Source organism: Jatropha curcas, chromosome 8 (genome assembly GCF_041381405.1).
Source record: "Jatropha curcas cultivar XTBG-Jc1 chromosome 8, XTBG_Jcur_1.0, whole genome shotgun sequence".
Classification (NCBI taxonomy): Eukaryota; Viridiplantae; Streptophyta; class Magnoliopsida; order Malpighiales; family Euphorbiaceae; genus Jatropha; species Jatropha curcas.
The window spans coordinates 22,856,548-22,928,636 of NC_143158.1; the positions used below are offsets into that span (position 1 = coordinate 22,856,548).

The 72,089-nt window shown below is 30.4% G+C and overlaps 2 protein-coding genes, 1 non-coding gene and 1 pseudogene across 4 annotated transcripts in view; 1 reads left to right on the forward strand and 3 right to left on the reverse strand.

Moving 5' to 3' along the window:
* The window catches only part of LOC149494350 (metaxin-like protein), an 8,697-nt gene extending 2,292 nt beyond the window's left edge, over positions 1–6,405 (reverse strand). The window contains exons 1-4 of the mRNA XM_089725160.1: positions 6,053–6,405; positions 4,504–4,838; positions 3,959–4,035; positions 3,804–3,864 (exon numbers count right to left, since the gene is read on the reverse strand). Of these exons, the coding sequence (XP_089581286.1) occupies positions 3,804–3,864; positions 3,959–4,035; positions 4,504–4,838; positions 6,053–6,212 (633 nt within the window). The 5' untranslated portion in view covers positions 6,213–6,405. The remainder of the gene's footprint in view (positions 1–3,803; positions 3,865–3,958; positions 4,036–4,503; positions 4,839–6,052) is intronic.
* A 26,820-nt stretch (positions 6,406–33,225) lies between these two features.
* Positions 33,226–33,332, forward strand: LOC149494351 (small nucleolar RNA R71). Its single transcript, XR_016322352.1, has one exon. It is a non-coding gene; the product is annotated as a small nucleolar RNA R71 (small nucleolar RNA).
* A 13,441-nt stretch (positions 33,333–46,773) lies between these two features.
* On the reverse strand, positions 46,774–50,077 carry LOC149494352 (cuscuta receptor 1-like; annotated as a pseudogene).
* A 3,798-nt stretch (positions 50,078–53,875) lies between these two features.
* Positions 53,876–57,586, reverse strand: LOC149494353 (cuscuta receptor 1-like). Of its 2 annotated transcripts, XM_089725048.1 has the most exons (6): positions 57,235–57,586; positions 56,990–57,145; positions 56,750–56,815; positions 56,408–56,554; positions 56,175–56,327; positions 53,876–56,049 (listed from the first exon to the last, which is right to left on the reverse strand). In XM_089725048.1, exons 1-6 carry the CDS (start codon positions 57,584–57,586, stop codon positions 53,963–53,965), a joined length of 2,961 nt encoding a protein of 986 aa, XP_089581174.1. In that variant the 3' UTR covers positions 53,876–53,962. The 2 variants fall into 2 exon arrangements, with proteins under 2 accessions (XP_089581174.1, XP_089581175.1); XM_089725049.1 differs by lacking the exon at positions 56,750–56,815.
* Positions 57,587–72,089: the final 14,503 nt, after the last annotated feature.

Consider the following 72,089-nt stretch of genomic DNA (forward strand, 5'->3'; position numbering starts at 1 on the left):
TTTTAACATGTTTTATCAGCTCAATTTCCAAGAAATCAATTTTGGATTAGAAAACAGAAAAAAAAAAATCAGAAACAGAAATTATACCAAACACCCGACCTATTTAATCTACATATTAAATATGTAGATTATAACAGAGCTCACTGGCTAAGTGGGATGACAATTCCCTTTGCATCCTCAGTTTTGAATATCATTCCACTTGAGATATTTAGCCCTCCCTTTACCATTATAATTTCCCCTATTACACAAAGGGAAACATGCATGCCATAATAGTCACTATATTAGAAGTAATAGCTGAAACTAGCTAATCCTTAGCAGCTGATTTTAACTGCCATGTAAAGGTTCAATAAAAAAAAAAAAAAAAAAAAAAACATTGTTATTGTCTTTGCATAAGGTCCGTGCTTCTCTCCTACAATATAACCTGAAATACTCAACCCTTATTCAAGTATCCAATTAAACTGTGTTTGCTAAAGCTAGAAAGTAGCTCATGAGCCTAGATTCAAGTTTTTTGCATTTTCCATGCAAGATCAGAATTAAAAATACTAATCTTTTGGGCTTCTTTTATAATTGTCATTGACAAGAACACCACCTTAAATATGTAGATTAAAAGTAATTACGATTACTTACTATAGTAATTTGACAATGCTTGGTCATAAAAAATATAAACTAGCCAAACTATAGTTTAAAATCAAGTTTTGCAACGTCTAAAATGGTTCTTTTTAAAATATTAGACACTTACGTTATGTTTGTAGAATTGAGAAATAAGTGTTAGCAATTGAAGAGAACGAGAAATTCAAATGCAGTTCCAAAATTTCTAAATTCCAAAGTTGTTACAAAGATTAGTAGCTTGTCGTATTTAGTGCAAATTTAAAGTTAAATTTTGAGTTATCAATTTAAGTGATTTTACCTTAACTGAGACTTAAATAATATGTAGATGTCATCAAACAATTTAAAATTAAAAGGTACCAAATTTTAATTTTCAGTGTTACATTGTGTCATAAAAAAACTACATGAATCTCTTCTTACCTCAGTGCAAAATGTCTTTTGAATTATATGATACCCCTTTGATGTTGAATAAAAAACTTGGACAATTTCGTTTAATTTTGTTTCTAAACTTGTTTGTTAGGTAATTAAAAAGTTAAAAACAAAACAACATTCTTAAGAATGAATGTATGCTTATTTATCCATTTTATTTAACTAAAATTTGAGTAAATATATTGCAATAATCTGTGCATTTAGCATAATTTTCTATGCCTAAAAAAAAGTTGTGATAATGACCATGACAATAGCATTTGATCTGCAGAGACCTCGATTCTGTCACGACTGTGATTGTGACTACCATTGCAGCTATAAGAGTGATTTAAATTTATAGTGAAAAGTAAATGGACATTGTTGAAATTCAGCAAGTCCTCCAATGACATGTCATCACTTGTTTGCTCAAAATAATGGGCTTGCAAATCCCTCATCTTTCTCATCTCTTCTACTTCAAGTGTCATGAGAAATTTGCTTTTGCAATAATTTTGCTTGTCTTTCCTTTTCCAATCCACATCTTTTCATTTTTTTTTTCTTATCCTTTTTTATGTTGCTAATATCTTATTCTGTTGTGCGCCTACGCCTCAAATTCTAGTAAAATGTCCAGGAAAATGTCTCAAACAGGTACACCTTAGTGACATCCTCCAATAAGCCACACATGACGTATCATTTCGTTTTTCTTACAATAGCAGAATCATCGAGAGAATAGTCCACTAGAAATATCATTGGTCATGTTTAGGTGGACTTTTCTGCTACATTACCATCCTACTTAATGGACTAACTGTTCCTAAACCCATCTTGCTCTGATGCCACACCCATTATTCATTATTGTTTATTAAAATTTACAACATAAGCACCATATTGCAACTTGTATGAACGGTACTAAACTTCTAAATGATAATTTCTGGATTGGGAAAGAGGGTATGCAAGGCAATGAAAACAAGAAAATTCAAATTTAAAGGTTCAAGAATTTTAGAATTGTTGTTTAGAATTTGTCTACAATTTATTTTAGATATTATAACATATTTCTAGTCTTACTACATTTCTTTATTTCTATTTCACTATAAGTTGCTAGTCAAGAACTTTAGGTTTACAGGACAATTCTGTAATTTCAGCTTTTCTGGAATTGTGTCACTATTTGTTAATGAAATTTATATTTGCTTTAAGACATTTTAGAGTCCTTGTTATTTGGGGAGTTTATTTTGGGAGTCCAAATCCTTGAAGGATGAGGACTAGTTTGCAAGTCCTATTAAGTAAAGCTTTAGGAGTAGTTTGGGTACACAATTACCCATGCTTCTAATGCTTAATAAGTTTACAGTCAATAAAATTAAAGCAGATTATGCTTTTACCTTCTAGGGTGACTCTTTATTCATCGGAGTGAGTTCCAGATCTTATTTGTGTGATTCTAGTAGTTTGCTTTTGTTTGCTAAATTTTCCTTTTTTTTCTAAAGAAATTCAGATCTTCCATACTGATATTCAGGCCTAATTTTTGATTTAAATAAACCCTAGCCCCAATCTCCATAAAGTTCAAGTTTCCAAGTTGTCCTGTGTCCAAGGGGCAAAAGCCTTAAATTGCCGGAAATCTTTTTCCATTATCCCAATCCATTGCTCAATAGGATTTCCTAGATGTCTGTGTAAGAAAACACCTTAAATATTCATCATTTCTATAAACCCTAGCCCCAATTTCCAAAAAGTTCAAGTTTTCCCAAGCTGTCTTGCCTCCAAGGGGCACAAGGCTTATCCGACTGAAATCTTCTTCAATTTATTCAAATTCATTGCTCAATAGGATTTCCTCAGATATTTGCAAAAATCTAGTATCTGTCTGCTAGCATAGTAGAACTGTCATTGTGGCTTTACTACCACATCCTAAACCATCAAAATTGTGCAGAATTTTTTCATATTGCTTCTATACTAGCTATTTCCAGAGTCTTGGCAACTAACTTTTTTCCTTTTTCATTTGTTCACCAGTTACTTCTTCATCATGTAGATCTAGTTATTTTATTTCATCATTACTGAAATATTCTTTAATATAAAAATCTAAAGATAAAAGAAAATCAGAATGAGCATTAGGATATTCGTCAATATAAAGCAGAATATTTCAGCTAACTTCTTTCAGAATGCCTCAATCAGAATGTCTCAATCAGAACTTCTCAACAGCACTAGTAGAAAATACCTTAGATAAATGTATTGCAAAACAAAGTACAATGTGATTCAAAGATGTACGCAAGTCTTAGAGCATGAAAACAAGAGTTACTAGAGGTGTCAATTATGTAAGAAAAATAAAACTTGCAAAGCTAACACAAGCAAACTTTTCTTTTTACTTTCCTTTCGATGAAAGATATAGAAGCAAATAATCAAAGTCCTACAAGATTTAGTAGTTTTAAACGAGTTAAGCTTCTAACTGGCAACAACTGCCAAAAAGCACCATACAGTCTAACAACTTGAATAGATACTCAACTTTACTTAACCATCTAACTAGTTCAAATTCACATACTTTGTATGCCAAGTATGCAGTATCTAACTGGCTAATCATGTTTCAAAGTGCAACAAGTATTATCAGCTCATTAAACTATCAATTTTATTGCATGGATTATGGATATCTATTCATGTAATGTATCTCAGAAAATTAATTGATGACTTTTATCAGCTTACCCAAGAAGTATCAGTTTATGTGTATCTGATCAATTAATGTAACTCAATTGAATAAGTAGTATGCATTGACAGTTAGCTTCTAAAATGATCAGAGCAGAAAATTTTTTTAAGGAACTCACAGGTAATGCTTGAATAGTGTAAAGCACATGCCCCAGGAAGAAAGCATCCAAACTTGATGCCCTATATAAAAGCAACCATGCAATTGAATGCATCATTAACAGGTTAATTTCAAAGCTAAACTTTAAACCCGAAGCAGAAAGGCCAGAAGAGTGACCTGTCATCGAATAGAAACTCCTGCTCCCCTAATCTGGTTGACAAAGCTGCATATGCAATTTTTGCTCTCTTGTAAATCTGTCTATTGCCAATATATATTAAGTATAAATTAACAACAACTAATTTCAAACTCAACGAAAATAAAGTTAAAAAATGAAGAAAACAATTTTTCTTTTTTATTTTGTAAGTAATGCCATATGTCGTAATATAATCAGATCTGTCATTGTTTCGTGGAACCCACATTAACTTTATTAAAATAGATATCTGCTCCATTGGTTGTCACAATATTTTGCCCTTAATTGGCCACAAATTAGAACTGAGGGACTCAAATGAGCTGAATTAAAATATGAGCCCTCAATTGAAGAAACAAGTAAAGGGTTTTGACCCCCATGTACTGTCATCTGCTAAGTAAATGATTTACACCTCTAGCACACATATGACTTTAAAATATGCGTGGATGCATGACAGTGCATCTGTAAAAGAGAGAACACGCAATAAATCAGAAAATAGCCGCACAAAAAAGATCTATGATAAAGAAAGAACAACCTCTACTTCCCTTCGTTCAGCATTTTCTTTTGTTATCCCGAGTCGCTGCTTAACAGTGTATGTTTGCTTAACGAATAAAGCCTTTCCTATTAACCAAGGAAGGTCAGAATAATAACTCTTGAAAGCAGAACTTCCAGCAGATCCCAACCAGAGTTCATATGTGATTGCATCTAGAAGCCAAGAGTTAATCATTGCTTTCAATGAGATCCATTCTGGGATCGAGCAGAATTCAGCATCCAAATTAACGATACCATCTTCCTTTAAACGTTGAATAACACCGCCATTCTCATTATTATAGGCCACATAAACACCAGATTCAACATATGGAATTTGATCTAGTACAGAAAGGCAAAAAAACAAAAAAGTTCTCTGATGATTATATTGACGTTTAATATATACAAATACAGTCGCATACAAGTGCATGATGAAGCACAAAAAACAGATGCTCATAACACAGACACTCATAAATATATAGATTCCAAATTGGGAGCATATATAGAAGTTTTATATCATAAACCAGCAAGGACAGTGTGCAGAAAAGAGAGAGAGAAAAAAAAAAAAAAAAAAAAAAAAAAAAAAAAAAAAAAAAAAAAAAAAAAAAAAGAAAGAAGAAATGCATACTGAGAACTAAAAACACAAGATGCAGCAATGGCCTTTCCGCTTCACAAAAAGAATCACTGGCTACATAAAATAAATATATTTACACCCCAATGATTCCACCCCGCATCTCCAAACTAAATGATCGAAGTTATAGAAAGGGACAAAAAGGCGACAGAGACAACATGTAGTAGAGAAGTCACCTATAGAGCAAAATCATAGAAGTTAATGAGAAAATCAGAGTGGAAGAAACAAGACAATGCTGATGAAATACAAATTCAAGTTTCTAAATCCATGCATCCAACAAGAGCATATACATGCGAGGAAAGAGATAATACCACACCTCTGACAGCATATCGGTAGAAAGAAGCCATAAAAGACCAAACAAAAGAGTGAATAAATAGTTTTTGCACTCTAATAAAATAAAGTTTTATTAGATATCAAGTGTAAGACAAGTAGAAAAAAGCATTAATTAATAGAGGAGAGCAAAGGATTTTAAGAGGTACTATCCTAATCATCTTCCTAATTGATATGAAACATAATTTTGACTACATTACATCATATTGTGGAGGGTTATAAAATTTTAGGTTAGGGAAAGCAAGATAATTTGAGAGACAGAAAAGTAAGTTACATGACTTCAATTATTATCTGTCCCTAACTTAGCATTATAACAATAATAAATAACATAAAATTGCAAATTTTGCACTCATTTCACAGTAACGGCTTAGTTGAAGAACTGGGTTTCTTCAGGTTTTGCAGTTTCTGTGATGTCAATACAACTAAATTTATGCATATATATTTTAAAAGCGAATTTCATAAAAGTTAAAGCTGATCAAGAAGACGATTAAAACTAGAGTAACAATAGAAATATTAAAAGAACCAAAAACACAAAAGGAGAGAAAAGAAAAGGGAAAGAAAGGAAGAAAGAAAGATTGCTAGTGTTAAACCATACCTGAATCTGGATAGGTGGAATTGAAATCCAAGCGAAAAGGAAAACGAGCTAACTTGAGATAGATGTAAACAGGCAAGCAAATTGGGCAAGCAGTTGGGAGCCCGAAACATGGTTTTCTTGCAACAAGAGTGTACTCTTCTCTCTCTCGCGATTCTTCCATTTTCTTTTTCTCGCTTTTGACAATGCAAGGAAAGAGCAGAGTTAATAGGCGGTTGATTTTGTTATTGATCGATTGTAGGGTTTTGATTAATGGTAGGGGTTTGGCTAATTTTCACCCAGCGACCCTAAATTGGGAACTATCACTCTATCGTCCTCCATCTTCAATTTTGTTACTTAAAACTATTTCAACTTCTATTTTTTAATGGCCAATATATAGATACCACTTATACACTTTTTCATTTTTTTTCATTATTTATATACCTCTTAATTTGGGTCCTCGCGCGTGAAGCGCAAACACGCTGACCTGGGTAAGTAAGTGAACATGGGTCCATTTTATTGCCACATATGTAATTTTATTGTCACATCAGTCCTCTCTTCTTCATTTACTTTGAGCCGTTCCTTCTCCTCATGAATCTTTAGGAGCTGTTTTTCACTGGCAGCTCCTATCTTCTTAAGTTCAGCCTTGAGATTCAGAAAATTTTCTGCTTCTTCTTGTAAGGCTTTTTGCTTTTCAAATTTATTCTTCTGCCCAGTGATGCTCCTAAGCTCTTCCTCAATCATATTTCTCATCCAGATTATCTCATTCTCTTTCAAAATTCTCTTTGCACCAGACGTCATCAAGAGTAATCTCCAGATGTACTTCTCCCTCTCTCTGCATTTCTTGTTTGATCCTGATAAAATTAGAAGAAATCTTTAATTTGATTTATTTATGTATATTTATTTTTAAATTTTGATATGAGTTCGAAACAAAAGTAGAAGAATTAGAAAAAAAATAGCAGAATAGTTGTGGTGAAACAATGGTCATGTTGAAGTATAATTTTAAGAAATATGGAGATATTTTTTTTCGTTCCTTGATTTTATTTGCATTTGAATGAAGCAGCAATTTAGTTAAAGCTTGGTGTCTTCATCCATAACCTCTTTTTTGTTCTGCATTCGGAGGCTTTTGACGCTGTTTGGTCAAAAATTGAGTTAACCATCAAAGTATATCTCTCTGTTACGATCCTTTTCTCACCTTTTGCTTTAATGGTTATGATATTTCTGATAAAGAATAAATTTATAATTATAATTGCAGAAGAGAGACAAAACCCTATAGAGACAAAAAAAATGCGAAAAGAGACACTGATTGGACAAGATGAGTGTTTATAGCTGGATAAACCATAAACGACATCGTTTACGCCAGAGTGGACAAGATTTTTCCACGCTGGCATAAATTTATATATTTTACGTTCCGACCTGCGATTGACTACACGTTCTCATTTGTCGGGGTGGAAAGGTGCACGAATGATGCAAAAAGTGAACTTCAAGTGCATAAGTGGTCTCACAAAGTTAAAGGTGTCCTAGGATTTTTCTTTAAAAGTTCATACAATAATCTATGTATTTGTCCATTTTTTAACACTATACTCTCTTTGACCATTTGACCGTGATGAAAAATGCCGAAAAGTTGACTTGGCTTGAATAAATATAAAGCTGGAATAAATGAATATAAAACTTACACCAAATAGATATTGCTCTACTTATTTACACATGTTAACAAACCCCTCTCTGCAAGCAAACAAAATACTATTTTTAGGTGTCGTTAGGGATGCCCACGATTCTAGAATCGCTAGTTTCAGTTTTGAAACCGATAGTTTCGATTACGGTTTAGAACTAAACGGTTATGGTTCGGATTCTAATTTCTTAATGATTCTAAATCGACAGTTTCGGTCGGTTCTCCGATTAATTTTCCGGCGAATCTCATAATTATAAAATCAAAATTTAAAGAACATTTTTTTTATTGAAAATTTAAAATTTAAATATTTATGAAATAATTTTTAGAAAAAACTTAAAGAAAAAATTAAAAAAAAGCTTAACTTAATTTATTTGTTTTAAAAAAAAGCTTGAACTTATTTTTTTTAAAGAAAATGGGCTTGAATTTAATTTTTTTTAGAAAAAGAATTGAACTAAATTTTTTTTCAAAATGAAAAGGCATATTTATAGTAAATTCAAAAAATCAAATTTCTACAAATACTCTTAAAACTAGCCGTTATATAGTTATTAGGAGGGTTAATTTGGAGATTTCACAAAAATATTTAAAAAAATTAAAAAAAGTTATTGAAACTGGGTGGACCCGTCGGAACCGCCGGTTCCAGACAGTTCTTGGAATCGCCGATTCACAATTCCTTAAAAGTTGAAATCAGAACCGAACCGCAGACCCCCAATTTCGGTTCCTCACGGTTTCGGTTCTCACCAATTCCGAACCGGCGGTTCCGGTTCCAAAAACCGTGAAATGGCCACCCCTAGGTGCCGTGTGGGACTTATTTTTTATAATGAAAAATTAATTTTTTTTAATATTAATAATAAAATAAAAAAAACCATTTATTTGCATCTATTTATAGGGAAAAAACTTAATTGAAAATTCTTTATTTAATATTAAAAAATTGTTTATGAGTTTAATAATTTTCAAAGGAAAGAACAGATAATATAGCAAAGAAAAAAGTCATTGAACATTCATTTATATTGATGATACACCAATACAGGAAATAAAAAAAAAGAACTTTAAAAGAAAAAACTTTATTTTTGTCCATGAATGATCTTTTTTTATATTCTTTAGTTGTATCTTTTTTGTTTCTTCTTGCACTCTACGGGGCTGGTAAAGGTTTCTACTTTGTCTATTGGAAACCAAGTGGCTACAAAGGAGTTAAGGCAATAAGAGGCACATCCTACAAGCTAATAAATTGAATCATTGTCTAAACCCATTGATCTAACTCATCGGATTATCGCTAGAGTGATCCGTTAACTTTAAAATAATGTCCAAAAAATATTGTAAGCATCAGCTTTTTAAATTTGAGTGAAATCATTTTACAGTAATGTGTGAAATTCTCAGCTTTTAAAATGTATATATGGTGTCTTTAACAGGGAAGATATTAATATTTTGGAATAGAACAACGCGAATATTAATCATATCCAATCCAAAATTATTGAAAAGTATGGAGATAGGAAAAGATTTTGATTTTAATATTGTAGGTTAGAACAAAGGTTGTTTTCTCATTGATTCATCAAATTGGTAAAACTCTTATAATCGAGATGACTCGAACATGATATCTCATATTTCCTGTATTAGTGAGAAGATTAATTGAATTCTAAATAAAATTATATTAAAACGGCAAATTAAAAGTAATAATATTTTAATGGGCAATAATAATAAACCTTGGTTCTATCAGAAATGAATCAAATACTAGTGAAGTTTATAAAAAGTTTTTACATATAGTGGCTGATTGAAGTTTTTATTAACTAATTTTATTGATTGTAAAAATTATAAATGCAAAGTTAAAAATTTTCAAACTTCATCATGCATTTTAATGGTCCTAATTTTTTTTCCCCGTAAAAACTCTTTAAAACTACTTTTGAATATTTCTGACCCCTAAAACTTAGCCATTCTAATTTTTTTGGATGAAACTTTACAAACTGAAAAAAAAAAAAAAATAAAACTTAAGAATTTGTATAATTTTCTAATCAAAAGAAATTAAAAGGATTTAATCTATTTGAATCTTCTATTCCAATGCTTGTTGAAACCTCTAATATTTATAGAAGTGAAAAAAGTAGCTCTTACATATAGCATTAATTGATTTTTTTTTTTTTTTAAATAACTATTGATTCAAATTAAGAAAAGGTCTTTGGTACTTTTATTGAAGCTCTGCTCATCATACTGTTGTTTTGCTCTTATTTTGTGATCATCTTTTATTCATAGCCTAATGATTGAAAGAAAACTTAACTTTGGCCTTTTTAATATTTTTACCATATCTTTTTAATTGCTACAATCGATACCACGAGGTAATTTTTGTTAATAATTGTGACCTCTATCTATCGACCATTACTATTATACTGATGTGGCTATTAATGAGACCCACACCATGACACTTCATTTGCTGACTATAAAATCTACTATCACAAATGTTAAAGCCTATCAAATGGAACGAAGTTATATTTATTTTAGGCCCTTATTAATTTTAATCTTAATATAATTCTAAAAAAGAAAAGATAACAAATGATATAGTTGTAAGTATGAATTTTTATATTTATTTTATTAATTAATATACTATCCTGAGCAACTTGCCCACATTATACTAATCTAATTATAACCAAGTAAGAAAACCTTGATCTGCATCGACCCCCTTTTATAGCCTGACATCTAAAAATCAATTTTGCTTCCTAAAACATGGATGAATTTAACAGAACAAATAGAGCCACAATGAGTACCAAATCTATTAAACAAATGCCACCACTTTAAGGGCTTTTTTTCCCTTATTTGTAACCCAGAAAATAACATTTTTAGAATCATATTCAACAATTAAGGGAAATCTTTTCAATCGATATTGAGAAAATGAAACCACAACCCTAATAATAGCAAGCACTTCAGTCTAATTAGAGCCAATAATCTCAGTTTGTTGAAAAAAATAAAGACACATTTTATCTCTCCACTTGAGTTTCTTACAATAACTCCAAAATCCGTAGGGTCTGGTTTACCTTTTGCTACACGATCTATATTGAATTTAAAACAAGTACCATTCGGTGGACCCAAGAGAAGTTAGATTTCGTTGTTGATTTAATATTCTTAAGATGTTATCTGCTATAAGAAACCAATAAAGGTTAACAATACCAATCCTTAAAGCATACGAAAGAGAGGGAAATTTGGATTTCAAAAGCTTAAAACTTCTAAATTTAATACCATCTACTACATCCTCACAAATTTGGACATTACAAGAGAAAAGAGTTTAATTTTGCCTAACCCACAAAGTCGAAAAGCAACAAAAAAGATTAACATCCAAGCTACACAAATACTATTAGAGTTTATTAGATTATGGTATTGCCAACCTAGATCCTTAAAAGAGTTTGGTAAAGTTGTAAAAATGTTCCACCATTTAAAAATTAAGCAGTAAACATTTCACTGAAAGACACCCTTAGAAGCGATGATCCACAGATTGAATAGTTTTCTCACGTAAAGGACATTTGCAGGCCTTCAAATTTGATATCAATTTTTGGTTGAACAAATTAACTCTATAAGGAATTTTATGAAGATAATGCTTTTCAAACAAAAATTGCTACTTTAGATGGAACAAAAGAAGACCATAAAGCTTTCAGATTGAAATCCACAGCAAGTTGAAGAACGACATTAAAATTTAATAAAGAATAAAATATCCATAATAAGGCTTAATTCAGTCACATAATAAAATATCCATAATTTAGCATGTAATATCAAATTCAGAAATCATATCAATAAATAAAAGTATCATTCCATAAGAGCAGTTGTCACGACCCGTTTCCATGGGCCGGACCGGCACTAGGGTCCAGATAAGCTTAAGGCTCCCGAGGCCCGTAGTAAGCCTAAACCACTAAAATTCAAACACATCAAATTGGATCACAGGAACACTAAACACATATTATTTATTTAGATATAACAAATCTTATAATCACAATACATCCTGGCTTAAATCCAGCATTCCAAATATTTCATAACTCGGGCCAATAATATTACATAATATCTATAATAGGGGTTAACTGGTTCGTACATCCATATATAGACTTGTAAGTCATCAACCTAAAGATATCGGTTAACATGATTACACTTATACATAATTGGAATTATTATAATCCTATAACTGCAGAGTTCATAAACAGATAAATTATAAATAAATTTTAGTACATATAGCTATATAATTTAAATAACTGCTAATTCTAAAAGTTACTTTTCTAGCTCTGCCAGGAAGGAGACAGAGCTCTAATCGGGACAAAGAAGTATCTACTTCCTGAAAAAATTAAGCAAAAGAAATGTGAGTTTAATAATGAATACTAATTATTGCATTACACAAGCATTCACACAAAATGCTCCCTAAAATACTAAAACGAACACACCGCCGGTCAAGCATATGGCATAATATCAGCATCCACAAGTAATTATACCTTCAGGTAATTAAACAAGTGGAAATTGGTCACTGGCATCACCGACACCCCCGATGAGCCGTCCTCACACATGGCCCATCCTCTCATAACATGTGCACCAGGGAGCCGATCCCTTATACATGGCCGACTGGTCTAACCCTCACTTGACAAGCCCTCTCATTTTTTTTTATACTCCCTTTTCTTTCCATACCAACAGGAGGCCACCTTGTGATTTTTCATATAATCCATATCATCAAATTCACACGGGGGCGCCGATCTCCCCATATATGGCCGACGGTATCGAAAACTGCTCTCACAAACCCATGGTGACCCACTTCATCCCAATTCCACGCAAACAAGGCAAATAAATGTCATAACACAAATAATCGAACATTGCATTTAATGCAACACATCATATGAATAAAGATTACGCAAATGTACGAATATACACATATATAAAAATAAGTAGAAAAGTAATAAGCGTTTATGTAATAAATTAAATAACTAACAATTAGGTAGTATCTCTATGCATGAAGCAAATAGTAATGCTCTATCTATTATTACCACAGTAATAGAGGAGAAAGGAAACTCTAGTTTGGATTAGATAGAAGTCTTTATCGAAATAGAGAATTAGAAGGTTTTTCTAATACTCTTATCAGCAACTATTAGTTATAGCTAATCTAGATTCTACCGAAATTTCGGCAGCACCTTCCCTAAAAGTTGGATTAAACCACCTGCTTAAAAATACAATTCAATAATGAATTCTCAAAGCCCATACATCGGGCAATTCAATCAAATCAACCCATTTCCATAGCATAATCAACTCATGTATTCAAGATTATAAGCTTAATAACTGAAAAATCAACAAAAATGAAAGAGGGACAACAACTATGGTTTGACAAAAATAGCATAAAAATCATATAGCTTCACAATAATGCAAAAATAAGCAAGCTTAAGCATGGATCTAAACATACATTGTGAGATCCCATTGAACCGAGTCGTTGCATAGAGTCGAGTCGAGTCGGGTCGAACCAGAACCCGGTTCGAGCCATTAGAATCCAGAGTGGGGTAGAATGGGATTGAAATTAAATACTTAAAAGAATTGGACTTAATTGAATGAAACATAAAGATAAAAGTATAAGGATTAGGACCAAATTGAAATAAAGTATAAAGTTTAGGTATTAAATTGTAAAATATTAAAAATTTAGGTACTATTTGGTAATTTTCAACATACAACCAGAGATATATTTAGAGGTTACTCGAAAATTCCATTCACTTTACCTTCTCCATCTTCTTCTTTGTCTTCTTCCTTCACTTTACCTTCTCCATTTTCTCCTAAATCTTCCTCCATTTTCTACCTTAATATTCAACCTTTCAAGCATTCAATTCAACCTATAACTCTATCCAAGTAAGTTGAATTTCTTGAATTTCATAATTTAGTGATATTTTGGATGATTAATAAAAGGTTATTATGTATAGGAGAGGTGAACTCAAAGTTAGAAGAGAAAGGAAGCTAAGAAGAAGGTTTAAAGCTTTTTGGTTGAAGGTTTGATATCTCTTTTAGTTTAACAAATTTTCTTGCATGAGAATATGTGTAGTGTGATGATAGTGATAAGATATGTTTCTGAATGTTGAGTACTAGGTCTGAGCATGTTGATAAATGCATGGAAACAGGTTTGTTGGAAAACTGACCTGTAACTTCAACCTGAATTTCAACCTGTTTACCGATGGAATTAGGAAGTAGTATAGAAGAGTTATTTGTTCCTTTATGTTTTAGATATCCATGAGATTTTGAATCTCCTAAATTGGACTTAGAAATTGAAAGATATGACCAAAATAGTACAAACTGTGCAGGCTGGAAACCAAAAATCTGGGCGGACTAGAAGTTGCTACTTTAGCTCAATATTTGACTACTTTACCAACATATTTAAGAGATATGATAGAAGACATATTTGTACCCTAATGTGTTAGCTAACCATAGAATTTATAAGTACCTAAATTGGACTTATAAATTGAAAGATATGACTAAAATGGTACGAACTGTGCAGAGACTGGAAACTAAAAGCTGGGTAGACTGGCAGTTGCTACTTTAGATCAATATTTGACTACTTTACCAACACATTTAAGAGATATGATAGAAGACATATTTGTACCTTAATGTGTTAGCTAACCATAGAATTTCAAATTACCTAAATTGGACTTATGTAGAAAGAGTTATGCTAGAATTTGTGAAACATGTACAGGCTGCCTTGGCAGATTTCAAGGCTACATTAGAAATGATGTTGGGATGCATATTTAGATTCATTCAGCCTAAGATTTTTACTGAATTTAACCTTCTAAGTTAACTTAAATTAAAATCAAGAATTTCCTTAATCTGAGTGGTTTCCATGCAAATTCCTTTACAAGTTATCAATTGTTTGCATTGTATTACTCATTAGAGATTACTTGTAGTTGTCTATGAAATCCTCTTAAAGCATGAAAATAGGTTAGCAACGTACAGAATGAGACAGCATACAGGTAAACAGTATGGTTTATGCATTTTATGAATAATGTAATATGTTTATTGTATTATTGAAATATAGATAATATGCTCCACTGAGGTTAGGTAGAAACCACGTAGATAAGACTATGTCGCGACATAGGATAGCAGATCTGCGCCCCATATAGTGTGGTACTCCGGCTACAGGCCGTTGAGTGGATATGATTATATACGGGTCATAGCAGCCTAGTCATACAGTATTCATCCAGTTTCATATAGTTCTTCTTATCACTTAGGTTTCACTGTAACCTTATGGAGCCATAGAATTATGAGATATTAGTATTTATAAATTATACGATGTTTAATAAAAGTTGCATAATTCATACAACATAATGAACTGCAGGTAAATTATGAGGAAACTTCATGGAAAATTGCACCTTTAGAAGAAGTAAAGCCTACATGTGAAGAATGTAACTCCTTTGAAGATGGATTAAATCTAACTTTCTTGTTTCCAGACATGATTATTAATGACCATGAAAAATGTGAGGTACAGCTAGAAGGGGTATTGGGAGAGATTTTAAACGAACACAAGCAGCAAGCAATATTGGTGGATGAAGAAATAATTGAGATTATTGATTTAAGCTCATCAATGGTTTTTATACATACACCATCGGAAGATCCTTTCTTTCCAATGATACCACCTTCAATAAATTGTGTTCTTCATGATTTAGTACAGTTTTTTCCCCAAGTTCATCATTCAAAGCGAGATGTTGTTGATAAGACGAGCATAAATTTTCCTAAACTAGCCAATCTTGAGGGCATTTTCAACCAAGACCCATTTGTGATATTACATGATACATACTATGGTCGAAAGCCGTTATTTGATAAACTTCTCAAAAAGTCGAGTCTAAAGACTTTAAACAAAACGCTAATGGGAGGCAACCCATCATTTTCTTTCTTTTCCTTTGCAATTTTATTTTATTTTATTATTATTTATATTTTTCATTTTGTTTCCCCACCTTTAAACCATTATTTTCTTTTATTTTGGTGTTTTATACTCATATTGTAGGTCAAGAAAGTATTAAAGAGGCTTAAAAACTGATTAAAAGTGCCAAAGTCAGGCTCTAGCACGGGCAGGGCGTGCTACCCAGCACCCCCGTGCTGTCTCCAGAGAAAAATATACCCATAGTTAGACTCTAGCACCCCAGGTCGTACTATCCAGCACCCCCTGGCCATGCTGCAGATTTTTTATTTTTTTATTTTTTTAAAATGTTTTTTTTTGTCCTTTTATGCTTTAGACCACGTGCCCACATCAATGTTTTTTTTTATTATTATTTTTTTTTTCTTCTGTCTTTTATTTTGACGTAAGTTCTTTTTTTTTCTTGTTGTTTTATTTTTTTTTCTTCCTTCTTTTTTATTTGACTACTCAATCTATTTTTTTTATTCTTTCTTCTTTTATTTATTTATTTTTTATTTTTTAAATTACTTTTAATTGGAATTTTCCTTTCCATTTTTTTATTTTATTATTTTTATTTCGATGTTTTTTTTTCCTAACAATTATGTCTATATTATTATTATTATTATGTTATATTATTCTTTTCCATTTTCAGAATTTAGCCATTGGAACCATGCCCGGTATTTCCTTGTCTTTTATTGTATTTTCAATACAATGATGGTAAGGTGTTCTCAACTCTATTTTATTTTTATACCTTGTTTTGATAATATATGATAAGTTTGGGGAATTGGTCTTGTTTTTGCGCACATTGGGGACAATGTGCTAGATTAAGTTGGAGGAAGGAAAATTTTAGTTAAATTTTTTTTTTATTTTGTTTGTTTGTTTTTATTAGCTTAATATGGTTGGAATAATTTTGAGCAAGCTTGAAAATTATCATAATTTAGTAAATTGTGATAAATTTAGTTGTTTTTCTAGTCTAGTATATTTGAGCTTTAATTTTAATTTTTGACTTAACATGATTCTTTGGTTTAACTATTTGTTTCTAAGATTATAAACACTAATGTTTGTGAATTTTATGATATATAGATATGTTTTAATCAAAATTTATTTAACCTTGGCATTCCTAGAACAAATTAGAATTCCCTTTGAGACAAAATTTTTAAATGCTTACATTTAGAAAGAGATGATTTAGGCATTTTTTGTTGAACCCCTTATTTAGCCTAAGCCAACTAAGTTAAAATATGACTTTTGCAACCAATTTGAAGCCTATATCCAAATTTTATTGTTCACCCTTATTAAGCCTAGCCATTAAACCAATTTAAATTCCTACCCTAAGTGCAATAATGTATAATTGAAGAATCTGATTTTTATTAAAACATAGCAACAAAAAGGGAGAAAATTTCATTAATACTAGTAAGTGGACCAATTTGAAAACTCAAAGAGAAACACCCCATAGAAGAAGCAATCAATCAGAGAATTCAAGTTTGGAGAATTGAAGCAGGGAAGAAATTATCAAAATATTATGAAGAGACCGTGCTAAAGTATCTTTAATTTTGAGCTAGTGAAGAACTTCAAGTTAATCTCCCTTTACAAATAAAAAAAAAAATTGTTTTGATGTAATGAAAATCTTGAGATTATGCATTTTTTTTGTGCTTTTTGTCTACCATTTTATCCTTTTCCTTTGTTTAGCTAACAAGTAAATCCCTAATACCCCATTACAACCTAAATAAAGACCTTTTGATATTTTAAATTGTATGCATTTCAATTGTGGAGAAGGGATGACTAATTTTGCATATGGGAATGTTAAACTTATATTGTTAAACATCTTATTTAAAGGTTAAATAATTTTTGTGAGAATTCATATTCTATTTGTCATAGGTTGAATAATTATTGGTGTTGAAAATCTTATTAACTTATGTTTAAATTAAGGAATGTGTTTTGTCGAGAATTGAATTTTTGCTATAATATAAATTAGCATAGGAAATACTTGATTTAGTTTCATGTTAATAATTTTTGATATTTTTGAAATTGTGAATAATTATCTCCAACCATATTAAGCTAGATTTGTTAGTTTGTTTAGCTTGTGTTTTTCTTTTGTTTTTAGTTTTGTTGCTTGAGGACAAGCAATGGTTTAAGTTTGGGGAATTTTGATAGGTGTTATTTTTATAGTATTTTTAATATAGTTTTTACTAGAAATTTTAATAGTTTTAATTACTTTAATTAGTTTTTATTTAGTTTTATTTATGTTTTTGTTCAAAGTTTCCTTGAATCATAATTTACTTGAAGTTAGGAAATTTGTAGGATTTTGACACAGAAAAAAGCAAAGTAAGCAAAACTTTCAGAGGCTGGCACGCCCTAGCCGTGCCGCACAGCATGCCCGTGCCGAAGTTCAGGTTTTGCCTTAGGCCTAAAATGTCAGCCCATCCTACACCACTTGCATGGACCCACATGAGATGATTTCCTGACATGAAAATCAAGTTTTAATCCTATTTAGACGCTGGGACAGTCCTAATTGAGAAGAAATACAAAGCCTAAACAGTTTTCTATCTCCAAAAGATTTCTTAATCAATAAAGATTCACTTTCCTAAACGAACACGAAGATACTCCAGAAACTTTATATAAATAGAGAGACTAGCCATAGACAAAGGGAGGCATTCATTGTATATTCCATCTTTTGTTATATTGTTTTATCTCTCTCTCCAAGACTTCAAGTATTCAAGATTTGTGTCAAAATTCAAGGAAGCCGCTCAAGCCAATCATTAACTAGTTTTTATTTCTAAACTCTTTTTTTGTTTTATTTTCAATATTCATGTTGATTATGAGAATATTTACAAGTTTAATTGAGTTTTATTTAATTAGTATGTTGAACTAAAACTCTCATACTAGGGATTTGATGTAGCTTAATTTTGATTCCAATTTATAATATTAGATTTGCTTTTCCTTGTTCATGATATAATTTATTATTGAACTTAATGCTTCTAGGTAGAGTTTCTCCCCTGGATTGATTTATTTCATTAATCACTATCGAGAGAAGGGTTTTTGATATGAATAGGGTAATAAATTACATGAGAATAATAACTTGATGCAGAAGCTATATGGTTTGACTCATGGGGGGTTTTCATAAGTTAATGACCTTAGGTTATGAATTCATAAACAAACCATAAAACTTAATGATTCAATTCATGTTTGATTGCGCTATTGGAAGATAGGTAATTAGACCGGGTTAAAATAGCTAACAATACATCGGGAGAGCTTGTTAGTGATTTTAGGGTTGTTTCCCCTACTTAAACAATTAAAATTGATTATCAAACTAATAAAATAAATTGGATAGAATTAAGTGAAGTCAAAATCCCTAGTAGCTTTAAATCCTTGATTTCTTTTCGTCAAATATTGTTGCTTGATTTCTTTTTGTTTTTTTATTATTTGTTTAATTTAATTTCTTAAAATAATTCCCTTTATTGCCGTTTAAATAATAATAGGTTAATATAATTTTGGTACTTGGTATACAATCCCTGTGGATACGATACTCTTTCACTCTATATTACTTGTTGCGATTTCATACACTTGCGAAAATCACTGTCAGTCATAATAACAAAGAAGTCTTTCTTTAATTTTAAGTCTTTCATTCACATTATTTCTATAGAAAAACATATAACTCTCTAAATACCTATGTATGGGGCTACCGCCGATTAACTGCAGTAGGTCTAAATAAAAATTAGGATTAAATAGATTAGAGAGGAAAGAGGAGGAGAGAAACCCTTGAGTATGCGCTAGTTGAACAATATTATGTAAATCTTCCACTTAATTCCTTTTTAAGTACAAAGTATTTCTTTAATCAAGCATAAAGAGTACCGTTAATAAGTTGAAATATAATTTTCTATTTTAAATCAACTTTAGACTTATGAAAATTAAATGATAAGCAAGTATTATCTATTGAGCCAGAAGAATGCCTTTTATTTATTTATTTATTTCAATTTTTCAGAAGCTGTAGTAGCAAAAAAATAAATATTTAATAGGTCTTAAATGAAAAGGAATATCGAGGCTCTATTTATTTTTCGAGATATAATTTGTATAAAAAATATTTTTCAGATTTTTCGATATTTGGCCTACTCAGGAAAATCAGCGAACGAAAAATAGTTTCCTCATCAAAAGGAAAATTATCATTTTAAGAAAAATGACCTTTCATTTTCAATAGTGAAAAACATTTTTCGTATATTAGTAAACTTATTATAATCTTTTTTTAATTTATTAATCAACGGTAATTACCACCATAGTCATCGGCCACTACCATTGCCACCAGCTAGCATCGACCATCACTACTAGTTATAGGTGACTATAACGATTTATTATTTTATGCATTTCCTCTTATATTTAATAATAAAATTTTAAAATATAAAATTTTTACTATTCTTCTTATATTATTTTATTTACCTTTTCGCTCAGCCCTTTTATTATTCTTTAATTACATTCTTGCCATAACTTAAATAATTATTCATTTAAAATTTCTTAAATTAATTTTTTTAATTTATATAAGCAAAACTTAATATGAGTTTTCATTGCATTTTTTTAAGAAAAAAACATAATTATAAATAGTTTGAATAGTTAATTTTGTAATATATAAAATTGATGTACCATTGATTTATATACAAAAAAATATTAATGGGTAACTTTTTTCATTAATTTGATTTATTTCCATACTTTTTCATTTGTTAGACCTAATTAATCAATAAATGCATACATATAATTTGAAAATTTTGGTAGTTTATGTACATACATATTATTATTAACATTAAATGCTATCAGTATTTGCATTTATAATAAATAATTATTCATAAAATATTAATTATTAAATTTCGATTAATAATTATTTTCAAGCAAATTAAAGATTAGTACTATAAACTTATATAAAGCGCTAATAATAATATTTTTAAAGTCATGTTTATTTATTCTTTTGTTAGTCCAACCAATAAAAATAATAATATTTGATATATTATTTAAACCCAAGAATAATATCTATGTAAATTTATATTTTTTTTTTTACTTTTTTTGCCTAAATTGACTCAAATTAAAATTTCAAAGTTAAAAAAATTAATAAAAATTAGTTTTATTTTAATTGATACATATTGCCCATTTTCATTTGAGAAATATTATATATCTAATAGATTCACATTAAAAAAAAATTTTATTTTGCATATTTTCATATTTAAAAACTTTATAAATATAAAATATTAAATTTTATTTAGTATAAATGTAACTTATTGTATATAGTATTTCATATATTTATTTTTCAACTAATCACAAATATAAATTACCTTTGGTTATTATTTAACTAATAAATTACTGATGAAATTAATTTCATTAATAATTTTATTTATTTTTATTTTTATTTTTTAAAAAATATTTTAAAATTATTATAGATTCACAATAAAATTGTATTGTTGAAAAATTTAAAATAAAGTTGCACTAACTGAGACAAAAATGAATATATATGAATTTTTAACCTTATTTGATTGAAAATCTATATATTTGTACAATAACAAATGTTTTGATAAAACTCTACTAGAAATAGCATTATCAAATTGCACATATACTATTTATTTTTATAAGTTACATAGTTACATGTATATGCTAATGTACATAATTACATAATTACATGTATTTTAAAATCTATTTATAATATTGTTTATAAGTTAAATTATTATATACGAAATCAAAAAATATGAAGTATCATACATAAATTTTTATTATAAAATGTCAAATTCTATTATATCAAGACACAACTTTAAATTACATTTATAATTAATCGACGCCAGGGTTATGTGCTCATTTGATCTAATCAAATATAATTAAAAATAATAATCAAATAAAATCATTGTTACTTTTCATTTTGATATATCAAAAATTAAAATGGATGATTTTAAAATTATAAATTTATTAAACAATTTTATAAATATTACATTCAATGCGGTCAGTAATCCAAGTCGTTGCATCATTGGATGTCAATTGTTGGGCAACTCTAATGCGTTTCAAACATAAATTATACTCCCTCTATTCCATTTTGTTTACATGATTTGATAAAACACGCATATTAAGAATTTAGTCTACAAAAGTTATTTTTTTCTTTTTAATCCTTAAGTCATTTAGATATTAATAAAAGTCTTTCATCTAATGAAGAATCATAAAGATTATCATGAAAAAAATAATTATTTACATGTATAAATTTAAAAACCTTACAAATATTTTAGAATATCTAAAAAAAAAAATAACAAGCAAACAAAATGGGATTGCGGAAACAATTTTTTTGTGGTCTAGCTCAAGTAATCGTATTATTTTGTTTATGGACTTATTGTTGTAACAAAGTGTAGTTTTCTAACAAAAAAGAAGTCTTCCTTTAACATTAAGTCTTGCATTCACATTATTTCTATGGAAAACACGTAATACCTAATAATAGGTTTATTTTGATCTTCCAGAAGCTGGTAGTAGCAAAAGTAAATACCTAATAATAGGTTTTAAATGTAAAGGAATATCAAGGCTCCGGTTGTTTTTTAAAAGTAATTACTTAAAAAATATTTTTTAAATTTTTTGACATTTGGAGTATTCGGGAAAATCAGTTAATAGAAAATATTTTCTTGGCGAAAAAAAACTATATAAGTTTTTAAGAAAAATGACTTTTTGTTTTTAAGGGAGAAAAATATTTTCTGAACATTAATAAATTTATTATAATCTTATAAATATATATTTTTTAATTTATTAATCAATAGCAACCAGTATCACTAGTCACTGATCCACATCCGCCATAATAATCGTGACGGCCAACATTGGTCACATCATGGATTATTGATCACAATCACTATTTATTATTTTTACGTGTTTCTTCTTATATTTTAATAATAACTTATTACTTTCATTGTCACGCCCGACTCTAATCACCAGAGGAATTGTCCGCTTTGGCCACGGAGTTGTGCCCCAGCTTAATCCGGTCAACACATACACCCGCCCTCATGGTTTTATCCCGCAAGTGAAATGGAAAACTTCCCAGGAGGTTACCCATCCTGAGATTTCTGTTAAGCGAGCACGCTTAACCCTGGAGTTCTTCCAACTCTCCAGCCATTCCACGAAAAGGCGCCTCTAATGATTAGTTTCCCCCTTTTCGATATATGATTCGATTCATTCCTGTGTCCCGCATTCCACTACCCTAGTTAGCCTGCCATCCTAGGATCGCTTTGCCGGGTCGGGATGTCACAGGCCCACCAGCTTCTGCATGGTTCGTCCTCAACCATACATCTACTGGAGGGGGTCAGGCTCTGATACCAACTGTCACGCCCGACTCTAATCACCAGAGGAATTGTCCGCTTTGGCCACGGAGTTATGCCTCGGCCTAATCCGGCCAACACATACACCCGCCCTCATGGTTTTGTCCCCCAAGTGAAATGGGAAACTTCCCAGGAGGTCACCCATCCTGAGATTTCTGTTAAGCAAGCACGCTTAACCCTGGAGTTCTTCCAACTCTCCAGCCATTCCACGAAAAGGCGCCTCTAAAGATTAGTTTCCCCCTTTTCGATATATGATTCGATTCATCCCTGTGTCCCGTATTCCAATACCCTAGCTAGCCTGCCATCCTAGGATTGCTTTGCAGGGTCGGGATGTCTCATCCATGAATATTTAAATATGACATTAGATTTTATAACTTATTACTACTTGAAATACAATTTATAACGTGCATGAAAATTATAAATAACTCAAATAATGTTTTAGTTAGAATAGGATACAATAATATATTATTTGAAAGGTTACATATGAAAGATTAGGGGATATGTATCTTTCAATAAATTAATTATTTATATAGATGTACCATATGATTGATTTTACTTTTAGCCACTTAATTATAGTTTATATAACCGGTTTATGGATCTCCTACCTCAGAAGAAGTTTTTTTTGAGAGGAAATCAAAATGGAAATTTTATCAAGAGGAATCTGTATACAGATATGGAATACATATCAATATGTTTTTATATTTTTGTAAAGTAAGTCTAATAATAAACTACTAACACAAAAAATTAAAAAAGACAATCTTAATTTGAAGTATCCGATCAAGTTGACAGAGCATAATATATGTGTTGTAGGCAATCGCTCGCTCCACTTGGTGGCGATTCATGGCCACTATTCGACTCCATGATTTTTCTACAAGTCTGATATGATTATCTTTAAAATTCTTCTTCCTGTCAAAAAGGAGATCTGCACTTCATTCTACATAACTGCCCAAATAATAAAATACCATAAACAAAATTACCATAATGGTGATAACAATACTCAGAAACTGTCAAATGACTAGATCTAAGAACAAAATTTCAAAATATGGGTATCAATAATCCCAAAATATGGGGATCAATAACTCAGATCGGTATCAAAATTTCAAAATTTCTACATTACTGCCAAATAATAAAATACCATAAATAAAATTACCATAATGGTGATAACTATACTCAAAAACTGCCAAACGACTATATCTAAGAACAAAATTTCAAAATATGGGTATCAATAATCCCAAAATATAGGGATCAATAACTTAGATTGGTATCAAAATACATAAATGTGAGGATTATTCAAAAAAAGAAAAAAAAAGAAGACAAGAGGTGATCACCGCGGATATTTTATCGATGGCGATGAAAAAAGAAAAGAAGGGTTTCAAAATTTTTTTCCCTTCCAGAGAGGCGACGGGATACCTTAGAAAAAGTTTTACATTTTAAAGATTTTAATTAAATGATTGAAGTTGTATTCGGCAAATTAATAAATGAAAATAAATCAAGAATGTTTAAATTCCACAATTTTAAAACCATTTTCAACTCTTAATTATAATATGTATATATGTATTAGATACGGTGAAACTTTTATTTGTTGGCATTAAGCCCTTTAACTTTTATTTATATAAAGATTAAGCCTTAAATTGATTTAGAGTAAATGGCCAATCCAATTCGCTAATGTCAAAAATAGAATTTCATGGATTTAATACTTTGATTAAGTTTTCCCATCAACATGTGTTTAACATATATGATTATTACTCTCTAACCCCTAGTTAATAAATATAAGAGCTTAATTAAAAAAAAAATTTGAATGAGTTTAATGTCAATAAACAAAAGTTCATGGACATAATAAAAGTAAAACCTGATAAGTTCCAAGATTTAAACATGTATTTCGCTAATGTCAAAGATAGAAGTTCTATATTTATAAGTTAAAATTCTAACTCAATATTCAAGTGTCCTTTTTTATCACTTTAAATTCAATAGATAATCAAATAATTATTATTACCAAACATTTTTACTTTAAACAATTACCAGCTAATATCTAATAGCTACTAAAACAGCTAGAGTGATGCCCAACAGACACCTAGCCTTTAGCCATTCAAAATTATAAAATGCTAAAAGTTGATGTTTCTATACTAGAGATATATTGGGGATATTTCTGTAAATTATGTAATTTGGAAACACATTTCCCCTCTTGTAGATACGTTTTGGTAAACTAGAAACTCTCAAAAACTCATTTCTTCAATTAGAGTGATGGTTGTGTTGGTGATGATGGTAATATAGTGATGGTTGTGGTGGTGGTGGTGGAAGAGTGGCGAAGGAGTGATGGCGGTATGTTTGGTGGTGGTAGTGTTTCGATTATATTACATTACATATTTACAAAAAAAAAAAAAACATAAAAATGGAATGGTGATTACATTTCATAAATTTTCTCAATTACATTACCAAACATAGTAACGGAATCTTAATTACATTACATTTCATTACATTTTTCATTGCATTACATCTTTGATTAAATTGCATTGCATTACATCCAACAAAATATAGCTCTAGAGTTTTTATTAATTATAAATTTGAGTCTCACTATAAATAGATGTATGATCTAATTAATTAACCATAGTCCACATTTAATCCATTTTTAAGGTCCCAATTACATTAATATACTTAATTCTACAAATGTCACATGTCCATAATTTAGATGGTAACATTTTTAATTAAATCCTTTGTTTACATGATCAAATCCTTAATAGCCCATTAGTTAGTCAAATTGTGCAATAATCCTCCAATCATAGGTAAAGTGTCAACAAGTCTTTGGAAATGTTCTAGATAACCCACAAAGTCTTGTAAAATTTCATTTTACTCCTCATATGGTTGGTGACAGTGATTTTTCGCAAGTATACAAAAATCGCTACAAGTAATATAGAATGAGTAGAGTATCGTGTCCACAGGGATTGTATACCAAGTACCAAAATTATGTTAACCTATTATTATTTAAACGACAATAAGGGAAATTATTTTTAGAAACTAAATTCAACAAGTAAAAATAAGAAGTTAAATAAACAATTATTGATTAAAGAAATCAAGGAAGTAAAGCTACTAGGGGTTTTGATTTCACTTAATTCTATCCAATTTATTTCATTAGTTCATTAATCAATTTAATTAGTCAAGTAGGGGAAACAACTCTGAATTCACTAACAAGCTCTTTCGATGTATTGCTAGTTATTTTAATTCCATTTAATTACCTATCTTCCAATAGCGCAATTAACTATGAATTAAATCATTAAGTTATGTAGTTGTTTGTGAATTTACAATTTAAGGTTGATAAATTATAAAAACCCCCCATGAGTCAAACCATATAGCTTCCGCATCAAGTTATTATTCTCATGTGTTTTATTAACCTTTTCATATCAAAGATTCTTCTTCCGATAGTGATAATTGAAATAAATCAATCTAGGGGAAAATTCTGCCTAGAAGCATTAAGTTCATTAATAAATCATAACTTGAATAAGGAAAAATAAATCTAATTGCATAAATTGGAAAAGAGATTAAGCAACATCAAACCCCTAGTATAAGAGTTCAGTTACACATAGTACTTAAATAAAACTCAACAATACTTGATAAATATTCCATAATCAATAAGGATAATGAAAGAAATAAACAAGATTAAGAGTTTAGAAATAAAAACTTGTTAACAATTGAATCCAAATGGCTTCCTTGAATCTTGGCACAACTCTTGAATACTTGAAATTTTGAAGAGAGTTACAAGAATAATAGAATGAGAGATGCCCTTACAATGAATTCCTCCTCTCTTTATATAGACTTCACGAGAGAGAAATCCCACCTTCTTTAGGGAATAATTCTCCTTATTTTAAGAGAATAAATTCTCCTTGTTTTAAGGGAATAAATTCTCCTTGTTTTAAGGGAATAAATTCTCCTTGTTTTAAGGGAATAAAATTCTCCATTAGACTTTAAATTTCTCTCAACCACGGTCCGGACGCGCTAGAGTCTGAGTCTTCACTTGATTTTCCTTAAATCCAGCACGGGCGTAGTAACTAGCACCGGTAAGGCATGAGTGTTTTGCTTTATTTTACTCTTTTCTGTGTCAAAACCCTACAAATTTCTTTAAGATTAAGTGCATCATGATTCAAGGGAGCTTTGAACAAAAACATAAATAAAAATTAATTAAAGTAATTAAAAATACTGCAAATCCTAATAAAAACCATATTAAAAATATTATAAAAATAACACCTATCAAAATTCCTCAAACTTAAACCATTGCTTGTCCTCAAGCAACAAAACTAAAATATTAGCTTAATATGGTATGGAATAATCATTCACAATTTCAATAAGTATCCAAAGTCATTAACATAAGAGTAAATCATGTGTTTCCTATGCTAATCATTTTCTAGCCAAAATTCAATTTTCAATAAAACACATTCCCTTAATTAAACATAAGTTAACAAGATTTTTATCATCAACAATTATTCAACTTATGATAATTAGAATATGAATTTACAAAAATCATTTAACCTTTAAATAAGATGTTTGAATACAAGTTCAACATTCCCATAGGCAAAATTAGTCATTTCTTCTCCACAATTTAAATACATACAATTTAAAAGATCAAAAGGTCTTTATTTAGGTTGTAATGAGGTTTTAAAGGTATATTTTCGGCTAAACAAAGAAAAGGATAACATGGTAGACAAAAGTACAAAAAATGTTTAATATCAGGATTTTCATTTATGTTAAAAGTGAATTTTTATTTGTAAAGGGAGGTTACCTTTGAAGTCCTTTACCAGCTCAAAATTAGGTATCGGCAAGGCCTCTTTATATTACTTTTGATAATTTCCTTTTTTTTTTTTTTTTTTTTTTTTTTTTTTTTTTTTGCTAAAGTTCCCCAAACTTGAATTCTTGATATTTTTTTTTTTATGGGGTATTTCTGTTTTCCTCATTTGCTAGTATTGATAGGATTTTCTCCCTTTATTGTTGTGTTTTAATAAAATCTAATCCTTCAATTCCACATTATTGCACTTAAGGTAGAGAATTAGTTTGGTTTAATAGCTAGGTTCAAATAAGGGTGAACAATAAATTTTTGATATAGGCTTCAAATTGGTTGCAAGGGTCATACTTTAACTTAGGTGGTCTAGGCTAAATATGAAGGTTTAACAAAGAATGCCTTAATCATCTCTTTCTAAATGTAAGCATTTAAAATTTTTGTCTTGAAGAAAATTCTAATTTGTTCTAGGAATGCCAATGTTAAATAAGTTTTTATGAAAAACACATCTATTTATCATAAAATTCTCAAAAAGTTAATGTTTATAATCTTAGAAACAAATGATTAAACCAAAGAAGCATGTTAAATTAAAAATTAAAATTCAAGCTGAAAAATAATTAACTTCGAAGAACAACTGATTTAATCAAAAGTTAATGAATTGAATAGAATTTTTAAACTTGCTCACAATTATTCCAACCTTATTTTATTAGTAAAACAAAATAAAATTAAAATAACAAAAGAAATTTAAAGTTTTATCTAAAACTTCTTCCCCCAACTTAGTTTAGCACATTGTCCTCAATGAGCTTTATGCAATTCCCCAAACTTATCATATTATCAATAAGGTAACAAAAGAGTAAGAAAGTGTAGTGATTATTACCATCATTGTATTGAAAAATACAATAGAGCCGGGTGTTGGAGTTTAGCAAAGCTATAAAGTCAGAAAAAACACTAAAAACAACAATATATAATATCCAAGGTAGAAACTGAAAAGCAACAATTAAATCAAAATCAAAAGAAAATAAAATGGGTTGTCTCCCACAAGCGCTTTCATTTAACGTCGTTAAGCTCAACGTACTGAACCTGATTCAAGCTAATCAAGACTTATAGCAGTTTTAACGGGATCAAAGTTTCCACTTTGGTAAACCTTTAAAAGTTGAGCATTAACCTTGAAACTTCGGTCACCATCCATTATCTCAATTGCTCCATGCGGGAAAATTTCTTTAATCGTGAATGGGCCAGACCATCTTGAGCGCAGTTTTCCTGGAAAAAGACGGAGTCTAGAGTTGTAGAGTAATACCTGTTGGCCTACTCTTAGATTCCGTAGGATAATATGCTTATCATGCCATTGTTTGGTGCGATCTTTATAGATTTTGGCATTTTCATAAGCATGGAGCCTCATTTCATCCATCATGTTTAATTGAAGGAGCCTCTTTTGACCAACTTCCTTAGTATCAAAGTTAAGAAATTGGATTGCCCAATATGCCTTGTGCTCCAGCTCAACAGGGAGGTGACAAGCCTTACCGTATACCATTCGATATGGAGACATGCCAATTGGTGTTTTGAATGCAGTTCTATAGGCCCAAAGAGCATCATCGAGTTTTTTTGGACCAGTCCTTCCTTGATTGCCCAACCGTGGTCTCCAATATCTTCTTGATTTCCCTATTAGTGACTTCCACTTGTCCACTCGTTTGAGGGTGATATGGGGTACCTACACGATGAGTAACACCATATCTAGAAAGAAGGGAATCTAAGTACTTGTTACAGAAGTGCTTACCTCCATCTGTGATTATTGCTCTTGGAGTACCATGTCGTGTGAAAATATATTTCTTGATGAAGCTCATCACACTTTTGGCATCATTATTGGGAAGGGCAATAGCTTCCACCCATTTTGAAACATAGTCCACCGCTACTAGAATGTATTGGTTGGAATATGATGATGGAAAAGGCCCCATGAAATCCAAGCCCCAAACATCAAATATCTCCACTTCAAGGATGTTGTTTAGTGGCATTTCATGTCGCTTTGAAATATTGCCTAACCTTTGACAACGGTCACAAAGACGAACAAAATTAAAGGCATCCTTAAACAAGTTAGGCCAATGTAAACCACTTTCTAAAATCCGCGCTGCCGTCTTGCTTGCTCCAAAATGTCCTCCACATTCCATTGAATGGCAAAATCGAAGGATACTATCTATCTCCTCTTCCGGTATGCATCGTCGAAAGAGCTGGTCACTACAATACTTGAACAAAAATGGCTCCTCCCAATAATAGTATTTAAGATCATGAAAAAATTTTTTCTTTTGTTGATAAGAAAGATTGGGAGGAGTGATTTTGCAAGCAAGGTAGTTGACTATATCAGCATACCAGGGAGCTTTAGCCTTAGCTAGAAGAAAAAGATGTTCATGGGGGAAATCTTCATTGATATTCAAATCTGCCTGTTCATCATCCCCCAACTCAAGCCTAGATAAATGATCCGCTACAAGATTCTCGGTTCCTTTTTTATCGCGAATTTCTAAATCAAATTCCTGTAAAAGAAGAACCCAACGAATTAATCTCGGCTTTGAATCTTTCTTTTCTAATAGATATTTAATGGCAGAGTGATCAGTGTACACTATTGTTTTAGCTCCAATTAGATAAGCTCTAAATTTATCAAAAGCAAAAACAATGGCCAGGAGTTCTTTTTCAGTGGTGGCATAGTTTAATTGTGCATCATTTAATGTGCGACTAGCATAATAAATGACATGCAATTTCTTTTCTCTTCTCTGCCCAAGAACAGCTCCTACAGCATGATCACTAGCATCACACATAAGCTCAAAGGGGTGACTCCAATCTGGTGTAGCAATGATGGGTGCTGAAGTCAGCTCTTTCTTCAATCTGTTAAAGGCATTTAAACACTCTTCGTCAAAATTGAAAGGAACATCTTTAACTAACAAATTACAAAGAGGTTTCGTGATTTTAGAGAAATCTTTGATAAATCTCCTATAAAATTCGGCATGGCCAAGAAAGCTTCTTACTCCCTTTACTGAATTTGGAGGCGGTAGCTTTTCAATTACCTCCACCTTGGCCTTATCCACTTCAATCCCCTTCTGTGAGATTTTATGGCCTAAAACAATTCCTTCACTAACCATGAAATGACATTTTTCCCAATTCAAAACAAGGTTAGTGTCCTCGCATCGCTGCATTACTAACGAGAGGTTATAAAGACAAGAATCAAAAGAAGAACCAAACACAGAAAAATCATCCATAAATATTTCAATGAATTTCTCAACCATGTCAGAAAAGATAGACATCATGCACCTCTGAAAAGTTGCAGGGGCATTGCACAACCCAAAAGGCATTCTCCTGTAGGCGAAAGTACCATAAGGGCAGGTGAAAGTGGTCTTCTCTTGATCTTCGGGAGCAATAGGTATTTGGAAATACCCTGAATAACCATCTAGAAAGCAATAGTATGGATAACCTGCAAGTCTTTCAAGCATTTGATCAATAAAAGGCAGGGGAAAATGATCCTTGCGTGTTGCTTTGTTCAATTTCCTATAATCAATGCACACACGCCAACCTGTGATAGTTCTAGTTGGAATTAACTCGCTATTTTTGTTAGAAATAACTGTCATATCTCCTTTCTTTGGGACTACTTGGACAGGACTTACCCAACTGCTATCAGAAATTGGATAGATAATGCCAGCATCCAAGAGTTTTATGATCTCTGTTTTGACCACCTCCTTCATATTCGGGTTCAATCTTCTTTGATGCTCAATTGAAGGTTTGTAATCTTCCTCCATCAAGATCTTGTGCATGCATACACTTGGACTTATCCCCTGCAAATCTGAAATTGACCATCCTAAAGCTTTTCTATGTTTTCGTAGAACCTGCAACAGCCTTTCCTCTTGATCAAGTGTTAAGTGAGAAGAAATAATAACAGGAAAAGAATTATTCTCACCTAAGAATGCATGTTTTAAATGAGATGGAAGCTGTTTCAGTTCTTGCTTTGGTGGTTCACTTTCCTTCTCATCTATGATGCTTGGATTAATGTTATTATTATCTTTAATATGCAGAGTGTCCTTTATACATTCATCAATAACATCAATCCTAAAACAATCATCATAATCCATAGGAAGTTTACAAGATTTTAAAACATTAAATACAACCTCCTCTTAACCCACTCTCAAGGTTAATTTTCCTTCATGTACATCAATCAATGCTCTTGCAGTTGCAAGAAATGGTCTTCCAAGGATTAAGGATCCTTCTCTACCTTCATCAATGTCAAGGATAACAAAATCAACAGGAAAGATAAAATTACCTACCTTGACAAGCACATCTTCTACAATTCCTTTCGGATATTTGATTGATCGATCCGCCAACTGTAGAGACATCCTAGTTGGTTTTAGCTCTCCCATCCCTAGCATCTTAAAAACTTCATAAGACATGAGATTAATGCTGGCTCCTAAATCTGCTAAAGCTTTTTCAAAATTAAGATTTCCAACATTACAAGGGATAGAAAAACTTCCTGGATCCTTTAATTTAGGAGGCAATTTATTCTGAATGATTGCACTACACTCCTCTGTCAACATCACCATTCCTTGATCATCGATCTTTCTTTTCTTGCTCAGGATTTCTTTTAAGAATTTTGCATAGCTGGGCATTTGAGCAAGAGCTTCAGCAAAAGGTATGTTAATTTGAAGCTTTTTGAAAACGTCAAGAAATTTGAGGAAACTCTTGTCGTCTTGCATTTTCTTCAACCTTTGTGGAAAAGGGACAGGTGGAACATAAGGTTTCACTTCTTCCTTCTCTTCTAGGTCAATGATGGGAACCTTTCTCTGCTTTTCCTTCTCTCTCTCAATCCTGGGCGTATCCTCCAACTGTTTGCCGCTCCTTAAGGTGATAGCTTGTACCTGTTCTTTAGGATTTATCTCAGTATTACTAGGTAACGTACCTTGGGGTCGAGCAGCCATCATGTTTGCAAATTGTCCCATCTGAATCTCCAAGTTCCTTATCGCGGCTTGTTGGATTTTATTGTTTTCTCGAGTTTCGTTCATGAAATCCATGTGTGATTTAGAGAGGGCAGTGAGGAGATCGTCATGAGACTTTCTCTCTGGAGGTATGAAACCTGGTGGTGCATTCAAGGTATTATTAGGATTACCATATGAAAGATTAGGATGATTTCTCAACCTGTTATCGTAAGAATTTGAGTATGGGTAATTCCTTCTCCCTTGATTCATCACGTAATTCACTTGCTCCAAGGTTTGAGCATTTGCAGAATCTAGCATGCATTCTCCAATTCCATGTTGTTCGTTACATCTGTCACAAGCTTGCATAATGGAATTCACAGATTTAGTGGTTAATAAATCTAACTTTCTTACCATGTTGTCCACCTTAGCATTGAGTGTAGTGATAGCATCGATCTCATATATTCCTGCAGTTTTCCTTCTCTCGGAATTGCTTTGATAATGGCTATTGCTTGCCATTTCTTCTATTAAATCATATGCTTCATCGATCTCTTTTCTTTCAAAAGATCCTCCTGCAGCTGCATCCAAAGTAATCTTAATATTAGGTGACAATGAATTATAAAAAGTTTGAACTTGTAACCACTTAGGCAAACTATGGTGAGGGCATTTTCTTAATAAATCTTTAAATCTTTCCCAAGCTTCATACAAGCTTTCTTGATCATGATGAACAAAGGTCATAATCTCATTTCGCAATTTCGTAGTTTTAGAAGATGGAAAGAATTTTGCTAAAAATTTTTGAGCTAAATCTTCCCAAGTCGTAAAACTTCCAGCAGGACATGATTGCAACCAAGATCGTGCCTTGTCTCTAAGAGTGAAAGGAAAGAGCCTCAATTTAATGGCATCTTCAGAAACACCATTTTGTTTGAATGTATCACAAATCTCCAGGAAATTTGTGATGTGAGCGTTAGGGTCTTCACTAGGTAGACCTCCATATTGAATTGAAGTGGAAAGCATCTGAATAATTGCTGGTTTAATTTCAAAATTATTAGCTTCCACTCTTGGTCTAGTGATACTTGAAGTAGCTCCATTAAGAGAAGGTGTGGTATAATCTCGCAAGGTGCGAACATTAGCTTGATGTTTGATTTGAGGATTTACAGCAAGGGGTCTGTTCTGAGGTTGAGGATTGATTTCGTCGTCCATATTTGCTTGTTGTTCTGACCTGTTTTCTCGTGCTCTTCTAGCAGCGTTGTTTCTACGGCAAGTTTTCTCAACTTTTGGATCAAAAATCAGGGGTTCAGTTCTTCCTGATCTTCTTTGCATAAAAACCTGAGATATTCTTTAGAAAATTTAAATGAACAAAAACAATTAAATAAATAAATGTCTAAATTAATATCAGGATAATTCGTATTGATATTGGTAAAGCCAATCCCTGGCAACGGCGCCAAAAACTTGACAGTGATTTTTCGCAAGTATACAAAAATCGCTACAAGTAATATAGAGTGAGTAGAGTATCGTGTCCACAGGGATTGTATACCAAGTACCAAAATTATGTTAACCTATTATTATTTAAACGACAATAAGGGAAATTATTTTTAGAAACTAAATTCAACAAGTAAAAATAAGAAGTTAAATAAACAATTATTGATTAAAGAAATCAAGGAAGTAAAGCTACTAGGGGTTTTGATTTCACTTAATTCTATCCAATTTATTTCATTAGTTCATTGATCAATTTAATTATTCAAGTAGGGGAAACAACTCTGAATTCACTAACAAGCTCTTCCGATGTATTGCTAGTTATTTTAATTCCATTTAATTACCTATCTTCCAATAGCGCAATTAACTATGAATTAAATCATTAAGTTATGTAGTTGTTTGTGAATTTACAATTTAAGGTTGATAAATTATAAAAACCCCCATGAGTCAAACCATATAGCTTCCGCATCAAGTTATTATTCTCATGTGTTTTATTAACCTTTTCATATCAAAGATTCTTCTTCCGATAGTGATAATTGAAATAAATCAATCTAGGGGAAAATTCTGCCTAGAAGCATTAAGTTCATTAATAAATCATAACTTGAATAAGGAAAAATAAATCTAATTGCATAAATTGGAAAAGAGATTAAGCTACATCAAACCCCTAGTATAAGAGTTTAGTTACACATAGTACTTAAATAAAACTCAACAATACTTGATAAATATTCCATAATCAATAAGGATAATGAAAGAAATAAACAAGATTAAGAGTTTAGAAATAAAAACTTGTTAACAATTGACTCCAAATGGCTTCCTTGAATCTTGGCACAACTCTTGAATACTTGAAATTTTGAAGAGAGTTACAAGAATAATAGAATGAGAGATGCCCTTACAATGAATTCCTCCTCTCTTTATATAGACTTCATGAGAGAGAAATCCCACCTTCTTTAGGGAATAATTCTCCTTATTTTAAGAGAATAAATTCTCCTTGTTTTAAGGGAATAAATTCTCCTTGTTTTAAGGGAATAAAGTCACCTTGTTTTAAGGGAATAAATTCTCCTTGTTTTAAGGGAATAAAATTTCCTTGTTTTAAGGGAATGAATTCTCCTTGTTTTAAGGGAATAAAATTCTCCATTAGACTTTAAATTTCTCTCAACCACGGTCCGGACGCGCTAGAGTCTGAGTCTTCACTTGATTTTCCTTAAATCCAGCACGGGCGTAGTAACTAGCACCGGTAAGGCATGAGTGTTTTGCTTTATTTTACTCTTTTCTGTGTCAAAACCCTACAAATTTCTTTAAGATTAAGTGCATCATGATTCAAGGGAGCTTTGAACAAAAACATAAATAAAAATTAATTAAAGTAATTAAAAATACTGCAAATCCTAATAAAAACCATATTAAAAATATTATAAAAATAACACCTATCAGTTGGCCGATTAGCATAAAACTAAATTTTAATTCAATAAAAGCCATGATAATCATCATTAACCATTAAAATACAAATATAAATACAAATACAACAATTAAAAATAAAATCACAATAAATCTCCACGTAGATAGTTTGGCTAACTCAAAAATTATATCATATATACTCCAAATCTCACCAAACTTGACACATAGTATAATCAACTCGTGTATTCAAAGATTATAAGCTTAATAACTGAAAAATCGACATAAATGAAAGAGCATAAAAATCATATAACTTCACAATAATGCAAAAATAAGCAAGCTTAAGCATGGATCTAAATATACATGGCATAAAAATAAGAACCTGAACCATATTTCACAGAAATCAAACAGTTATAACCTAAAAATCTCTAAAACGTAGAAAATGTACAAACCTTAACAAATCAACCCTCCAAAATTTCATTTCCTTTACTTTTTGGAGGATTCACCTCTTATAATCAAGAAAAAGGAGATTTTTACCAACTGAATCATGAACATGAATTTTATTGTAAAACATAGTGAATGTGACATATTATGCATGATTTTAGCCTTAGATTTAAAAGAAAAATAAAAGAAAGAGGAAAGAGAAAGAGGTAGAGTGTTAAGCGAGGGTTTCACATTGATTTACTTGGAATCTTGCAATAAAATATACATCAACTTAAAGATCTTCTTGAGGATAATAACAAATCCAAATTTCATGAGAAGATAACAAGTGTAGATGGGTGAAAATGGGAGAAAAATGGTTGGGCCAAGGTGTTTGTTTTGAGAGAAAGTTGAGAGAAAATAAGAGAGATGAGAGGAGAGAGGAGGTAGTGTTTGGGTACAAGTTTAATGGTGTGTAGAAATATTTTCTTAGGGCTTTTTCCCTTATCACATGCCAAGTTTAGAAGATTTTACCATGTGATATTATTTTTCACATGCTTGGAGCACGTGTGTGCATGAGCTATAATCCCATGCATTTAGGTGTAGAGTTGTAGTGTGCAACCTTTGATTTAGGATGCTTGTACATAGGATAAAGGGTGTTACACTTTTAGTAGTGTGAGATTACATAAGGATAAGGTGTGAGACTGTATTTTTATTTTGTAGTGGCATGTGGCTTTTGTTTGTCTTTTAACTTTTTTTTTTCTCATTAAAAAAGGTTGAGATTTAATTGGTCTTTTTCATTCTAAATGCTAGAATTTAACATTATACATATGCATGATATAATATATGACTGTCTAACGTAAAATACATTGTATTATCAAAACACGGTCTAATAACATGAAAAATTATGAAAATGCGCCTATGGCATTGTAATTCACCTAAATGATCATAAATCATCCATAATTTATAATAAATCATGCTAATGTCTAATTAGACTCTAAAAATACTGAAATATATGAAAATAACATGTTATGAAAATCAAGATGTTACAGGGGAGGTCGTCTCTATGCTGAGAATTGCACAATTGGTTTTAAGGAAGCTCTTGCCCATACATGGAAATCAAAATATGTTTCCAAAGAAGATTTTTTTCAGATTTGAACCACCACCACCATTTGCCTAAAAGGGTTGTGTTCTTATTTTTGAACACCTGAATATCTAACCCATAATGCTTTTTCTCCCTCGTTACAACATCCATGCTATCCAGTTTAGAGGCTTTTCACCGTCAAAGCCTTTACGCATAAAAATCTTCTCTAAATAGATTCTAGTTTATGAGTATATTTTGTGAGGCTCTAAATTCATACGTAAAATGGAGAGGTAAAAAAGATATAATAAATATAAATAAAGTTATTTTTCTACCCATCGAAAATGTCTAGCTTTTCAGTGGGAAAGTTTTGCTTCAACCTTTTCAATTATAAGAAACCAAGTAGATAGACTCTTTGGGTTGGCACCAATAGTTATGCCAAACAACCAAAGTTTCTGATTAGCCTTTTAAAGGCAATTTGGTTCAATTGCTATGTTTTAAGTTGAGTTTCGGTTCAATTCATAGAAGTCTCTAGACCCTCGGTTATTTTTGTCTAATTTGATGAGAATTAAGGAGGTTTCTCTTGGATTTTCTATTATTTATTCTAACAAAATTTATAGTCATAGGAATAGTTTTTTTTTTTTATAGAAACAACCAGTATTCAGACCCTATTACTAGGAATCGCGAAGAAAACATTTGTAAGTTGACACGTCCAAAATTATAATTATTTTGCTTATATTTCAATAATGGAAGTGCAAGTACTGATCATTATATATGTTATCATTACTTTCAGGAGGCTGTTGTATTTAGAGTTGAAATTGAATCTCAAGCTGAAGAGGGGTCCAGTGAACCACGCCCAATTGATGCTACTCAGATATATCTACAAGAAGTTGGTGGTATCAAGAAGCAGCAAGTGTACAGTCTCGGTTCGTGGGTATCACTACTCAGATATAAACATTTGTAAGACATATTGTTGTTTCTATTTGTGACAATTTCTGTTGTCTTGATATTTTAAATGTATTCAATATTATGTTAACTTTCTTTATTTGATTTTAAATTAATTTTATTAGAAATATGACAAGATTAGAATATTTATAAATGCGGAAATATGGAAATGTTTGGAGCCAGATAGATAAACAGGTAAATAGCAATAGATTTAGAAACGAATTAGAGACGGATTTTATATGCTAATTATATGCTTAGAAACGGATCTTATGATGTCTTTTCCAAGAGCTTTCAAACGAACCTTGCTGGTTTGTCTTTGATGTATAGATTTAGATGCCAATAAGCGACCAAATATGAGGCAAATGACTTTCCTCTTCGATTAAACGAACCTTACTGATGTTGATATACCTGGGGTTTGTGTTCTTTTCACAAAATAAATGAATTTATTTTGTTGCTCGGTGATGTTTAAACTCGATTTTCATTATGGTGATAGTTGTTGAATTCTGTTAGTGAGTCTCCCATAGTTCTCTTATGTCTGTGATTTCATGATTGCTTTGTTCTTTTCGATTTCTGAATTAAAGAAAAGTAAAATCATATTCATAATTCATTGTTCTTGAACCCGAAAAGTAGCAAGAAATTTATCTCTTACATGTTATTAGGTGGATAAAAGTATATTTTGGTCAAATGTTTAGTTTTGATCTCTTTGAAAGATGATTGCTCACTTATATGCTATTTTACTATGGTTTTAATTGTTCTGGTGTCTTTTTCTAACTGGCATGTTTACATAATAATGAGATACAAGAATGGAATTATTTAATTTTTACGTAAATGGTGGATGTAAATTTCATTGATATAGTGAATGGATGTTAAATTTCTACATGTGTCTTGCTTGATAGGAGAGTATTCAGCTGTCTTACTGGGGGTATGGGAAAGCTAATTGTGGAGTTGCCATATGCCTTGCTCAATAATTCTTCGTTGCGTGCCATTGATTGAGGCCTTAGCTCATACTGGTGGTAAGAATTTTGGTTTCATTGGTATGAATCTTAGGGATGTATTTAGGCTTTTTCTTAATAATTCATTGGTATGAATCTTAGCACCATTTCTTCTTGATTTGATACAAAAGATCATTGATGAATGGTTGTGATTTATACTAATATTTGACAATGATATTCATATTGGGAGGTTAAAAATAAAAAATCTTGTCAATTCAAGTTGCTATCAATCCAAGTTTGCAACTTATGAATGAGAAGGACCATCTTTATTAATAGATTGGAGCAGCCTAAAGAAGAAATAAAGACTAGATTAGGGTGGCATCATTGAATCCATTTTGTTCTTAGACTTGGTCACTAAATGTTTACGGTATGCTTGAAGTTGATTGTACTGGTTTGAACTTGTTTCTTTTGGATTTGACTGATTTATAGTTTTTGGTTCACTAAATTCTGAAGATTGCATTGTACGGTAATCCCACGTCTCAGATAAGAGACATGGGTCCAACAAATCAACACTAATGGCTTTATTGGCTTCCACATGAGCTAAATAACTATGAGGCGTCCAATTTGTATGTTGAAGCCCAAAGTGATGTTTTGAGCTTCTGCATAAAATATGGTTGTATCCTTTCTTAAAAAAATTGTTTGTACCCTTGTAAAATAAAAGTGCTTCGGCTTGCAATTGTTTGGCCATCCATGGATAGTGCTTAAGCATGTCCAATCTGCTGTCACATGGTGCTGAGGCTTATTAAGCCCATCCATGTCACTTGACCACGACCCTGTTAGTCCACAATCTACTGTTTCAACGGTGTCCTGTTTCATCCTAGCCTTTAAACCGTACGACGACTCGCTTATAAGACCCTTCGGTTTAGCGGTTTTAGTCAACTCCATATGGGACCTATTTCAGCATCTGAAATACGTGTACCAAGAAATCTAAATCATGGAAAGATGAGCTCAGATGATGAACAACCAGCACTTGTTTCAATCGTATCCCAAATAGATCGGGTGAAGAATGTGAAGTTTCTAATTCATTTTTTTAGCATAATTGCTATAGTATTGTTTGAAATTGATATATTAATGGCTGTAGCGTTTTGTCATAGTCATACTTTTAAATTTAATTAGAAAATGATTAAGCCTTTAAGTAAAATTAGCGAAATAAGAAAAGAAGAATGGCAAGTGGAATTTGCAAGTATTTGTCGGGCTTGAACAATAGTAATAATAACTATAATTATTAAAGGATTTATTACTTTGAAAAGGTATGAAGAAACTTACATAAAAAAAATAAAAAATAAAAACACCATTTTGAGTGTTTAGCATTTATTCTAGTAAAATGATACTGAATTAGGGACATTTAGCATTTATTGACATAGAATAAAATGCTTAAAATTCTATTGATTAGTATTTTTGATCAAAGGAAAATTGTAGGCAATGCAGGTAAATAATAAAAATAAAATAAAAAAAGGCAAAGAGAAAGAAAACAGACCGTAAATGCTTGTAAAATTTACGGATGAGCTGTAAAATTATGTGTAATGCGAATTACTGAAAAAGGAGAAGAAACCATTAAAGTTGTAGTGTCATATATACTGTAATTTGTATTCAATTAAAAAAAAAAAAACTAATTGAAGCTAGATTTTAGTTAGAATATATAATTTAATAACAACTCAAATACCGTGTTTTAAGATAGATAATTGTAAATAAAATGCGTAAATTCCTAACATAATAAGATCTTTATAAGCATACTTGGGCAAATAGGAAAATGTTGAAGAAGATTCTATAATTTGAATAATCGGGACTCCGGGAAAAGAAAATTCAAAAAGATCAGTGTAAGCCTGAGAAATAAAGCAACAGAAGGTATTAGAGAATTTAGCAGTAATAATGAAAAAAGAAAATAAATGTATAAATATTTATATAAATAAAGATAAACAAAATTTTAAAATTGTAATTATCTAAATGTAATTACCTTAAATATGATAATTAAATAACATAAAAAGAGTTTAAAATTTTCAAATTCATAATAATCTATACATAGCTATTAAACTTTAAAAATATATTTAAAAAACCTATGATATATATTTTACGAAATGTTATATAGAAAATAAAATATTGTGTTAATTTAGAACACTTTCCGTATAAAAACCTATAAATAAAATTTAGAACAACAAATAAAAGAAAAAAATAAAAACCAAAGAAATAAAAAAGAAAGTACCGTGCCATAAATTTTACTATACTGTTTGTTTTGATTTAAGTTAAATTTTGATTTAAGCTAAATTTTGCTATAAATTTTACTATACCGTAGGTTTTGATTTAAGCTAAATTTTAGGTAATTTATAATTTAAGTAATTCAAATAAAGTATTTTAGGTAATTAAGTTATATATATATATATATATATAGATAAGGTTCCGTAATTTAAATAATTTAATATGGATAATTTATAATAAATTAATAATTAAAATATTTAAATTGTCCAATTATAATAAAAAAACTACAATAAAATTTTAAAAATTCCTAAGAAAAAGAAGAATAGAAAGTTGGATAAAGAAAGAGTGTTGAATCTTCTCTTTATTTGAGCTTTTATATATATGTATTTGTCAAACACCCCGAATATTTATTTTTGAAACTGTAGAATTTTTATTAAACCAAAAATCAGAAATTTTGACTCTGTGGGCTGTAAATGTAATACAGTCTCAATTCGAGCCCAAATTTTCGAATTGGTTCCAAGCCAAAAACAGATTATTCGGAATTTTCAATTGGAGAACACTTAAAATTTTCGATGAAATAAAATGGAACTCTAGTTACTAATCGATTATAAATGTATGTATATGTACGTAACTACTATATAAATTAATTATCCTAAAATCAAATATCATTACTATTAATATTTTTATTATTATTCAGTAAATGGAGAAAATGTTAAGGAAACTAACTAAAATAATCAAAATAAATCGAACCGGACCCAGAAATCAATCTCAGTTTTCGAAAACCACACGAATAACCTGAAAACCAAGTGAAAAACCTGTAAACCGAGTAAAAAACGAGCCAAATCATTAAATTAGACCAAACCAATTCGAATCGAACCGAAATGTTCTAGAAGCTCTAAATTTTTTTTTCCTTTCTTCTCTTTTCCTCTTCTTCTTCATTTTCTTCGGTCGCGCGACTCCCTCCTCCTCCCTCTCCTTCTCGTTTCCGGCCACCGTTCAGCGAGAAGGAGGTGGCGGTTGACTCGCCTGGCACTGCGGGTCACGTTTCCGGCATCCTCTCACGCGGATGGAACCCCAGCGGCGCGGATCGAGCTTGTTTGCGCCGACAGCACGGCTCTTCGATTTTCTGGCAAATCTCGCCAATTCCGTCGACTTCAGGTGCCGGGGATGATCTCGATCAACTCCTCTCCTCCACACGAACATTTCCCCTCCACCGATTTGCGATTTCGCCTGAGTTTTGAGAAACCACCATGGACGGCGGTGTGGAGAGAACTGTGACGCTTGTTCCGGCCAAACGAGCCACTGGCTCAACAAATTGATGGTAGATTTGGACTCCTCACGAAAATTGGAGTCGGGTGGTGGTAACCTTGCAATTCTCTAGGCATCCGCGACTTTCCGGCCACCGTGCACGGCGGCGGTCCGGCGAGACTCCGGCGAGGCAGAATGATCTCCTCTTCGCGCGGATCACGGAAATAAAATCTGATTTTCGATCGTACACTCTAAGGCTCAATTCGCAATTTGCGAATAAATCCCCAATTTAATGAATTAATGAATTAAGTGTTTAAGTGGATTAAATTGAATATTATGTGTAGTTCATGAATATTAGTTATAATATTGATATTGAAATAAGAATTTTAGCTAATAATTATATAGGTTAATTTTCAGAATTTTAAGAAGTATAAATAGGAGAAATTATAATTTATGGTATAGATAAGTAATTAATGATATTATGGAAATTAAAAATTAATTGGTGGTAGGATTATCAAGTGCCTATGTGTGTATGATGGATGACAATAAATGATGGTTATGGTGAACGGGATCGGTTAATGTGAATTGGCCAAATGGATGGGCTGTGTGTTGACATGTGAAAAATATAAAATCTAGTAGTACAGTTTATAAAGAAAATGTTGTCGAATTTTCGGCGAAACACTTAGTAAAGAAATCCTTAATAAGTAGTACGACTAAAATTATTATTGCTACTAATATTATATTATCAATCGTATTATTATTATTAATATTATTATTATTATTAATATTAGTATTCTTATTAGTATTATTATAAAATATTACTTAACGAATAACTAAACGTTTTATTTAAAGGTGATAAATTAGAATAAATATATAAATAAGAAACCCTATATATATATATATATATATATATATATATATATATATATATATAGTTTAAGTTAATAAGTGAATTAAATGACTGGTAATCAAAACTAATAAACGAATGTGAAATACAATTTTTCGAATTAGAATTCTTATATAGAATTTTCTTGTTTATTTTAGAGATTTATAAAATTCTGAAATGCGAGGACAAAGGCTGGAAGCATGCAGTTATAAAGGCAGTCTTTTTAGAGGACAATAAAGAACAGTGAGTAGTGTTAGATAATTCGCATCATCCGCCTGCATTCATGCATTCACGGCTAAATGTTATCATGCATTTTTTTGTTGAATTGCCATATTGTGCTGCACTATTTGTTGATATTATAAATTATTTGATTACTTGTGTTGTGATATTGTTGTGCCTTGTTTGTGTGGAATTGGGATGAAATGGGTCACCATGGGTTTGTGAGGACGGTCGATAAAGCATGGATCCTGATTATGATGAAATTATAAAATTGGACCGTCGGCCAGGAAAATGGAAGATCGGCGCCCCCGTGTGCACCTGATACCATGGATTATATAGAAACCACAGGGTGGCTTCTTATTGGGCGCACCTGATAATCTGGATTTTATGGTAGCCCGTAGTTTGGCCTCCTGTTGTGTGCGCCAGCGGATCTAGATTTGTGGAGACGACCGGGTTGCCCCCCTGTTGGTATGGAAAAGAAAAGAGAGAATGGAAAAACAATGAGAGGACGGGTCATGTGAGGATTAGACCGGTCGGCCAGGTATGGGGGATTGGCTCCCCGAGTGCACACGTCTGAGAGGATGGGCCATGTGAGAGTACGGCTCGTCGGGGGTTTCGATGACACTACTAACTAATTTTCACGTGATGTGATTACATGAAGATGATAATTATTGTGATTGCTGTTGTATTGCCATTTGTGTAATAAACTGCATGATCATATAACTAGTCGGAGGACTAAAATGACTTATGATATCATATGGGTGATTGTGTGGGGTGAGAGGGTTATCTAACCCTACTCATTGAGTTTGGCGCTCACACCCCTGCCTACATTTTTTTTTTAGGTAATAGAAAGAAAGGAAAGCCATATGGAGTTGAAACACTTATTATAGAAGACTATTAATGATCGAAATAATGATGTATATGTAAAAGTAGAGTTCCGCAATTGTATTCCAGATGAGTTGTAATTGGATAATAAGAGCACAAATATTAATATTATGGATTGTATTTTTTAGATATTGGTGAAATAAATTATTGGGTCTGAAGTCATATTTACGAATAGAAAATGAGTTTAACTAACATAGGCTTACTACGGGCTTCGAGGGCCTTAAGCCCAACCAGGTCCTAGTGTCGGTCCGGTCTGCAGAGATGGGTCATGACAATTTGTTTTCAATTTTATACATATTTATTAGGTATAATTTATTTTTATTTTTATATTTATTTTTTCTCTTTTTTATCATTACTTTAATTGTAGTTAAATTAAAAATTTGACCACACACATAACTAAAAGTTTTTCACTCTAATCATGTTGCTTTAATATGGGGAAATTATAATCTTATCTCTATATTTTGTCAAAATTATAATCTTGTTCCTATATTTTATCCCTAAATCTTTTACCATTGTGCACTTCCTTTCATAAAAAAATTTAACTTTTTCCGTTAAGTTTGCATTTTCTACCAAATTTAAATAAAGTAAAAAATAAATTAAAAGAACATGTAAAAACTATATGGAAAAATAAAGAACATCTTCTCCGGTTAAAAGAAAATTTTGTGATTATAAAAAAAAGCTTTAAAACTATATTTAAAAATAAATCCAAACAGAATTTGCTTTCTGCAACTCTTCCAATAAGCAACAATTGGTTCACTGGTTAAAACATTTTACATTTACTCTATATTTCTTTGTTTACTCATTTTCCTATTTTAAATCAAATTGACATTACACATATGTAATAGCAAGTGATATGATTCCTCTAAGGGTCTTCCAACTCAATCAGAAGATCACAACAACACAGACCACAAAAAATTTAAAAGAGATTTTTTGGATTTTTATAATTTTCTGCCCATCAAATGTTTGATTAAAATCCACCCTTAGAAAAGCAGAGAGAATTATGAAATAGTTGAATTATAAAATCATAAAAAAAAAAAAAAAAAAGTGAACAGGGAGAGAGAGAGAATGAACAGGAAGTGAAGGGAAGAGAAATGAACAATTGACAAAAAGATATTTTATTCTTTTAAATTAAACAGCAAGAAATGAAAATGTTGATGGAATGATGAAATAGTTGGACGAAATTAGTATATGAGGATAAAGTAATTAATTTTGGCATAATATAAAGATAAGTTTATTAATACGAGATAAAATTAGCATTGACTTTGTAGCAAAATTAAATGGAGAGTTTTTTGCCCCCTGTTGTGTAGTCCACGATATTATTTCGGTCCATTGGGCCTTCTATGTATCAAAAAAAAAAAAAAAAATAGAGTTTCTAATTTAAAAAGGTCAATTTAGGTATTTTACTATATATTTTTAGAAAATCAATGTGTTCTAATCATTTTCTTAATTCTTTTGAAAAAATGAAATATTGCTATTAAAGTGGAAGGAGAGACTATATAAAAGTGGAAATAAGAAGAGAAATATTGGGATTGATAAAAATATTCATACTAAATTTATGGATTGACAAAAGTATCTTTAAAGCTTTTGATTTCATTAATTGAAAAAAAATAAAAGTAATTTAATTTGATTGGTTACACTGATTTTTTATTTAAATTTAAATTTTATTGTCTAATAAATAAAATAAAGCGTACAAAATAATTATAAATTTAATAAAATAGAAAATTTAAATTTAATAGTGTACCAATTAAAATTTTTAAATTATGTCCTATTGTAGAAGTTATATATATATATATATATATATATATATATATATATATATATATATATGAATTATATATATATAAATTAGTTATATATATATATATAAATTAGTTAGGAAGTATAATCCTTATTGTAGAAAATTTGTCCTAACTTAAATATGAATTATATATTGTTTATTATTTCTTTACTTTCATTACTAAAGATTTCGGTATGAAGTGTACCAGGAACATTCATCCAACGATTTATTATTATCATCAACTGTTAATGTATTAATTTTAATTATTATTAATTTTATTTAATATTTATATTATTATATGTTATCAATGTTATTTTTTATTAATTGTAATTTAACCTTTACTTTTATAACTTTATTATATTTTATTAATTATTATATTAAATTTATTTTTGAAAAAAATTAAAATAATAATGAAGATCATTCTTGGTAAATAATAAAAAATTATTAAATTAATAATGAGTACTTGCAAACATGCACCACACATATTTAAATACTAGTCATATTTAAAATATAAGTTTTATTTTTGCAAAATCTATTTATCTCTCCAATATGTTTAAAAGAAAATAAAGAAACATAGTTTAAATTTGTTATTCTAAAAAAAAAAAAAATGCAATTTAAATTTATAATTTACCTTACATTTCATTATTCATAAGAGTTACACTATGAATTGTGAAACATAATATACAATCTTATGAAACTCCAAACTTATATAAGTAAGGAATATTGTCAACAAGAAAGTAATAACAATTGGTGGATATCAATTCTACATAGTAAAACCAAGCTTGTCGCCAATATGGATTTATATATAAAACTGCAATTATTCCCAACAAAACTATGATGTAAGATACCACAAAGCTCACATAGAATATATCCATGTCGATGAAGCCACTATTGTCATCCGTTGAATTTATGGGCATTGGTGATGAAGGTATTGTTGCATAACAAGCTTTTGGCAGTGGCAATCCACAGAGGAAAGGATTTCCCTCATAGCTGCCTTCATCAAATGTTCCAAATTGTGCAACTCTTGTAGGTGTCTTACCGGATAAGTTATTGTGTGCTACACTGAAAACTTCTAAAGAATATAATTGAGTAATTTGAGAAGGAATTTCCCTTCCAAATTGTTGTAAGAAAGATCTAAGCTCTCAATTTGCCTCAAATTTGAAAATGTTTGTAGAATTGATCCGGTCAAACTATTGTGTGATAGATTCAACATTTGAATTGTATCAAGATCTCCAATTTCAAATGGAATCTCTCCAGAAAAATTATTACAAGAAAGATCAATCCCCGAGAAATATCGGAGTGTGCTTGGTTGATAAGAATAGAATCCATTCTTGTTTGTAAACTCCAAAGGTTGTGAGTCAGGAGGAAGATCCATAGGGAAAGAGGTAGCATTTGCAATTGGAAATTCATGTTGTTTAGACCAATCACTTCTAAGTCTCAGACAAGGGAGAATAGGACCAGAAAGATTATTATGAGAGAGATCAATGAAGCTTAAGTTATACAAGTTGCATAATTGAGTTGGAATTCCACCCTCCAAATGATTACTACTTAACTGAATGTACCTCAATTTAGAATTGTTGGCAATCCTCATTGGAATTTTTCCTATTAAGTTATTGTGGCTAAGATCTAACTGAAGAGTTACCATTAAATACATCACTCAAAGATCCTTGCAAAGTGTTCTTTGAAAGTTTGAGTTGAAATAATGAGATACAACCTACGATCAATTGCTCAGGTATACTTCCTGACAATCTATTGTCAGATAAGTCCAAACTTTCCAAAAAGCTCATATTTCCAAATGAAGGGGGAATATTCCCATTCAAACCATTTCCCTTCAGGTTTAATATCTCTAATCTTGACAAATGTGTCCCAATTTTTTTTGGGATGGATCCATACAGACTATTGTCGGAAATATCCAAGAATGACAAATTCGGAGGAGAATGAATAGGTAACTGGAATGGCCCTAAAAGAGAATTGTTGGCCAAATTAAGTACCATTAGATTTGTGTTGTTGCCTAATAACCAGAATGGAAACTCTCCTCTTATTTTATTGTTTGATAGATCAACATATCCCAGATTATACTGATGATAGAGGAACTTGGGAATTTCTCCACTACCATATCCATGGCCAGACAAGTGGAGAATCTCTAACTGAAACTTTGGAGTGAAATTATGAGCCTCTGTTATGGCATATATGGTGTTGTTTTGACAATCCAAAAAATTGAGATTTGAATGGTTGAAAAATAGAGAGAGTGAGATTGGGATATGGAAGAGATTATCAGAGAGATTTAGATATTCAAGGGATGTTAATCTCCTAAGAGGAGATGAAGCAATGTCTCCAATAAAGTTATTATAAGAGAGAGAGAATCTTTTGAGGGATGTCAAATTTGCTAGACACCATGGCAAACTACCATTGAGATAATTGTCACTTATATCTAGCTCTTGCAGAAACTTCAATTTTCAAAGACCTGAATATTTGAAATTTTGTAACAAAAAAGAAAAAAAAAAACCTTTGGTTAGTTACAATTCTAATTTATTTGAAAGAGATGATACAAGGGAGAGCCGGAGAGAATGTTGAACATACCTTGATCAGTAGGTATGGGTCCAGTAAGTCCACAACCAGCTAATAATAAAGTTTTGAGATGCCTCATCATTCCAATGTCTTGTAGACCAAAGCTATTGTTGATAGCAGAATAACTCAAGTCCAAATGCTTCAAATTTTTTGAAATTAAGTAAACCTATAAAAATTCAAAAAGGAGTGTGTGAAAATATATTGGAATTTTTTTTTTAATCTTATATTTTAAGCAATTAATAGAAGGCTTTGAAGGAAGTTTTCATCCACAATAGTACAGCTGTTCCAAATTAGTGAAATTATAGGACCCTATTGATTCAAATGAAACACCAAATGAATATTTAATAAGCATTGAGAAACAAATTACTTTCACTAAGAAAGTAAAACTAGAATTACATAAATTTTAAATTAAATTACTTCATAAAGAGAGGAAAATAACCTTTTAAATTATATACAGCTTTTTGAGAGATGAAAGCCCTTTTAGGAATGATAGAGTAAATAATAGAAAGTTGTTAATTAAGAGATCAAAACTGTTAGATATTAGTAAATAAGAAAACAAAAATATATTGTACCATGGTAAGAATTGAAGCCTTTGATTTCATTGCCACCCATATGCAATTCTATCAAATTATTTAATTCTGCATATCTCAACACACGTCAGTTTACAAATGACATTCATATATATCGTTAACAGTTTGAGACGAAAAGAAAAAGTTAGCCCTTCAAATTAATAATTAAAACCTTGGATTCTGCTGCCTCTTGTTAATAGTTTGAGGCAAAATGGAAAAAACGAAAAAAAAAAAAAAAAAAAAAAAGTGAAGTTGTCACCTGGCATATTAATTATTCCTTCCAATCTATTGTCAAATAGATATAAGTATTTCAAAGATGAAAGACCACCCAGCGATGATAAGATACTATTGTTAAATCGATTATCTCCCAAATCAAGAACTTCCAAATTGGAAAGTGTTGATAACCTTTCAAAACCTGCATATATGAAAGAGCATTTTAAAAATGTACATAAATTTAATTATTTTGAATCATAATTAATGATAAATATATTGAGATAAAAGGACCTTCATTCTTAACGCAGCCAGCTATACCATTTACACGTAAATAAAGATGCTTCAATTTTTGGAATGGAAGAAACAAAGAGGCATTTAAGTAAAAATCATTCTGTGGAGACCCATCCCTCAGGTTTGAAAGGTCGAGTTTTGTAACTCGACCAGTAATTTCATCGCACTCAATGCCTTCCCAATTACAACAGGCAACACTATCTATACTCCAAAAATAATGAAGAAAAGAAGAATTGAAGGAAGACTGTATTTGCAAGAGTGCAACTCTTTCTTCCTCTAAACAGCCATCACAACTCTCTTTTAAGAAGAATAAAATCACTAATATCCAACAATACCTCTTAATTATATCCATTTTTAATACTTATCTTCAACTCGCTCTAGCTTGTTATATATATAGAGAGGAGTAGCAAAATGGTCCATGACGTGAAAAAAGTGTTGCAAAGTAAATGCATGTTGGAGAGTCCTTCAGCGAAGTTTCCTCCATCCATCCAATTACATTTTTATATTTTAATTAAAAAAATTACAAAAAGTTAAATTAACCATTCTATAAAAACTCTTTTTTTGAATATTTTTGACCCCTAAAATTTAAACATTCTAATTTTTTTATATACTTTATAAATTGAAAAAAAGTTAAAATTTGAGAAATCAATGAGAGGCCTCCATTTTTAAATTCTATTCTCTCTCGTTACTTCTTGATTATTTTTTTTTTTTAGAAAAAAATATTTCCTCTCAAAATTCGAGCTAAGCCAACCCTTATATTGCAAAAACTTTTATATTAGAACCATAAAATTACGTAATTTAACATTCGTTATAAAGATAATCGTTTCCAGAAAAGGTCTTCCAAAATGTGTCACATCAACCTCTTACTATAAGTTCTGGTGTATTGTTTGTTTGTAGAGGAGACTTAAAAATAAAGTTGACTTAAATAATAACCAACGAGTGTATGGATGAATGGTTCAACACTCTTCTCTTTTAATTGAGATACCAATAAAAAAATCGATTTAAATAATAAAAGAGATTAAACTTCATTTCTTTTGGTTAATTAAAAACTAAAAAAGAATTGAAGTTCAAGTATTTTTTTTAAGGTAACATATATTTAGTTGAGGGCTTTGAAATTGTGCTTTGATGGAAAAAAAAGAACAGAATTTTAATAGAGTTGTGACTGTTAAGCCAGCTGTCAAAAGATAAGAGTTTGTTATACTTTGAATTTGTATTTGTATTTCCTAAATTAATGCTTAGCCCTGATCTGTTGTAACCACTTGTATTATAAGAATAGCCTACAGTATCAATACGAATAACAACTCCTCTTCATCAATTCTGTATTGTTGAGATGGTATCAGAGCATTAAAAACTCTTCTTAGTTTTTTTTTTCCGATCCTTTTCTCTTCTTCTTTGGGAAAGTTCTCTTTCGCTTTTATACTTTGAATTGTTATGGCCTCCATGTCCAACACAGTTCATTCCTCTGGGAAAACCTTGATTACTATGAATGGATCACAGTTTCCTCTCAAACTTTCTTCTACAAACTATCCAACATGGAGGGCTCAAATCTTGCCCGTTCTTCGTGGTCATAACCTTCGGGGTTATGTTAATCGCACTTTTCCTTGTCCTCCTGCTACAATTAAGGACGGTGATAAGGAAGTTGTCAATCCAGATTATGATTTTTGGCTTTGTCAAGATCAATTAGTTCTGGCAGCCATTATTGCATCTACAAGTTTTTCAGCCATGAATACTGTTGCAGAAGCTGAAACTTCGGCGGAGGCATGGGAGAAGGCTCAGAAATCCTTTGCTAACAAATCTGCCACTCGTGTTTTATCTTTGCGTGAACGGTTGTCTACTGCGAAAAGAGACAAACCCATTTCAGAATACTTACAGATGGTCAAAGGTATTGCTAATGATCTTTCCTTGTGTGGCAGTCCTATTTCAGATGTCGATTTGGTTATTCATGTCCTTGATGGAGTTGGTGCTGAGTTTCGAGATATTGCTGCTGCTGTGCGTGTTCGAGATACGATGATTTCTTTTGATGAACTTTAAGATAAGTTGCTGGCTTATGAGGTTTATCTGAAGAAAATTGATTCGAGTTATGAGTCCATTCCGATTACAGCAAATCAGGTTCGCCGAGGGTATAACTCAATCATAAAAAATATATACATAGAGTACAAGAAAGGAAAGCCAATAGAGTAGAAGAGTAGTTATTTTTCACTAATTAAAGACAAAAGTGATAATTGACAAATATAGCAAATGAAATGCATGAAGGCTTCCTTTAACAATCCTTTGCAACTGGTGCTGCTTTGTGATGACTGGAGAAGAAATCATACCTGCATTATGAATTTAATAATTTATAAATAAATAAAATGACTTAGTCATATAAATAAAAATATTAAAAAAATGCAACTTACTCTATTTTACGTGCCAATTGGTACATGGAAGTTGCAGCCATCACAATGCTCACACTGAAAAGATTCCAATTTTTCTGCACTTTCAGAATGGTTCAAATACATGTGTGGTCAATAAATAAATAACAATAATTTAAGGCCAAATGTATAAATTCACATTTTTATTTTATGTAAAAATTTTGTAGCACTCTTAATTTTATAAAAACATATTTATATCTTTAAAGTTATGAATTTTAATAACATCGCACACTTCTTCGTACTAATAATAATAGTTTTTGGTACTTTTAGTTTCTATATATAAAATATTGATTTAATATGTGATTACATAATTATTAAAATAATAAATTTCACGTTTGGTATATTCTTTTTTTCTATAAAAATTAAATTTAATGATAAGTTATCCCTAATCGTGGTGCTTTAATATGCGGAAAATTATAATATTGTCCCTATATTTTGTCAAAATTAATTACTTTTCCCTCTGTTTTTTTTAGTACACTACTTTATCCCTATATTTTTTAATACACTTCCTTCCATCAAAAAATTTAACTTTTTCCTTTAAGTTTGCATTTTCTACGAAATTTAAATAAATTAAAAAATAAACTAAAAGAACATGTAACTAGACATCTTCTCCGGTTAAAAGAAAATTTTGTGATTATAAAAAAAAGTTTTAAAACTATATTTAAAAATAAATCCAAACAGAATTTGGTTTTCTGCAACTCTCTTCCAATAAAACATTTTACATTTACTCTATTTCTTTGTTTACTCATTTTCCTATTTTAAATCAAATTGACATTTATTCATACAAAATGTAATAGCAAGTGATATGATTCCTCTAAGGTTCTTCCAATTCAATCAGAAGATCACAACAACACAGACCACAAAATTTAAAAGAGATGTTTTGGATTTTATAATTTTCTGCCCATCAAGTGTTTGATTAAAATCCACCTTTAGAAAAGTAGAGAGAATTATGAGTGCTAAGAGGGTATTTGAATTATAAAATTATAAAAAAAAAAAAAAAAAAAAAAAGTAAACAGAGAGAGGGAGAGAGAATGAACAGGAAGTGAAGGGAAGAGAAATGAACGATTGAGAAAAAGATAATTCTTTTAAATTAAACAGCACGAAATGACAATATTGATGGAATCGCTAAATAGTGTATTTTAAAAAATAGGAGGACAAAGTAATTAATTTTGACATAATATAAAGATAAGTTTATTATTTTCCCTTTAATACGAGATAAAATTAGAATTGACTTTGTAGTAAAATTAAATGGAGAGTTTTCTACTATGCTTTGTATCCAAAAGATGGAGAGTTTTTAATTTAAGAAGGCCAATTTAGGTATTCTACTATGTATTTTTAGAAAATCAATGCGTTCTAATCATTTTCTTAATTGTTTTAAAAAGATGAAATATTGCTATTAAAGTAGAATAAAGGGAGTATATAAAAGTGGAAATAGAAGAGATATATTGAAATTGATAAAAATATTCATACTAATTTTATTTAATATTTATATTATTATATGTTATCAATGTTGTTTGTTATGAATTGTAATTTAACCTTTACTTTTATAACTTTATTATATTTTATTAATTATTATATTAAATTTATTTTTGAAAAAAATTAAAATAATAATGAAGATCATTCTTGATAAATAATAAAAATTTATTAAATTAATAATGAGTACTTATAATAAGAAGTAACCACATGCACCACACATTTTTAAATACTAGTCATACTTAAAATATATGTTTAGAAGAAAATTTATAATTTACCTTACATTTCATTATTCATAAGAGTTACACTATGAATTATGAACCATAGACAATGTAGAAACATAATATACAATCTTATGAAACTCCAAACTTAAATAAGTAAGGAATATTGTCAACAAGAAAGTAATAACAATTGGTGGATATCAACTCTACATAGTAAAACCAGGCTTGTCGCCAATATGGATTTATATATAAAACTGCAATTATTCCCAACAAAACTATGATGTAAGATACCACAAAGCTCACATAGAAAATATCCATGTCGATGAACCCACTATTGTCATCAATTGAATTTATGGGCATTGGTGATGAAGGTATTGTTGCATAACAAGCTTTTGGCAGTGGCAATCCACAGAGGAAAGGATTTCCCTCATAGCTGCCTTCATCAAATGTTCCAAATTGTGCAACTCTTGTAGGTGTCTTACCAGATAAGTTATTGTGTGCTACACTGAAAACTTCTAAAGAATATAATTGAGTAATTTGAGAAGGAATTTTCCCCTCCAAATTGTTGTGAGAAAGATCTAAGCTCTCGATTTGCCTCAAATTTGAAAATGTTTGTGGAATTGATCCAGTCAAACTATTGTGTGATAGATTTAACATTTGAATTGTATCAAGATCTCCAATTTCAAATGGAATCTCTCCAGAAAAATTATTACAAGAAAGATCAATCCCCGAGAAGTATTTGAGTGTGCTTGGTTGATAAGAATAAAATCCATTCTTGTTTGTAAACTCCAATGGTTGTGAGTAAGGAGCAGGAGCCATAGGGGGAGCATGAACCATAGGGGAAAAGGTATTATTTTCAATTGGAAATTCATCTTCTTTAGACCAAGCACTACTAAGTCTCAAACAAGGGAGAATATGACCAGAAAGATTATTATGAGAGAGATCAATCAAGCTTAAGTTATACAAGGTGCATAATTGAGTTGGAATTCCACCCTCCAAATGATTACTACTTAATTGAATGTACCTCAATTCAGAATTGTTGGCAATCCCCATTGGAATTTTTCCTATTAAGTTATTGTGGCTAAGATCTAACATAACTAATGAAGAGTCACCATTAAATACATCACTCAAAGATCCTTGCAGTTTATTTTTTGACAAGTGAATTTCTTTTATTTCCGAAGGGCAAAAATTGGATGGTAAGCTTCCAGAAATATTGTTTAGTGAAAGATCTAAAATTTCAAGAGAAGACATATTTCCCATCCATTTAGGGATGCTTCCAGAGAGATGGTTATCACTGACATCCAATATATTCAATGAAGTTGCATTAAACAAACTATTTGGTATATTTCCATTGAACAGATTGCCATCTAATTGTAACCAATTAAGATATTCCAAATTAACATTTTTGGAAAATATCTGTCCTTGCAAAGTGTTCTTTGAAAGTTTGAGTTGAAATAATGAGATACAACCTACGTTCAATTGCTCAGGTATACTTCCTGACAATCTATTGTCAGATAAGTCCAAACTTTCCAAAAAGCTCATATTTCCAAATGAAGGGGGAATATTCCCATTCAAACCATTTCCCCTCATGTTTAATATCTCTAATCTTGACAAATGTGTCCCAATTTTTTTTGGGATGGATCCATACAGACTATTGTCAGAAATATCCAAGAATGACAAATTCGGAGGAGAATGAATAGGTAACTGGAATGGCCCTAAAAGAGAATTGTTGGCCAAATGAAGTACCCTTAGTTTTGTGTTGTTGCCTAATAACCAGAATGGAAACTCTCCTCTTATTTTATTGTTTGATAGATCAACATATTGTAGAGTATACTGATGATAGAGGAACTTGGGAATTTCTACACTACCATATCCATGGCCAGACAAGTGGAGAGTCTCTAACTGAAACTTTGGAGTGAAATTATGAGCCTCTGTTATGGCATATATGGTGTTATTTTGACAATCCAAAAAATTGAGATTTGAATGGTTAAAAAATAGAGAGAGTGAGATTGGGATTTGGAAGAGATTATCAGAGAGATCTAGATATTCAAGGGATGTTAATCTCCTAAGAGGAGATGAAGCAATGTCTCCAATAAAGTTATTACTAGAGAGAGAGAATATTTTGAGGGATGTCAAATTTGCTAGACACCATGGCAAACTACCATTGAGATAATTGCCACTTATATCTAGCTCTTGCAGAAACTTCAATTTGCAAAGACCTGAATATTTGAAATTTCGCAACGAAAAAGAAAAAAAAAAAAAAAAAAAACCTTTGGTTAGTTACAATTCTAATTTATTTGAAAGAGATGATACAAGGGAGAACCAGAGAGATTGTTGAACATACCTTGATCAGTAGGTATGGGTCCAGTAAGTCCACAACCACGTAATGATAAAGTTTTAAGATGCCTCATCATTCCAATGCCTTGTAGACCATAGCTATTGTTGACAGCAGAATAACTCAAGTCCAAATACTCCAAATTTTTGAAATTAAGTAAACCTATAAAAATTCAAAAAGGAGTGTGTGAAAATATATTGGAATTTTTTGATAATTTTAAATGTTTTTGATAATTTAATTACCTCCAGTAGGTACAGATCCTTTCAGCCTGCTTAAAGACAAAAGCTTAAGAGAAGGCATCATTGCTCCAAGGCTTTGAAGGAAGTTTTCATCCACAATAATAGAATAATCCAGGTGCAGCTCTTCCAAATTAGTGAAATTATAGGACCCTATTGATTCAAATGAAACACCAAATTTAAATTTCTCCTCAAATTTAAATTACTTTCACTTAGATATAGAGATTTAAGTAATAAGAGACTAAAACTAATTAAAACAAAACACTTTTGAGGAATAATAGAAAGTTGTTAATTAAGAGATCAAAACTGTTAGATATTAGTAAATAAGAAAACAAAAATATATTGTACCATGGTAAGAATTGAAGCCTTTGATTTCATTGTAACTTATATCCAATTCTATCAAATTATTTAATTCTGCACATCTCAACACACGTCAGTGTACATATATATTGTTAATAGTTTGAGACGAAATGAAAAAGTTAGTCCTTCAAATTAATAATTAAAGCCTTCGATTCTGCTGCCTCTTGTTAATAGTTTGAGGCAAAATGGAAAAAATGAAAAAAAAAAAAAAAGAAGTGAAGTTGGCACCTGGCATATTAATTATTCCTTCCAATCTATTGTCAACTAGATATAAGTATTTCAAAGATGAAAGACCACCCAGCGATGATAAGATACTATTGTTAAATTGATTATCTGCCAAATCAAGAAGTTCCAAATTGGAAAGTGTTGATAACCTTTCAAAACCTGCATATATGAAAGAGCATTTTTAAAATGTACATAAATTTAATTATTTTGAATCATAATTAATGATAAATATATGGAGATAAAAGGACCTTCATTCTTAACGCAGCCAGCCATACTATTTCCACGTAAATAAAGATACTTCAATTGTTGGAATGGAAGAAACAAAGAGGCATTTAGGTAAAAATCATTCAGTGAAGACCAACCCCTCTGGAATGAAAGGTTGAGTTTTGTAACTCGACTAGTAATTTCACCGCACTCAATGCCTCCCCAATTACAACAGGCAACACTATCTATGCTCCAAGAATAATCAAAAAAAGAAGAATTGAAGGAAGACTTTATTTGCAAGAGTGCAACTCTTTCTTCCTCTAAACAGCCATCACAACTCTCTTTTAAGAAGAATAAAATCACCAATATCCAACAATACCTCTTAATTATATCCATTTTTAATACTTATCTTCAACTCGCTCTAGCTTGTTATATATAGAGAGAAGTAGCAAATGGTCCATGACGTGAAAAAAGGTGTTGCAAAGTAAATGCATGTTGGAGAATCCTTCAGCGAAGTTTCCTCCATCCATCCAATTACATTTTTATATTTTAATTAAAGAAATTACAAAAAGTTAAACTAACCATTCTATAAAAACTCTTTTTTTTTCAATATTTTTGACTCCTAAAATTTAACCATTCTAATTTTTTTAGATACTTTATAAATTAAAAAAAAATTAAAATTTGAAAAATCAATGAGAGGCCTCCATTTAGAAATTCTATTCTCTCGTTCTTGATTTTTTTTTTTTTTTAGAAAAAAATATTTCCTCTCAAAATTCGAGCTAAGGCAACCCTTATATTGCAAAAACTTTTATATTAGAACCATAAAATTAGATAATTTAACATTCGTTATAAAGATAATCGTTTGCAGAAAAGGTCTTCCAAAATGCATCACATCAACCATTTACTATAAGTTCTGGTGTATTGTTTATTTGTAGGGGAGACTTAAAAATAAAGTTGACTTAAATAATAACCAATGAGTGTATGGATGAATGATTCAACACTCTTCTCCGTTATGTGAGATACCAATAAAAAAATCGATTTAAATAATAAAAGAGATTAAACTTCATTTCTTTTGGTTAATTAAAAACTAAAAAAGAATTGAAGTTCAAGTATTTTTTTTTTAAGGTAACATATATTTAGTTGAGGGCTTTGAAATTGTGCTCTGATGGAAAAAAAAAGAACAGAATTTTAATAAAGTTATGACTGTGAGTTAAAAAATTTGTATACTTTTTTAATCAAAAGAAATCACAAGGGCCTAATTAATTTGAATCTTCTATTCTAGTGCTTGTTGAAATTTCTAATATTTATTTAGAAGTGCTTTGATAGGTGTTATTTTTATAATATTTTTAATATGGTTTTTATTAGGATTTGTAGTATTTTTAATTACTTTAATTAATTTTTATTTATGTTTTTGGTCAAAGCTCCCTTGAATCATGATGCACTTAATCTTAAGGAAATTTGTAGGGTTTTGGCACAGAAAAGAGTAAAATAAAGCAACACACTCATGCCTTGCCGGTGCTTGTTAGCACGCCCGTGCTGGATTTAGGAAAAATCAAGTGAAGACTCAGACTCTAGCGCACCCGGACCGTGGTTGAGAGAAATTTAAAGTCTAATGGAAATTTTATTCCCTTAAAACAAGGAGAATTTATTCCCTTAAAACAAGGAGAATTATTCCCTAAAGAATGTGGGATTTCTCTCTCATGTAGTCTATATAAAGAGAGGAGGAATTCATTGTAAGGGCATCTCTCATTCTATTATTCTTGTACATAGTTTTCTCTCTTCAAAATTTCAAGTATTCAAGAGTTGTGCAAGATTTCAAGGAAGCCATCCAAGCAATTTATCACTAGTTCTTATTTCTAAACTCTTAATCTTGTTTATTTCTTTCATTATTCTTATTGATTATGGAATATTTATCGAGTATTGTTGAGTTTTACTTAAGTACTATGTGTAACTAAATTCTTATACTAGGGGTTTGATGTAGCTTAATTTCTTTTCCAATTTATGCAATTAGATTTATTTTTCCTTATTCAAGTTATGATTTATTAATGAACTTAATGCTTCTAGGCAGAATTTTCCCCTAGATTGATTTATTTCAATTATCACTATCGGAAGAAGGATCTTTGATAAGAAAAGGTTAATAAAACACATGAGAATAATAACTTGATACGGAAGCTATATGGTTTGACTCATGGGGGGTTTTTATAATTTATCAACCTTCAATTGTAAATTCATAAACAACTACATAGCTTATTGATTTAATTCATAGTTAATTACGCTATTGGAAGATAGGTAATTAAATGGAATTAAAATAACTAGCAATACATCGGAAGAGCTTGCTAGTGAATTCAGAGTTGTTTCCCCTACTTGAATAATTAAATTGATTAGTAAACTAATGAAATAAATTGGATAGAATTAAGTGAAATTAAAACCCCTAGGAGCTTTACTTCCTTGATTTCTTTTAATCAAATATTCTTGCTTGATTTCTTCTTATTCTCTTTTATTTGCTGAATTTAGTTTCTAAAAATAATTTCCCTTATTGCCGTTTAAATAATAATAGGTTAACATAATTTTGGTACTTGGTATACAATCCCTGTGGACACGATACTCTACTCATTCTATATTATTTGTAGCGATTTTCGTATACTTGCGAAAAATCATTGTCATGCTTCAGGGTAATATATAATTTGTCAAAAAATTAAATTTTTTTTTTTATATTTTTACCCTCTAAACTTACACCAAAAGAATAAAATGCGCGATTTTTTATCCAAAAAATAAATTATTTGATATAAATCAAATATAATTAAAAATAATTAAATATTTGATCTAGATCATATATAATTAAAAAAATAACCAAACAAAAAATAATAAATATTTTATAATCAAATATTTTTCTAATTCTATAATTTTTATATATCAAATATTTTGTTTCATTATTTTCTAAATCAAACATAAAATAATGTAACTTTATATAATCATTGTTATATTTTTAAATATTTTTTCTTTACTAATTTTTAAATTTTAAAAAATATAAAATATTATTTTTTTCAAAAAAATGATCTTTTTATTTCTTTTTGTACAAATTTAAGGTGTAAATTGTACAAAAAGTTAATTTTTGAGTAAATTAGCGAATTTTATATTGCTACCAAGTTCAATGGGTAAATTAAATTTTATTTCCATTTCAATTAATCAAGGTGAAAGTATAAACAAATTCAATAGTATTTACTTTCAATTTTTTTATTGAAAATTACCAAATTAATTCTACTTTTCATTTTGATAAGTAAAAAATTAAAAATGGATGATTCTAAAATTATAAATTTATTAAATAATTTTATAAATTTTATATTCAATTTTAAATGCAATAAGTATTTTTTTAATTCATTGGAAGCTTTTATGAGCCGAAATAACATTGCGAGCTACACAACTAGGGGTAGCCGTACCCTTGACTCACCATATTAGTAAAAACAATTGTAGTCAAGAGGACTTAAACTCGAGACTTCCTACTCTTCACATAAGTAAAAAGACCAACCGGCCTACCACTTGTTTGACCAATACTAACTGCCGATGCAGTCAGTATTTAAGTGATTGTGATGTCAATTGTTGATATAATTCAAGCAAAAGTTTAATTTGGTTTACTTGACTTATATTGTCATAATAACAAAGAAGTCTTTCTTTAATTTTAAGTCTTCCATTCACATTATTTTTATATACAAAAATATTAATGGGTAACTTTTTTCATTAATTTGATTTATTTCCATACTTTTTCATTTGTTAGACCTAATTAATCAACAAATGCATATATCTTCTCTCATAATGTAGAGATCATTAGAATTTGAAAATTTTGGCAGTTTATGTACATACATATTATTATTAACATTAAATGCTATCAATATTTGCATTTATAATAAATAATTATTCATAAAATATTAATTATTAAATGTCGATAATAATTATTTTCAAGCAAATTAAAGATTAGTATTATAAACTTATATAAAGCGCTAATAATAATATTTTTAAAGTCATGTTTATTTATTCTTTTGTTAGTCCAACCAATAAAAATAATAATATTTGATATATTATTAAAACCCAAGAATAATATCTATGTAAATTTATATTTTTTTTGACTTTTTTTTTTCTAAATTGACTCAAATTAAAATTTCAAAGATAAAAAATTAATCGAAATTAGTTTTAATTTAATTTATACAAATTGTCCATTTTCATTTGAGAAATATTATATATCTAATAGATTCACATTAAAAAAAATCTTATTTTGCATATATTCATATTTAAAAACTTTATAAATATAAAATATTAAATTTTATTTAGTATAAATGTAACTTATTGTATATAGTATTTCATATATTTATTTTTCAACTAATCACAAATATAAATTACCTTTGGAGATTATTTAAATAATAAATTAATGATGAAATTAATTTCATTAATTATTTTATTTATTTTTATTTTTATTTTTTAAAAAATATTTTAAAATTATTAAAGGTTGACAATAAAATTGTATTGTTGAAAAATTTAAAATAAAGTTGCACTAATTGAGACAAAAACGAACATATATAAATTTTTAACCTTATTCGATTGAAAATCTATATATTTGTGTGATAACAAATATTTTGATAAAACTCTACTAGAAGTAGCATTATCAAACTGTACATATAATATTATGGTTTATTACATAATTTCATGTATATGCTAATGTCAATCTTGTATTTATAATGTTATTTATAAGTTAAATTATTATGTATGAAGTCAACAAATATGAAGTATCATACATAAACTTTTATTATAAAATGTCAAATTCTATTATATCAAGACGCAACTTTAAATTACATTTAGAATTAACCGGCGCGTCGCGCCAGGATTATGTGCTTATTTGATCTAATCAAATATAATTAAAAAAAATAATCAAACAAAATCATTTTTACTTTTCATTTTGATAAATCAAAAATTAAAATGGATGAATTTAAAATTATAAATTTATTAAACAATTTTATAAATATTACATTCAATGCGATCAGTAATCCAAGTCGTTGCATCATTGGATGTCAATTGTTGGGCGACTCTAAGGCGTTTCAAACATAAATTATAATCCCTCCGTTCCATTTTGTTTACATGATTTGACAAAATACGCATATTAAGAATTTAGTCAACAAAAGTTATTTTTTTCTTTTTAATCCTTAACTCATTTAGATATTAATAAATATCTTTCATTTAATGAAGAATCATAAAGGTTATCATGAAAAAAATAATTATTTACATGTATAAATTTAAAAAACTTGTAAACATTTTGGAATATTAAAAAAAGAAAACAAGGAAACAAAATGGGACCGAGGTAAAAATTTGTTTGTGGTCTAGCTCTGGCAATCGTATTATTTGATTTATGGACTTATTGTTGTAACAAAGTGTACTTTTCTAACAAAAAAGAAGTCTTCTTTTAACATTAAGTCTTGCAGAAAAAGACTTTAAAAATGTGACGTGTGATGTGTCACACCAACCCTTACTATAAGTTATGTTGTATTGTTTTTCAAAAACTTTTATATTTGTTTGTTTGTTTGTGGTCTAGGTCAAGCAATCGTATCATTTGGTTTATGGACTTATTGTTGCAACAAAAGTGTAGTTTTCTAACAAAAAAGAAGTCTTCCTTTAACGTTAAGTCTTGCATTCACGTTATTTCTATGGAAAACACGTGATACCTAATAATAAGTTTCTTTTGATTTTCCAGAAGCTAGTAGTAGCAAAAGTAAATACCTAATAATAGGTTTTAAATGAAAATGAATATCAAGGCTAGGTTGTTTTTTAAAAGTAATTACTTAAAAAATATTTTTTAAATTTTTTGACATTTCGAGTGTTCAATAAAATCAGTCAATAGAAAATATTTTCTTGGCAAAAAAAAAAAAAAACTATATAAGTTTTTAAGAAAAATGACTTTTTATTTTTAAGGGAGGAAAATATTTTCTGGACAATAATAAACTTATTATAATCTTATAAATATATATATATATTTTAATTTATTAATCAATAGCAACCACTATCACTAGCCATTGATCACCATACGCCATAATAATCGTGACGGCCAACATTGGTCACTTCATGGATCATTGATCACTATCACTATTTATTATTTTTACGCGATAACTATCCAAATAATAAAATACCATAAATAAAATCGCCATAATGGTGACAACAAAACTCAAAAACTCTCAAACAACTAGATCTAAGAACAAAATTCTAAAATATGGGTAACAATAATCTCAAAATATGGGGAACAATAACTCATATCTGTATCATAAGACACAAATCTGAGGATTATTCAAAAAAAAAAAAAAAAAAAAAAAGAAAGACAAGGAGTAACCACCGGCGATATTTTACCGATGGCAGCCCATGAAAGAAGAAAAGAAGGGTTTTAGATTTTTTTTTTTTTTTTTTTTTTTTTTTTGCTTAGAGAGAGGATTAATTATATATCTTTCAATAAATTAATTATTTATTTACATGTGCCATATGATTGATTTTACTTTTAACAACTTAATTATAGTTTATATAAGCGGTTTATGGATCTCCTACCTCAGAAGAAGTTTTTTTGAGAGGAAATCAAACTAAAAATTTTATTAAGAGGAATCTGTAAACATATATAGAATACATATCAATATATTTCTATATTTTTGTAATTTAAGTCTAATAATAAACCACTCATATAAAAAATTAAAAAAGACAATCTTGATTTGAAGTATCTGATCAAGTTGACAGAGCATAATACATGTGTTGTAGGCGATCGCTCCACTTGGTGGCGATTCATTACCATTGTTCGACTTCATGGTTTTTCTACAAGTCTGATATGATTATCTTCAAAATTCTTCCTTCTATCAAAAAGGAGATCTACATTTTTTTCTACATAACTGTTCAAATAATAAAATACCTAAACAAAATCACCATAATGGTGATAAAAAAACTCAGAAATTTCAAACGACTAGATCTAAGAATAAAATCCTAAAAAATATGGGTAACAATAATCTCAAAATATGGGAAACAATAACTCAAATCTGTATCACAAGACACAAATCTAAGGATTATTCGAAAAAAAAAAAAAAAAAAAAAAAAAGAAAGACAAGGAGTAACCACCGGCTATATTTTACCGATGGCCACCCATGAAAAAAGAAAAGAAGGGTTTTAGATTTTTTTTTTTCCTTAGAGAGAGGCGGCAGTTTTACATTTTAAAGATTTTAATTAAATGATTGAAGTTGTATTCGGCAAATTAATAAATGAAAATAAATCAATAATGTTTAAATTCCACAATTTTAAACCATTTTCAACTCTTAATTATAATATTTATATATGGATTAGATGCCGTTAAAGTTAGGACTCATGTTTAAGCCTCCAAATTTATTGAGTTGTGATCATTAAGCCTTTGAACTTTTATTTGCTGGCATTAAGCCCTTTAACTTTTATTTATATAAAGATTAAGCCTTAAATTGATTTAGAGTAAATGGCGAATCCAATACGCTAATGTCAAAAATAGAATTTCATGGATTTAATACTTTGATTAAGTTTTCCCATCAACATGTATTTAACATATATGATTATTACTCTCTAACCCCTAGTTAATAAATATAAGAGCTTAATTTAAAAAAAAAAAAAAAGAAATTTGAAGGAGTTTAATGTCAATAAACAAAAGTTCATGGACATAATAAAAGTAAAACTTCCTCTCCTTTTTATATATTGAGTTCACTTCTATATTTATAAGCTAAAATTCTAACTCAATATTCAAGTGTCCTTTTTTTTATCATTTTAAATTCAATTGCTAATCAAATAATTATTCTTACCAAATATTTTTACTTTAAACAACTAATAGCTACTAAAACAGGCACCTAACCTTTAGCCATTGAAAATTATAAAATGCTAAAAGTTGATGTTTCTATACTAGAGATATATCGGTGTTTGATACGGGAATATAATAAGAGTATGTTAAACTTTTTAAAGTGTTCATACAACCTATCTAGATAATAATATGTAATCCACCAATCACTAGTCATTAGCTGCCAATCTATGTCGTATGGAAACTTTCTTTGAATGTCGTTCCCCATTTTGGAAACGATTCCCACATGGAAACGCTGGGAAACTCTTTGAAAACGTTTTGGGGATGTTTTTGTAAATTGAGTAATTTGAAAACACATTTCCCCTCTCGTAGATACATTTCCGTAAACTAGAAACTCTCAAAAACTCATTTCTTTAATTAAAATAAATACATAAATAGATATAAATTCACAAAGCATGATTTTTTTATGAGTATGTGTCACGACCCATCACCACTAATGCGTCCCACATCGCCCGCGGAGTAAATCCTGAGCTAGTATATAAGGCTGGGTTCAGTCCTTCCTCTACGAGCTAGCTTTTGGAGCAAAGTTAGGGGTCCAGTCTCTTGCAAGAGTGTCTCTTGTAAGAGTACTTGCAAGAGTCCCTTATCAACCACGGGCCGGACCGGTACTAGAGCTCAAGTAAGCTTAAGGCCCTCGAGGCCCGTAGTAAGCCTGAACTACTAAAATTCAACCATCTCAAAACGGATTCCAAACACTTAATCCATAATACCACGCACAATAATCTGTAATACATTACATTTATAATAAGGGCTAACTAATTCATACTATCACATAAGGGAATAATTAAATATCCCCAGAGGTTCATTGTTTACAATCCCATAACTGTGGAGTCACTAATAGTTAGACACAAAATAAATTCTTATACGTATTGTTACAAGACAAAATAATTACTAAACTAGAAAATTTTCTTTTTATCTCTGCGGTGAAGAAACAGAGCTTTACCGGGATAAGAGGAATCTACTTCCTAAAAAATTGAACAAGTTATATGAGTTTATAAGGAATAATAATTAATGCACAACACACAGATTCACACAAATGTGCAAATGTTTCAATCTAGTTATCCAACTAGTTATATGCTCACGCAGACAGTCACACAAATGGCATCATAACAGCATTCACAATTATTAATATCTTCACATATTCACATCACGTGGAAATTGGTCTGTGGCGTCACCGAAACCCCTGATGAGCCGTCCTCCCACATGGCCCATCCTCTCATGACGTGTGCACTGGGGAGCCGATCCCCTATACATGACCGACTGATCTAATCCTCACTTGACCAGCCCTCTCATTGGTTTTTCATTCTCTCTTTTCTTTTCCATACCAACAGGAGGTCATCCTATGGTTTTCCATATCATCCATATCATATTATCCACATCATATCATTCATATCATATCATCAGGTGTACACGGGGGCGCCGATCTCCCCATACCTAGCCGACGGTCAAATCTCATATTTTCATCATTTCTAGGACTGTCCTCATAAACCCATGGTGACCCACTTCATCCCAACTCCATAAAAACAAGGCATAGCATTATCACAACACAAATAATCAAGTATTGCAATTAAATGCAAGCATAGCACACAATTAATTAACATGATGCAAATGCACAATTAGACATTCATATTTAATTATAATTAAATAAAGAAATGGTAGTTAACAATATATTATTATAATAATTGATCCATCGAAAATAAATAAGTAATCAAATAAATAAATAAATGAATAATAATAATAATAATAATAATTAGAGAACTTTATTTATTATGTATCAAGTTAAAGAATTATTCTAATAAACCTATTAACTCATTTATTAATTATGACTAACCTAGATTCTATCGAAATTTCGGCAGAACCTTCTCTAAAATTTAGCTAAACCGCAATTCCATACTAAATTCTCAAAGCCCCTCCATCAGGCAATCCACAACAACTGACCTCGTCCGCCATAATATTATACATTTAACTAAACATTTATTTAATTAACACAGCCCATCCGTCGGGCAATCGAGCAATTTAACTCAGACAACATTCAATAATCATTCCCAACATCCAACCATCAATTTATAACTTACAATAACCTTCAATTATGTCCCAAGGATAATATCAATCATTCTCAATTTTATTATATCAATATCTAATTTCCAATGCATGTATACACTAAAGAAAATTCGAGACCAATTAATTAATTCCACTCGGCTACCATATATACTATAAATTAATCAAAGTTAATTTATTTATAAAAGACTAAATATTCTTATTGATATATATACAAAGCTATTTAAATAGTCTAATCTCTTGCTATTTAATTATAACGACTTCAATTAACCAAACTTGTCTTAAATTCACCACAATAATCGATTCGGGTCGATATAAGTTATCATTTCCTATAATTCATGGCTCAACCAATATGATCACAATTTCTAACAGTTAAATCTCAAATTCCGATTCTCCTAAAACTCTCCAACTAATTCACAACTTCAAAACCTAATATTTATAAGGACTTCGATTAATTATCTATTGGAAATCAATTAAATTTCCCAATAAAGTTAATTGAAATTTATACATAAAAATGGAAAAGTAGGTCTTTGAGCGTACCGATCGAGAATCGAAGGACATTTCCACGGTCCTCACGAGGAGAGGAGAAATCTGCCTCTTGGGACCCGCCGGAGTGTCGCCGGGCTGCCGCCTTCTCCACCGTGCACGGTGGCCGAAAGGCGCACGTTTTCCAGAATTCTTCGAGATTTACACCAAAATGTTCGATATCTCCTAAAGAGCTCAAATCCATTGCTCGTTTGTTGAGCTGGTGGCTCGTTTAGCCAAAATCGACTCGACAGTCCTCTCCCTCTCCGCCGCGCCTGGTGATCCCTTATTTTCCCACTGATTCCGTCGATTGGCTTAGGGAAATGCTCAAAAAGCTATGAGGAGCTCGTCTAAACCCTTCTCATCGTCTGGATTCGCCGGAGACGGCCTGAATCGCCGGAAAAAGAGTTCGGCGCGTTGCGACAGTTTCGAGCGCGATCTCTCTTCCCTCCGGCGTCTACTGCATAAATGGAGGCCCTAGGTGGACTCCTCTCATCGAGAACTTGAAGTTTGTGTGCTTGGTTGCCGGAGTCCATCACCGGTGGCCAGAAAACGGGAAAGAGAGAGGCGGGCGTGCGCTGCCCTCGGAAGGAAGAAGAAGAAGAAAAAGAAAGGAGAAGGCAATTCTAGAGGATTCAAGGCCATTCCAGGTCGATTTGAACCGGTTTGGTCCAAATCAGCGATTTGATTTGATTTTCTCTTGGTTTACAGGTTATTCACTTGGTTTTTGAAAAATTTAAACCGATTATGGGTCCAGTTTAACAACAATTAAATATTTACTATATAATCTTATTTTTATTCATACTGGTTTGATTTATTTAATTTATTTAGTCAAATTTTATACCTTTCTTCAATTTATTCAACAATAGTTGTATTATATAGTAAATTTTAGGATCATCGAGTTAAGTAGTAAATATAGTTTTTTATTATTATTTTAAGTGATTCAATATTAATTCTTAAGAAATTTAAATTATTTTCGACTAGAAGTTCCAATAATATGTTTTGGACTTGAGCTCAACTCCGAAAACTTAGGCTTAGATTGGATCGCTCGGTATTTGCAGCCCATATCGTCACAAATTCAAATTTTTGGGTTTAATAAAAATTATAAAGTTTCGAAAATAAAAATACGGGGTGTTTCAGTATGGAACTTGTAATTCTTTTGGATATGATTAAATGTCGATTGAACTTGACTTCTTGTTGAATATATTTAATGATATATAATAATTTATCTTTTACATTTATAAATATAACCCTATATTTTTTATAGTTCGCATTTCTCTCATGTTTTCATTTCCTATATTTTTAATAATATTGTTTTTCGTGTCCGTTTCCGCATTATTTATAAAAAAAATAATGAGATGGTCTTTTGTCTGCTTCAAATCTTGCATCTCTAAAAAATGTTGAGTTACTATTAATTTTTTTGGCATTGCAATTGATTAGCAAATATCATAAAAAGCTCTCTCAGTCTCTTAAAGTTATTATAAAAGCTATGTTAGATTTTGACTTGGTCAAAATGCTAAAAGTTAATTAAAAGTTATCGCCGAACAGGATTTTAGTTTTCTGTAAGATCGTGGCAAAATTTGTTTTATTGGAAATGGAACTATGTTGTTAAAATCAAAGTGTTCAAAGTTCGTTGCAATTGCTTTCAAAGAAGTTTCCCATACAAAATAGTTATGTAAATCAAAATTTTTATTTCTCTCAATTTTAGCATAATAGTCATTGTTGTTGGACATCGCAAACTAACAGTGGACCCGCGTTGTGGAAATTGGATTGTTCAAAGCACTTTGCAGTTTCCATCAATAAAGTTTCCTATACAAAATAATTTTTCAAAAGTAAAGAATTTGTTTATCTCATTTTTTAGTATAATAGTGTTAAACATTACAATGTTATATACCTATTAATTTCGTGGAAAAATCTGTGATTCAATCCATAGGAAAATACTTATAAAAAAAAGACAACTACTAATACTAAAATGAGATAAATCTCGTACTCAAAAGAGGCATAGAGATACTTATAGTAAAAAGAGTTCTATAACTTACATATTGCCTAAAGTAGTATATACACATTGCATATTTTAATAATGTAATGTGTACGATTCATAAGTGCTTATAATTGATGAATATTTTATAAAGGGCCAAATAGAATGACTTGGCTCACTTTTAATAATGAACCTAAAAAATTAATTGAAGCAACAAAAACGAAGTAATAAAAGAAAAATCTAAAAATTAAAAAGCTCAATCTCTAAAAGAACTTAACTCAAGCAAAAGTTTTGTTGAATTTGTTGAAACTAAGGTGGTATTATGGTAAACTTAAACATTAATTAAGTGTTAGAATCTATAAAATTGTTTTAAAACTCAATAAATTACTGTATTTCATACAATATGAATTTTAATTTAAATGAAATTTTAAGTGATACATGTAAATAAATATTATTAGATAACTTTTTTTTTGAGAAAAATTAAACTAGAATTTCATTAATTGGAAACTGTATACAGATATAGGATACAGATTAATATCTTTCTATATTTTTGTATAGGAAGCCTAATAATAAACCACTTATACAAAAAATAAAAAAATACAATCTTGATTTGAAGTATCTAATCGAATTGATAAAGCATAATATTTGTGCTATAAGCGATCGCTTGCTCCACACGGTGGCTATTCATAGCCACTGTTCGACTCCATGGTCGTTCTATAAGTCCAATCTGATTACCTTCAATTTTTTTTCCTTCTATCAAAGAGGAGATCTGCACTTCTTTCTGCATAACTATCCAAATAATAAAAGACGCTAGACAAAATCACTATAATGGTGATAACAATAACTAAAAACTAGATATGGGGACAAAATCCCAATATATGGGTAACAATAAATCCCAATATATGGGCAACAATAAATCCCAATATATGGGCAACAATAACTCAGACCTGGCAAGTAGTATTACTTGAATTTGGTGATACCATGTAAGAGTTAATAATTAAATGATGCCACATAGGATCCCTATTCATGGTAGATATTAGCAAGGCTTGTGATAAAGTAAACTGGAAATTTTTAAGAGATATGATTACTAGAATGGGTTTCTCAACCAATTGGGTTAATTGGATGCTTATGTGTGTTACAATTACCCGTTATATTATTCTTATAAATGAGTTGGAAGTAGGTCCTATCATTCCAGGGAGGGGCTTAAGGTCGGGTGATCCTCTCTCTCCTTACCTTTTCCTTATATGTGTCGAGGGTCTCTACACGTTTTTTCTGATGTAGAGAGAAATGGGTTAGTTCACGGTGGTAAGAGCAGGAGAGTTGATCTTAGAATCACTCATCTTTTATTTGCGGATGACTCATTGTTTTTCTTTAATGCTAATGTATTATAGGTGGTGGGGTTAAGAACATATTAGTGCAATATGAAAAAGCATAAGATTAATCCATTAATTTTCAGAATCTGTTATTATTTTTAGTCCTAATACTAAGGAGGAGGTGAGAAGTAACATCTCTAATATTCTTGGGGTATATCAATCCTTGGAGGGTAGTAACTGCTTAGGTTTACCTACTTTTGTTGGAAGGAGTAAAAAATAAGTATTTAATTTTTTTTAAGATATAAAGTGTGGAAGAGGTTTAATAATTGGTCAAATAGGTTCTTATCTCGAGTCGGTAGGGAGGTTCTCCTTAAATTTATTGCCCAAGCGATACTTTCTTATTGCATGAGTATTTTTGAGTTGCCCTTGGGTATTTGTGATGAGCTTTAAAAGATCATGAATGGATATTGGTGGGGGAGAAAGAAAGAGAGGGGGGGTCAGGATGTTCATTGCTAGCTTGGGAGAGAATGAGTGGAAGAAAAAAGGATGGCGGGATGGGTTTTAGGGATCTTCATTGTTTCAATATTGTTATGCTATGAAAACAAGGATGGAAGTTATTAACCGAGCCCAACACTCTTTTTTATAATGTATTCAAAGCAAAGTATTTTCCTCAAAAAGATTTTCTTAATGCTTCACTTGATAGTAATCCTAGTTTTGTATAAAAGGGTGTATTGTCTTCTATAGCAAGGTGTTGAAGCGTGAGAGATAGGGAAAATGTTAATGTGGTTAAATATCCTTAGCTTCCTATGGAGAATTCTTTCTTGATGGAGGATGGAGAGGCTTTTATTAATCATACTATGAGAGTAAAGGACCTTTTGTTAGTGGAAAAAGAAGATGAGATATTAATAAGATTGTGACCCTTTGTAGTGCTAGAGATGTGCAAGTCATTCTAAATATTCCTCTCAGCATTAGGGATAGAAATGATCAAATTGTATGGCATTTTAAGAAGAGAGGGTTGTATAGTGTATGTTGGGTTATTTGTTAGCCTTAAAGTGTTGGATATAGAAGCTAATAGGTTGGAGGAGTTTGTTCGAGTAAGGTTTGACATTTGGATGTCCCCCACAAAAGTGAAAGATTTTTTAT

Coding starts and splice junctions, on each gene's coding strand:
- LOC149494353 (XM_089725048.1), bottom strand. CDS start 57,586: ATGGATATAATTAAGAGGTATTGTTGGATATTGGTGATTTTATTCTTC. Junction 56,816..56,989: donor AGGAATAATTAATATGCCAG/GTGCCAACTTCA, acceptor TGAGATGTGCAG/AATTAAATAATTTGATAGAA. Junction 56,328..56,407: donor AGGATCTGTACCTACTGGAG/GTAATTAAATTA, acceptor GAATTTTTATAG/GTTTACTTAATTTCAAAAAT.